The 51,221-nt window shown below is 41.3% G+C and overlaps 3 protein-coding genes across 5 annotated transcripts; 2 read left to right on the top strand and 1 right to left on the bottom strand.

Annotated features, from left to right (window-relative positions):
* The first annotated feature begins 297 nt into the window (after positions 1–297).
* Positions 298–7,030, top strand: dapk3 (death-associated protein kinase 3). Its single transcript, XM_056421669.1, has 9 exons — positions 298–722; positions 1,463–1,560; positions 2,614–2,974; positions 3,863–3,992; positions 4,138–4,186; positions 4,270–4,296; positions 4,409–4,561; positions 4,678–4,723; positions 5,147–7,030. Exons 2-9 carry the CDS (start codon positions 1,499–1,501, stop codon positions 5,675–5,677), a joined length of 1,359 nt encoding a protein of 452 aa, XP_056277644.1. The 5' UTR covers positions 298–722; positions 1,463–1,498; the 3' UTR covers positions 5,678–7,030.
* Positions 7,031–7,630: 600 nt separating this feature from the next.
* phc3 (polyhomeotic homolog 3 (Drosophila)) lies at positions 7,631–20,762 on the bottom strand. Of its 3 annotated transcripts, none has more exons than XM_056420729.1 (15): positions 20,702–20,762; positions 19,193–19,401; positions 18,227–18,382; positions 18,058–18,138; positions 17,824–17,976; positions 17,621–17,707; positions 17,172–17,382; positions 16,328–16,959; positions 16,109–16,232; positions 15,586–15,860; positions 14,803–14,962; positions 14,618–14,726; positions 12,117–12,249; positions 9,926–10,181; positions 7,631–9,511 (listed from the first exon to the last, which is right to left on the bottom strand). In XM_056420729.1, exons 2-15 carry the CDS (start codon positions 19,364–19,366, stop codon positions 9,357–9,359), a joined length of 2,706 nt encoding a protein of 901 aa, XP_056276704.1. In that variant the 5' UTR covers positions 19,367–19,401; positions 20,702–20,762; the 3' UTR covers positions 7,631–9,356. The 3 variants fall into 3 exon arrangements, with proteins under 3 accessions (XP_056276704.1, XP_056276707.1, XP_056276706.1); XM_056420732.1 differs by having other exon boundaries at positions 14,618–14,720; XM_056420731.1 differs by having other exon boundaries at positions 15,586–15,857.
* A 1,845-nt stretch (positions 20,763–22,607) lies between these two features.
* Positions 22,608–50,937, top strand: prkci (protein kinase C, iota). Its single transcript, XM_056420733.1, has 18 exons — positions 22,608–22,914; positions 30,749–30,870; positions 33,779–33,868; positions 35,486–35,536; positions 36,628–36,713; positions 37,100–37,237; positions 37,380–37,434; positions 39,110–39,165; positions 40,408–40,575; positions 42,776–42,873; positions 43,875–43,961; positions 44,079–44,214; positions 44,364–44,451; positions 46,209–46,334; positions 46,811–46,890; positions 47,215–47,304; positions 48,961–49,076; positions 49,183–50,937. Exons 1-18 carry the CDS (start codon positions 22,832–22,834, stop codon positions 49,268–49,270), a joined length of 1,758 nt encoding a protein of 585 aa, XP_056276708.1. The 5' UTR covers positions 22,608–22,831; the 3' UTR covers positions 49,271–50,937.
* The last annotated feature ends 284 nt before the right edge of the window (positions 50,938–51,221 follow it).

The raw sequence follows: 51,221 nt of genomic DNA, 5'->3' as shown, positions 1-51,221 counted from the left end.
TTTGAGTTTGCACGAATTGGCCTACGTCATACTAACCATGAACACGTGTCTAAGTATGGTAACCATCTTTTTGCTTTCTTGTGGCCTGATTCAGTGCCTCTTTAATCGGTGCTGTTGCATGCTCAATCTTGTAGCTCACTGACGTGCTGCAGCGTCTTGGTTCACTCAGCATGATGTCATTAAATATGTCCTTCCGTCTGCCACCTAGTGGTCTGCTTGTGAAGCAACGACACCGGAAAACAAGCGATTTCTGCCTTCAGAATAAAAGAGTAAACGTTTGCGCCACTTCGCAGTTCTGCTCCGATTCTTGTTTGTGTTTCTTTGTGGTTGAAACACTGACCTCCAAACTTCACTGTCTTTAATACTGATATGCTCACTAAAATAAGTATTGGGAGAGAGGGTTTCATATTTTAACATTATTTATTTATTTTACAGTTTGAAACAACAATTCGCTCTAAAATACTCCATCCAGAATAAGTTTTGGAAAACGAGTGTAATTAAAGGTAAAGTCTTTTATGTCATGACAAAATAAATAAATACAGAAACACACTAAAGTACAACACACTATATAAAAGGTAACGCGGTTGTTGTTATTTTGAACCGAGAGACCGGAAGTCCTGTTTTTCACCTTCTAGCTTCACTCCGGTCAGACTGCGATTATTCACACAGCTATACTTTTGAAGAGGAATGCAGCGTCGTAGCGACTCGTAGCCAAACGAACTGTAAGTAAACTTATATATGTATATATATGTATGTGTATATAATGCTTTCACATTGTATTTAGTTAACTTTTTATTTTACAGTTGACTGTATGTTTCTCCTCAAACTAAAGCCGGTGTTTATACGTCAGCTAGTTAACAACCAGCTAAGCTAGCTGTCGTCCTTCGCTGGATTCTCCTAATTACTTACTTAAATAATTTAGCTTCCTTTTTGGTTAATATATGTTTATCAGTGGCGTGAGTTTACTTTTGTATTTGTGGCTATAAGCTCGACAGTGTTGCTGTTCTCACAACGGGAAACTGTCTCTGCTGTCTGCTTTGTAAATCCGGTTCCTTTCTTAAGCAGATTCGGCCAATTTTAATCCTTAAAAGCTACAATCAGAAATAGTTGTATTTTAATCGTGCGTTCTTTCTATAGACCAACCACATTAAACAAGAATTTAAAAAAGGCTGAAAACTCGTAAGTGTTTGTGTATACCAGTCCCTTTAATTGAGCTGGCTGGTCCTGGGCAGGAGATGATGTCAGTAGGACTGGTATGCAGAGGTCTGACATCAGCCAGAAAGTCTCTGAAAACTAAAGCTGAGCAGACTCGGGCCAAATAAGGAGTAAAGAAGCCCAGGTAGTCAGTCTGGTAACTAACCTCTTCTAACATGCCATAGTTTGGGTCACTGTGCTGTCACGTCCACACTAACCGCTGCCAGTGTTCATGGAGTTTATATCTTCTTCTTTTTTTCCACTGCAGTGAATCCCAAGGGGTTATCGTTCCAGTCAGAACACCATGGCTGGCTTCAGACAAGAGGATGTTGAGTTGTATTATGAAATGGAGGAGGAGCTGGGCAAGTATGTTCTGCACATGGTTTGTCGTCCCATCTGAAAACACCCATCAGGTGCCGCGAGTGCTAAGTGATCAAATCACCCATTGTTGTTTGAGATGCATTTTGATGCCAGATATGAGCTGCAAACCATCCAAAACATTCAATCTGATGAAGCCTAAAATATTTAAGTATGTGTCAGCAACATATGCAATGCCCTATAATATCCTTTCTACACTGTGCTTGGTGGTTTGTGACATCAGCCGTGCTGTTTTGATAGTTTGAACTCTCTGCATAAGCTTTTTTCTGCAGTGATGCAGCAAAACTATGACGTCACTGCCTCTCAATGTGCCTTTTCCCCTCCACTGTGGTGTAGAGGCTCTAGTGTGTGTGTGTGATGTGTGTGTACATGTACACACACATCACATTCTGCCTGGTCATGCTTTATGAAATGCTTTCTCCTCACCTGCACTTTTATTATTAGTATTGTATTTTTAAATAAGATTCTATAAAACAAAACTATAGATTACATATTTCTGAATTTATAGTTAAGACTGTATGTTGCACATATACTGTCTCAGTATCACATAATGTTTTTACCGACTTGGGCAACGAACAATAATATTAATTCCAGTTATTTTATTAATCCTGTATTTAGTGCAGTGTTTTTCAACCTAGGGGCCAAGATCCCGCAATGAGCCCCCAGGGCTATTTCAGGGGTCACAAGGTCATTGCAAAAATATCTTCTTTGTAATTTATTCCTTAAAGTGTCCTCTAAAATAAGTGGAAAGTCAAGCAATCAATAGTATAAACAAATTGAACTACATTTCCTCATTGAAGCATTAATATATAACACGGGTTTAGTAGATGGTTGAATTTAAGGGAACAAGTCAAACTAGTTAGGAAGCAGCAACTCGGTCCATCAGAAGTACACATAGCCCAAAGGCATGTCTTGATATATCTTCTGTACTCAGCCCCCTAGAATTCAATGCCTGGAACAACAACAACAACAACAGACAAGCAGGTCTATGTTATCCTTATTCTATTGATTTCACGTCCCTGTCCTCTCTCCTTTATGCAGTGGACAATTTGCCATCGTTCGTAAGTGTAAAGAAAAGAGCACGAGTATCGAGTACGCGGCCAAGTTCATCAAGAAGCGCCGACTGTCGTCCAGCCGGCGGGGGGTGAGCCGCGAGGAGATCGAGCGCGAAGTCAACATCCTGCGGGGGATCCAACACAGCAACATCATCACCCTGCACAACATCTTTGAGAACAAGACCGACGTGATCCTGATCCTGGAGCTGGTGTCCGGGGGAGAGCTGTTTGACTTCCTGGCTGAGAAGGAGTCTCTGACAGAGGAGGAGGCCACGCAGTTCCTCAAGCAGATCCTGGATGGCGTTCAGTACCTGCACTCCAAACGCATCGCTCACTTTGACCTCAAGGTCAGTGGTCTGTGTGGGCAAGGCGGTCGGCGTGTGAGGCCCTGGGTCGGCAGGCACAGTTGACGCGTTAGTGAGGATTCCTGTTCAGGTGCGAGAAGAATTTGACGTCACCTTTTTAAATATCTTGCACTTTCCGTGTGAAAGACATGACTGCAGTGCAGTTATCAATCTACATGCTGCTGGCTGGCTGCATTGTCATAGTAATAGGCTCTCATCAATATGAAGATATGTTGGGGCTTTAAGGTGCAACATTTGTTTAATAATTTGTCAAATAGTTTCAGAACATTGTGTCTATTATTGAAAGTTTTAAAATCCAAGAAAAACATTTAAAAATCAAACTGGCTTTATATGTACCACCCATAATGCAACATGACAGTATAGGCTTCATCATGAGGGAAAGAAAAGAGTATCAAAATATTTTGATGAACAAATCGCAACCTCATATCTTATATGAAAGTTTTAATACAATGTTATCGAATGGCCGAGCCCTTCAGGCCTGATGGCTGCGTGACACTTTTATTTTAGTTTCTTAAAATTGTTTAGTTTGTTCCTAGTTGATAAATCACACGACAGGAAAACTCTTTTTGGCACATGCCGAGTTAGTGTTACGCTGCTGCTGCTTTACTGGCATTCAGCACCTATCTGTTACCTGTGGCAGACACCACTTCCCATCAGAATATACCAGTTCTTACTGGCAGAGATCACTGGTGTGACGCAGCTGTGTGCTACGTCTAAAAACTGTCTGACCTCTGATGTGATGGCCCGATGTGTGCCGAGGGAGCTGAAGACTAATATCCTGACGGCGGCTCGTCAACAGTTGTGTTGATGTAGAATTGTGGCGTGGCTCGTTCTCTCGCTAATGCTCAGCCATTTTGTTTCGTCCTTCAGCCTGAGAATATCATGCTGCTGGACAAGAACGTCCCGAACCCCAGGATCAAGCTGATTGATTTTGGGATCGCGCATCAAATCAAAGCAGGAAACGAGTTCAAGAACATTTTTGGAACGCCGGAGTTTGTCGGTGAGATCCTGTTTTCCCTTCCTGGATGTAAAACAAGTGTGTGTACTTTAGTGTGCCCACTCTGGGAAGTTAGTTGAACATTGTCGGCGTTTCAGATCCTCACATCTGGTTTTGGTTGAATAGTTCATGCCTCTGTGCTCTACAGCTCCAGAAATAGTGAACTATGAGCCACTGGGCCTGGAGGCAGACATGTGGTAAGATGTTTCTTCTCTCCCCCTCTGAAGCTGTCCTCTGACCCGCGTGACGGCTCTCCCTCACGCTCTTCTCTTCTCCGCAGGAGCATCGGAGTCATCACATACATACTGTGAGTAACGGTGCCCATCACGACCCGTTGTTGACATCTGCGGCAACATAAACGGCTTCCCTCCTCCTCCACGTTGTTCGTATGACGCGAATCCTTTTATCTGCTCCTGTAGCCTGAGCGGCGCTTCGCCTTTCCTGGGCGAGACCAAGCAGGAGACCCTGACCAACATCTCGGGCGTCAACTACGACTTCGACGAAGAGTATTTCAGTAACACCAGTGAGCTGGCAAAGGACTTCATACGCCGCCTGCTGGTCAAGGATCCCAAGTAGGAACTTCAAGATATATATTTTACGCCGCGAGTAAAGAAGAGACGTCTCTGTTTCGTAGACGTCTACGGAAGTGTCTGCAATGTTCTCACTGGTGGATTGTTTCCATTTGCAGGAAGAGAATGACAATTGATGACAGCCTTGAGCACCCCTGGATTAAGGTGAGCTTTTAATTGGCATCTATATCCATCGGTTGAGTTTAAAATTCATTCTAAGATTTTAGTTGGGTACAGGGTTCAAACCCCTCCACATTGAAATGTGTTTGGTTCTCATCAAATGGAGCAAGAACGATAAATATCGGCAGATATTTGCTAAGAAATTGCATTATCGGTGTGCCGAGATATGTCTGAGGTCAGTCTCTTCATTACATAATTTATCCACCAGATAGCATTAAGCGTGAAAAAAGTTGTGGTCAGTACATACTGTACCCTGGCCACACTTCTTAAATATAACACATTTAAGAACTCTGCTGATATACCATCATATCGGGTTTTTGAGATCCATACCAACACTTATATTGAAGAGCTTATGCAATATTAGTCGGGTTGTCATCAAATCAGACCGTTGCATGTTTCCCTCTGCAGGTTATTAAGAGGCGAAATGTCCGCCAGGAGGAGAGAGACCACAAGACTGAGCGCCGCCGCCTGAAAACCACTCGTCTGAAGGAGTACACCATCAAGTCGCACTCCAGCATGCCGCCCAACAACACGTACGTCAACTTTGAGCGCTTCTCCCAGGTCCTGGAGGAGATCGCGGCCGCAGAGGAGGGCCTGAGGGACCTGGAGCTCAACCAGCGCTCGTGCCGGGAGGACGTGGCGGCGCTGTTGTCCATCTACGAGGAGAAGGAGTGTTGGTACAAGGAGGAGAACCAGAGCATCTGCAGCGACCTGAGCCACATCCGCCAAGAGCTCCAGCGCGCTCAAGCCCAGCGCAAGAAGAGCCAGGAGGAGGCGCGGCTCACCATGCAGGCCGCCAACATCCTCAAGCGCAAGTACGGGCGCCTGGAAAACCGCTACGAGGTCCTGGCCGAGCAGGTGGCCTCGGAGGTCCGCTGGGTGGAGGAGCTGGTCAAGTCCATATCGGCGGAGAAGGACGGCCTCGGCAGCATGCCCTGAGCCGGGCTGAGGCCAACAATGACTCCTTGATTCTCAAGTGTCCTCCTGCCGGTTCGAGGGGTCAGCTGGCGACGTGAGCTGTGCTGCTGCTGCCCATCGGGGGAAATGGTCCACCTTTTTTTTATGTCACGCTTCAGAGAACCAGCAAGAAGCTCAGAGGTAAAATGTTGAACCCATTCCAGTTTCGTTCCTCCGTTTTTATAAATTCATTTACCTTTTTTTTATTTTTTATTTTTAAAACCTTTTTTTACCTTATGGTTAAGGGACGCATAATTTCAAGTTTGCCACTATATTGGCTTTTTTATTTCACAATTTTCCTTATCCTGGATTTCTTTTTTATTTGTAGTTTTTTCTGTAATTACATCCGAGTGTCTTAGTGCTGTGAGACGTCTGCTCACCTGCTCAGACCGTTGTGTGAGAGAACGCCAATATCCAGCTTATAGTTTCAGGTTTGTTCATTTATCCGTTTACATTTCCGATTAGAGTGCAGCTCACATTATTGTGTCAAACTACAAAGGATTCAACAATTGTAAAGATTTTGGTTAATGTATTATTTTACAAATCTGTCATTACCTAATTATGTCTTCAAAAAAATCTTGGGAACGTTTCCTGGAAAGAACGAGTTTATTTAATTTATTATTGTCTTCGAGAGGAATTCCCATAAATTACTTTACTCCATGTAAATATGTATTCACTAGTCAGTCATTATTGAAAATGGTATACTCCACATACACTTCATTGAATCCATGTCTTACCTGTCCAACTCACCCCTCTATAATCGACACTCGATGACTTGGTTCTTTCCTGGAAACCGCCTCGGAAATTATTCGGAAATGATATAAATTCACAGACCTCTACAAATAAAGCGCCCCCATATTTTGAATGTATAAACTCGTCTTCGCGGTGCCTGTTAACTGATCGACCGTATCTCCTCTGCGAGCACTCATCCGTCATGGAGTATATATGACGTCTCTATCACATTGATATTGCTCTTTTCTTACACTTTTGCACAGTAGCCTTGTAAACCAAATAGTGTGCATGGGAACCTTCCTCTATATCCGGTTATTCTCTATATCCTGTCATTTTACTCTTGTTTCTGTTTTCGTTCTGACCATCTCTGCAAGCATTCCACTGATGAGTAAATATATAAATCATAATAAATAACTTATATCCATGCAGTACATTCCCCATGTCTTGAGTAGGCGGCGTACGATACAGCTGGTCCTATTCTTCAGTAGAGAAATTGCACTTAGAAGATTATGGAAGTGTTTTAAACTCTTAATTTTTAGTCTGTCTCTAAAGTGTCATCTGAAATGCTTGTTTCAAATAAACAAAGTTATTCCTGTAATTCAAGTCGTATTCATGTGTTTTGTGAATGGAAACTAACTGCTAACGGTTCAGTTTATCCTCTCCTTCATAAATATGCATCCTTCTGTTTGTCCTTAGGCCAGATTTTCTAATTTATTGCATTTTCTACTGTACTTAAGTACTTTTGAGTAACTGGTACATTTATTTATATATGTGTACACACTCAGGCGTTGCTAATTGTACTTTAGTAAAGGGTCTTACTTAATACTTTATCCACTACTTATTTTAATATCTTTTTAATTGGGCGCTCTATTTATTTACAGCTTTATTTATTTTAAAAAGGGACAACATTACGTGGCATGCAACGGCCAGTGTTATCTGTCAAACTACTTCATGTTGTGTAATTCATGTCGTGTACTTCATGTTGTGTACAGGAAAGACGACATGAAGTTCTCTCCCAGACTTTTGATCTGTTCTTGTAGTTTTCTTTACAGCAGTTTAGAACAGGCCCTCTAGTGGCGGGTCACCAGAATACAGGAGTTATAGGAAGGCGTTTTAGATCCAACTAGCTAGACAAAAAACACAAACATCTAAATTATTTAGTACGAAACAAGATTGATTGAATAAAACGTCAATGAGACATGAGAGCAGAGTCATTTTAATAAATGATGCATCAGTCTGCGTATGTAAATCAGTGAGAAGCAGAGATGGAGGCTATAGTTAGAGGCAACACTCACACTTTTTTAAAGGATAGTTTTGAATATATATATATATTAGAGATGCTCCGATCAGGTTTTTTGGTGCCGATCACTGAAATCAGTATCTGCCGATCCGATAATACCGATCACTGTGTCGATTGAAGCATTCTATTTATTGTGTAGCAATATTTATGAAATGAATTATTCTTAACATTGGTTTTGTATTTACAATTAAAATTAAAATGTAGTACATTAAAATTGTTTGGTTGCCAGTGTAGGGGATTTCAGAGATGTATGGAACACATCTACATCAGTCATTTCCTGGAACTCTTGGGGAAATCTATATACAGGACTTCAAATAATCAGAAATGTGCTTTAACATACAAAAGTCTGACCTTTATTTGTATAAACTCTTCCTTGGTACAGTAAAAATGTTTTAATTTTAGCATTATGTAAGCTAAATCTCCAAAACGATCTATAAAGATACAAAATCAGTTCATTGTTTACTTTTATTTGTTAGTGTGTGATTTGTGGACATCTTATTTTGAAAATCGGATGTTTCACGTGGTTCTTTCCGCTAACTTTGCACAACCGGATGTTGTCACGTGAATCCTTCCGCTAACTTTATCAAAACCCTCGCGCGCTCCCGATCAAATGCATGTACGGTGAACATCAGTCTATAGGGGCACAGAAATTATTTGTCGGCTGAGTTGAAGATTTGTACATATAATATAATATATATATATATATATTAAGATTTGTGTGTATCTGTTGCAGTAACTTGGATCTGTTCAGCAGATCAAATCCCAGTATATTATGCTACCTTGCAAAAGATGAAGCTATGCCTACTGAATCAGGGACAACTTAAGTCCATAGAAAACTCAGCTATTTTACAGTTTTCATATTAAACTCCATGCTGTAGATGCAGTTCATGCCAAAGTCACATTTAATGTTCAATACAAAGAAATACATCTTTATATTTGACTCTGCCAAAGCTCTCTTGGGAGTTTTGGCACCTTTTTGTAAAACGTGTTACAAAACCACAAAACAGTGCACCATACTTTAATGGTTTAATTTGTATATTAATTCTGGCAATAAAAAACACATCATAAATAAACTTGTCATCAGTTTGGTTCTGTAAGTTATTAGTTTGCTGATAAGTGAAATCATGTGTAAGATAGTAAATCTGTTTTGTAAACTTTGACATTGTGCAGCGTCCTTTTAACTTCCTGTGGAATCGTTTTAAATTAAATTAAATATTAAATAAAAATTCTTTGTTTACAAATGCTACAAATAACTTCTCATTTATCATTCTGGAACAAATGGATAAAACTGCTACAATCACTGGAATTGAGAGACAAAAGGAGACCAAAGCGCTCGTCCTGGGTGTTAATCAGCTGTTGGTGTGTGTTCTTCACTCGGGAGTAAAATGCGTTGGCAGTGGTTTCAATAAAAACTGCAGTCTGTGTATTCGTGATTTCAGTTCAACACGAAGACACCGTCTGTGTGTTTTACCTGTCTGTGTTTTAACTGTCAGTGTGTGAGTCCAAGTCAGACCACAACAAAATGGGTAGTCCTTCATGTTTTCGTTCCTTGGTAAAAAAAAAAAAAGACCCTGTCCTCCAGTTTTTCTTCATCAACACACATTTTGGGGAGAAGGGAAGTTGACATGTTTATGCATCTTTCAGGGAGTTGATGTGGGCACACAGTTTGAGTGCAGGTCCCAGTTTGAGGTTCATGGTGCTGACCAGGTGGTCTTCAGTTAGAAGCAGCAGAGCCTGTCCGTCGATTTCCTGGGAGCGAAACTCCTCGGCTACGTCCTGACCCCCTGGAGGGAAGACAGAGACAGAGGCGTGAGGCATTTTGCTACTTGTATACAAGGAATTAATTAAATATACAACAATTAAATATTTATATATATATATTTGTTTTGTCCAACAAATAGTCTAAACCTCAAAATTATTCTAACTAATAAAAAATAAAAACGTAACGATTTACTTATTGCCATTTTATTTTCTGCCAATCAGCAATGTAATTGATGAATGAATTATTGTTTCAGCTGTACTTTTATCTTCCGCTTGTTTGATCTACAATAAAACACATGTTATGTTTTGTAGTCAGAATTTGAATCTGTCAAATAATTCATATGAACTAAAAAGTACAAACGTTTCCTCGGAATCGATTACAAATATAAAGTAGTGTGAAATTAAAAAAATTTACAACTCTATCTGCAATGTGTTACCTGGCAGCGAGTTGATGAAGGAAAACACTTGTTCTACGTTCCACTGAGACGGACGGCCGGCGTCTTCTTCTCCGTCAGAAACGCTGATGGTTTCTGTCGTCTTCTGCTCCTGCTCCCTCTCCCTCTCTCGCTCGGCATGTTTCCGGAGCCTGGTTGTCATGGGAACGGGAGGCTCATCGTCCTCTTCTTCATCCTGCTCTTCCTCCTCTCTCAGGGAGCTTTGACGGGTCCCCTCCGAGCCAAACGCCCCACAGGCCTGTGGAGCACCGAGACACATGAGACAAATACCTCGTGATTTGGTCTAGACGACTTCAGTAAAGGTCAACCTGACGTAGCTTCAGTCATCCCAGATTGGATTTATGTTCCTACGTGGAAAACGCTGCAGTTTTTAAACAATTATTGTCATGGTCTTTTCGAAATAAAGGTGTGATTTAAAGGAATGAATGCATCACAGGGTTTTTCTAATGTTTCATGATCGGGCATTGATCCGTAAGACGCTTATAGCACAAACATAATTAAAAGTTTTAACAACACCAACATTATGGTTTACATGCCGCTATAAATAGAAGCAATTATTATCAAAATGACATTTACACCCTCAGCCTACACAGACCTTCAAAGACATAATCAGTTAAACCTAAATATCTTTTAATATTGACGACTTAAAAAAAAAACTAACTACTACTTTACTAGCTCTCTTCCTCCCTGTTTTATTTTTACTTTTAAATTAGTTTAAATTATTATTTTATTTTTCTAAATTCTATTTCATATGTCCTTTATTGTTGTTTCATTATTATTATTATTATTAGTATATATATTCTTTTAGTTTTAGTTTTATTCTGTTGTCCCTTTATTTAAAATGCGCAATACAAATAATGAACCATTGTTTTCCCTTGACCAGTAGTAGTGATAAAGTTACTTATCATTCATTAACATGCAGCAACCATGACGTTGTTATTAATTATCCTGAATCAACAAAGGTTGAAGGAAACAATTAAAGATTACCGAGATGCACTGAGCAGAAATAAAACATTTCTGCCACAATGAATCCCGTGTCTTCTGTCCGACTCTTCTCTCCTATGTGTGTTAAATATCTTCAGGACACTTAAAATCCCTCAAATAAAACACGTGTGGCAAGCAGAAAGGGGCAGAGCTTATGAAAAGGGGTGGGAAGCTCACCTGGGCCTTTTCTTCCTGGCTAGTCCAACACCTGAGAAGCTGAGGCCCTGATGCGGGACTCATTTGATAAGCTCTCCTTTCTGTTTGTGCACATTCTAAAAGCATGAGTGTAGAAATATGATAACATCTTCCAAGTTCATTGTACTAAACCATAAATGTGTTGATCAGTCCTCGTGTTCGGTGAGGGACGTGATCGTGGAGGAACTGCTTAAGACTCCAGAAAACTCACTTGCATGGTTTCCACCATCTGGGGGCGGGGCCTGTGTTCCACCAATAGAGACATCGGTCTACTCTCCCGATGCATGTTTTTATGAAATGTTTTCGACGCATGTTCTTATGAAATATTTATGTGCATGTTCCTTTTCTATATTAATGCATTTCTTTTGTTTTTAAACAGTTGAAGGAGCAACTGCAGGACTATTATATTTGAATGTTTTTAAGTCGCTCAAGTAAATGGGCTTTTTTATGTTTTTATTTGAGCTTGTGGGATGTTGTGCTGGGCTGAAGGGGGACCGCGGGGTGGGAGCAGACATGTATTTTGCATGGGCCTTTTATTATTGTGCCATTGATCGTGTGTTTGCCGTGAACAGGTACATTGTATTTAGTTTATTGTGATTATTTACTGTTTGTGTTATTTAACTCTACACTGACCTCCCTGCCTGCAGTGTAGACCCACATGCTTTACTTTCTAGTTTGTGCACTTTTATGAATGAAACTATAATGTACTCATCAATAAAACCAGAATTTTTGGTACAGTAGTCTCTGACTCCAGTTTACTCTGAGTAGTGTGTGGGGTACATCACCGGATCACACAAGGAAAAAAAATCTTCAGAACCCCCGTTATTAACAATAAGAATTGTCTCTTTGAAATTTTGTTCACGGACCGGGAAGCTCCTTCAAAGCTTGGCTCCAGTCCCCGGTCCCACAGGGAGCAGCGCCTCTCACAAGACCCGTGATCCCTGCCGCACTCGTGCATCTCGCGACATGCATCACGTCCCTTGGCATCACTGACCCGTTTCATGAAGTGTTCTCTGGAGGCTCCGTTGACTCTGCTGCTGGGGGGTCGTCCTCTCCTGCCCACCGGCCTGTGACCCCAGCGGCCTGCTCTCAGCACAGTGCCACGCTTGCTGCAGCTCACACTGAACCTGAACCAAAATATCTAATTAGATTCATACAGTTCACCACGATGACGACGGCAGACATGATGGCCTTCTCAAAGCCCAAAAGCCCAAAAGCCCATCCAGATTGTGTTGGCCTGTGTTTACTGATTGCAGCCGGTCGGACCGGCTTTTGTCGTGGCGCTCTCAGCTGATCGTCTGCATCTGGACCCTTCGGTGCCTGAATGGCGACTCAAAAGGAAACCTGGGAGCGATTAAACACTCGAGATGTTTTCCTCGAGCCCAAATGTAACTCGATGGGTTCCAGATGTCAGACGATGTTTCTCACCGCCACTGAGACGGACGGCACTTCACTTTGCTTGTCTTGTGTGGTAGAGGCTGCTTCTTTTTAAAAGCTTTACTTCGACAACGATGGATGCTCATTTGCAGCAAAGCCGATCTTTTTTTAATCATCAGGTTGCAACGAATGTTTTGCTGAGAGGAGATCTAGTGCGGTAAAGAGCTGGATTCATTATCTACACATACAGGGTGATGAACTTCAGACTAAGTATCAACTTGCATTAAAATATGGCTGAAATAGCCAACGCAGCTTCAGAGCACCTCTTTAAACTAATGTACATCCAACATTATCAATTCATTAAATATGTCGTTATTTTGAAAAATAAAGGTGTTTTACTTCTGTCATTTTCCTCCTTGAAAAGACACAATAATTTCCGGCTTTTTCCCCCAATGTATGACAATTATATAATTATTTCTTTCAAGACTCAGTCATTTCCTACAGTAGTATTTGTCTATGCTCCCTTAGTTCTGAGACATCGAGACTGCAAGTTTTAAAGAAAAGGAAACGTGTAACTTAACATTGAATTGGCATCAATAGAAATATATTTTTACTGTATCTATAATGCAGTTGTACATTGAGACTTTGCTTTTGTTTTCAATGACAACCAGGATACAAAGCACAGGCCCTCTGAGTGTTTCCTGCAGTTGTGCTCTTAAACAGTCTTGAAATAAAAATCCGGAGTCCTCTTCCTCTAAGACCGACGAGACCTTCAAAAAGTGGTCTTGAGAGCAACACTGACCTGGTGTACGACAATGGTTTTTATTACTTTCTTTTGAAGGTGTGTACTACCTACTCTTAATGGTTTTTAATACTTACTTTTAAATGGTCTGTTCTTCTTAAATTTAAAATGCTGTACTGTAACTTTGCATTGTGTGTATTTATTCTACTATTAACAATGAACTATTTGTTATTACCTTCGCATTGAAAATGCGGAAGGTTATGTTTTGATCGCCGTGTATTTATTACCTTCGCATTGAAAATGCCGGAAGGTTATGTTTTGATCGCTGTGTATTTATTTATTTATTTATTTATTTGTATGCGTGTTATTCGCAAAACTCAAAAAGAATTGAACCGAATCACATAAAATTTGGTGGGATGATTGTTTATTATCCGGGGACCAGTTGATTAGATTTTGGGATCGATCGGGTCAAAGGTCAAGGTCAAAGGTCATGAACAGGTCAAATCTTCTTGAATCACATGGAATTTGGTGGGATGATTGGTTATTATCCGGGGACCATTTGATTAGATTTTGGGATCAATCGGGTCAAAGGTCAAGGTCATGGTCATGGAAAGGTCAACATCTTTTTTTTAACCATAGCACGATACATTTTTGTCCAATTGGCATGCAACTAATGCCAAAATGTTCATAATTCAATGCCCAATCTTGTGATATGCGAAGGTATGCGCTCTACCGAGTGCCCGTTCTAGTTTATTTATTTATTTGTATGCGTGTTATTCGTAGAACTCAAAAAGTATTGAACCGAATCGCATGAAATTTGGTGGGATGATTGTTTATTATCCGGGGACCAGTTGATTAGATTTTGGGATCGATCGGGTCAAAGGTCAAGGTCAAAGGTCGTGAACAGGTCAAAATGTTCTTGAATGGCATGAAATTTGGTGGGATGATTGGTTATTATCCGGGGACCATTTGATTAGATTTTGGGATCAATCGGGTCAAGGTCAAGGTCATGGAAAGGTCAAACTTCTTTTTTTTTACCATAGCACGATACATTTGTGTCCAATTGGCATGCAACTAATGCCAAAATGTTCATAATTCAATGCCCAATCTTGTGATATGCGAAGGTATGCGCTCTACCGAGTGCCCGTTCTAGTTGTTTTATGTTGTTAGGTCTGTCAAGGGACTACAGATGCAAATTAGCTGAAGCTACACTCTGGCGCAGTGCATCGAAGGGTGACATTTATGTTTTAACTGTTCATGGTCCCTTTTAAATAAAGAGAATAATAATAATAAAAACACTGTGTTGTGGTACACTGATTTGGTGTACCACAACACTGTGTTGTTGGTGCATCTCGATGTGCGAGTGCTTTCTTTACCTTCTGACACACGTCATGGAGCAGAAGCGTTTGGAGCGCAGGAACGTGTGAGCGTAACCTCGACTGCCACAGAACTCACACTGCAGCACACCTGGCCCGCTCTCTGCAACTTCAGAGAGCCATATGTTAGACACACACACACACACACACAAACATTATATGCACACAAACACACACACCCTCACCATCTGCTGCAGGGCCATCGTCTTCCATCTCAGAGTCAGTTGAATCCGACTGGTCAGCGTCCAGCGGACTGTCCTCTGCTGCTGCGTCCCCGTTGGTTTGCGTCTCCTGGGATTCAGGAAGTGACGCCTGCTGGTCTGCTCGCAGCGAGGTGGACACCACCTGCATAAGGACGGGCGTTTAGAAAAAGGTCCGTCTCCCATACTGACGTGGAAAGACACAAGTCTGGTGTAGAAACAGTGTATTTTTACTCCATCTCAACCTTTTACATTTGGGTTGATAATTCCTGTCTCTAAATGTACTTATTTTTAAACTTTGGTTTTGAAATACTTTGTTCACAACTGGATTTATCCTCTTCCAACCTTTTAATTGCATGCTTCTTTTGTGCAACTGTTTAGTTTTAACGTTGTACTTTAATTGTTTTGCCCTGTAGGTGAAGGATCTTAAAAATTGCTTTGTATCTCAAATGTAAAAATTATTATGGTACAATATCTCAGCCACATCTGTACAAGATAAGACTACTTAATACGAGTACACTAACAATCCCATGCTTTTGTATTATATCACCAGAATGTCCGTTTTTGTGAGCTCTAAATCTTTTATGCTCTATTATACTTGCACAACATATTTAAATGTTAATTACCCACTGATAATACGACATGTATGCCATCCAGCAGTGCAGCACAAGACACGATGTCACTTTCAAGGGCACCAGGATGAAATGTCCCGATAGCCTAAACTCTGACGAACATGCGCTGGTGATGCATCACCTCCGGTGTTCTTACCGGGAACGGCTCCAGGCCCTCTCGGATCACGAAGCCCTCTATAAGGTGCGTGAGGACGTGAGTTGTTAGTATCCGGTCTGGGCTGCCGGGGACGCTGGCTGGGGAGGACGGGGGCTGGCTGGGACCTCTCGCTGCTGCTGGCAGCACGGCAGGAGGTAGAGGAGGAGCTGGAGGAGGAAGGATGCGGCTGGTGGTGGTGAGCCGGTTGGCTTCTTCCACCACCGGGACCCTGATCACTGAGCGGCCGGATACGATGGAGGATGAACCCGGAACTGCTGACAGGCAAAACAAGGAACATTTGATACATCTAAAGTATTGTATAGTTTGTTGCATCTTCTACATCTACAGCACTGGTTGTGTTTTCAAACCAGCTTTGGGAAACAGATCCAGGTTCAGATTTTCATGTTGATTCAAGGCTCTGCTTCTCTGAGCCAACACCCCTCTGGCTATGGAGAAGAGTTTCTACTGTACTGTATGAATAAGTAGACTCTATTTTAATGTTATAGTTATCCTCACACATTACCTGCACCATTCTGCTTGGGAGGCCCAGGGAGAGCTGTCTGGGTCCTGTCTCGCTGTGGAGCGGGAGAACATGCATCTTTCCGCTCCTCGGGGCTCGAGCCATTCACTTTGCACGTTTGCCCCGACTGAAATTCGAACCACAACAAACGCCTCATCAACACAACAGACACTGTGAACAGACGACGCGCACAGAAGTTAACCCCAGTGCACGGCGGCTCACCGATGGAGTTTCATCGTGTCTGACTCGGTGCACTTTCAGGTTAACGGCCACCGTCTGAGGAGGTGTGAGGTTCTGGTAGGGCATCTGGACCAGAGCCTCTGCTACAGGTAGCTGCTGCTCTGTCAGCAGCATCCGTCCCGACTGGACGGCCAGAGCCTGGAGCGAGTGCAGGGACAGCCTCTGGAGGGAGGCCGGGGGGTTCCGGGGCAGCCTGGGGAGAACCAGAGGCGGAGGAGGAGGTGGAGGTTGGTTCTGAACTTGCGGAAATGACGTCCGCTGCTGCGGAGCTGCCACCAGAGGAGGAGGCTGAGGCTGGACGGTGGCGGCTGGGATCGAGGTCTGGGCTAAGGATGCAAACACGCTGGTAAAGGACGAAGAAGAAGAAGGGGCATGGGGGTTGTTGTTGGTTTTGGGTTGGCTGCTGCGGGTGGTCAGTCTTTTCACTGAAAGAGGAAGAGGGTTGGAGTTGGTTTCTTGAGGTGTGACTCTGAGAGCGATGGGATGCAGCTGCCTGTGGGTTGGAGCTCCTCCTGCAGCCGGCTGGAGGATGAGCTGGTGGTGTGCCACCCGCTGGCCCGACGCACAGGACAGCTGCTGCTTGACCACAGCGTGGGTCTGCACTGGGGAGTAGGCTTCAAGGAGAGCAATGCATGGACACACGTGAAGAAAAGAATCTAGCAGATACACAAAACAAGTATCTCTTTCTCAAGGTGGACTTGAAAGTTATGGCAAATGTCTCGACGTGAGAGTTAACGTGTGTTACTCTGACTCATCGCTTTAAACCTGGAACACACTTTCAAGTCATCTTTCCTTGAGACCTCAGTATTTGAACACGTTATCTCACCTGGGGTTATAATCTGGGGTCCTGATGCCAGCCGGGTGACATCAGCCGGTCCGATTTCTGTTGAGGAGTCAGTCAGCTGGTGGGCTTTCAGCGTCTTGGATAAAGAGGCGGTGGGAGTCTGGCCTTGTGACTGGGCGGATGGCTTTAGGATCACACCGTGGGCTGTGGCCAGAGCTCCAGGCAAGTGGGCACGCAGTGCGAGATTCTGCACCTGAATGTGCACAGACAGAAAGACACTTTTATACTGTTTATAAAAGCAATAGTTGGTGAGGGTGACAGCCCAACTTTATTCACGGTTCCTCCAACTTCCATGAAAATCCCGACCCGTGCTGACGTAAGACACAACTTTGAATTTAACAATGTGGCTCATGCTCAACCTGAAGTCTATAATATTGCAGGCTTGTGGTGTACATGCATTATTCAAATGTTGTGCCTGGCAAAGTTTGTACCTGAGAGGAAGTAGGTAAAGAGGAGCAGGAGGTGACAGCAGGGAGGTCTGATTGAACTGCAGCCACCGTGGCCGGGGTTAGAATAAGCTAACAGAAGAAAAGCAAAGAGCAGGAGAGATACAGTCGGTGGCTAGAAATAAAAACATCTTCATATTGTGAGAAAAAAACCCGAGACAGCAGGACATATTTGAAAAGCTTTGTACCATCTGAGTGCGAAGGTACATCTGAGCCTGGTTACAGTTGGCCGGGCGGTTTCCCAGGAGCATGGCCTGCTGGGATATGGTGGTCGCAGCACCAGTGGATGTCTGGGTTCGGCCGATCAGCTGGGCTGTCACTGGAGATGCTGGTAAAGTAATCTGGATAAAAGAAAGACGCTGAGGTTAATATCTGTGTTCAGGGAAGGTCCGATTGATTAGAGTTGAAACATAGGTACTAACTGAGTTTTGGGAAACACCAGCGGGCTGATGAACCAAACCACCAGCGGGTGAAGAAGGCGACTGCCGCTGACAGACTGAGGCCTGGAAGACATTGCAGCGGCATCACAAACCCTCCAGCTCATGTTTCAATGACTCCTCGTGCTCGCACTAATACATAACAAACATCCACCTGCTGTATGGTGGCCAGGCTCTGCAGGTGAGGGCTGTGCTGGTGCTGCTGCAGGGCAGCTGTCTGCAGCATGAGGTGCTGCTGCTGGGCTGCGTACATCTGGTGTAGATACTGGGCCGCCATGCTCTGAGGTCTGTGGATGGCGTGTTGGATCACCTGTTGGATCACAAGATGGATATATCAGGCACTTCACACATTCATTTCAGTTAGTTAGTCTTTTGAGATGTATTCCATTTGTTTGTATTGCACTGTGAAGTTTGAGATATTTAGAAAAATAATATTGTTTGATGTTAGGATTGGAATATTTCTATGATAATATAGAGTTGCTTTGTAAAAGGTTGATTTAGTTTTGATGGCCAAAAGCTTGAGATATTAGATTTCGGTAATTTGATGTATACTTAGTGCTATGTGCTTTTTTAATATGTAGAATTCACTTTTTAAAAATAATTTATAACTCCTGGTTTTATGAACAACATGCATATGCTAAGCAGTTCAACAGACTGAATATTTTTTAAACTACCTATATTTTTATTTTACCAAACGTAATTATTCTGCACAGGCTCTAAATGTTAGACAGGGTCTACTGGCCTGCCAAGTCAAAAACAATCATGCAGGGGTCCCATGTACTGTTTATTATCTGGACACATTAAACAATTGTATCTAGTTATCTGGTACTGTCTACTATCTGGACACCTCTTAAATGAAACAATGCATGCAGAGGTCATGGGTACTGTCTACTACCTGGACACCTCTTAAATGAAACACTGCATGCAGTGGTTCCAGGTATTGTCTACTATGTGGAAATCTCTTAAAAGAGACAATGTATGCAGAGGTCCCGGGTACTGTCTACTTTACTCTACTACCTTAACATCTCGAAACAATGCATGCAGAGGTCATGGGTACTGTCTACTACCTGGACACCTCTTAAATGAAACAATGCATGCAGAGGTCCTGGATACTCTCTACCTGGACTGCCTGTCTGTCGGGGGAGATGATGCTCATGGAAGTAGAGGGCGCCTGGGTGCAAGTGGAGCTGCCGGAGCAGACAGTTGCCATGGTTACGGCAGCTGATGTGATGGGGGTGGTGGCTACAGTCCTATTAGCGTTTGCTGGCTTTTCTCCTGGGCCCTGCCTCTCCATCTCCCAGGTCACACACAGACTCAGTAATGGGAAGACTGTGGAGGTAAAATAGACATAAATTTACTGCAGGAAGATAAATAAAACAGCCACATCTCCAGTTGAATTAGTGAAGGATCTGCAGTGATTAACTACTTTTTTTATTCAGAACTTTTCTCAACAGACACTCTGCGGCAAAAGTTTATAAAAAAGCTAAAGAAATAGTTATTTGTCTAATATAACAAATCAACCAGTACTGCAAAAATGTAATTATGTTTATTTATTATATGGTAGAGCAAGTGTTTTTTTTATTTCCAGATTATCTTCAGGCGACATTATTACAAATGAATCCTATTTCATCATACTTCAAAATATACTTTAGATTTGTTCAGTTTTTGAGTTTTAACTTGCTCAAGGCTAATCCATCCATAAATCAAATTAACAAAAAATCCCTTATACATTAAAATAATCCATCAAGTATTGCATTTATTCTGGCTCATTTAAAAATACATGCATCTATTTGCTAATGATGTACAAGTAGTAGCCAATATTATATATGTGGACCAGCCTATATTCTTGGAGAAGTACATTATTTAAATATATATATATATATATATATTTGTTTATATTTAAAAACATAAATTGTATATATATACAATTTATGTTTTTTTTACAGCATCTTAAATATTTAATTATCTTTTGGCCTTTACAACAAAAGAAAGTACAACTAAATCATTAAACTGCAGCCACATACACACATTCAAAACCAAGAATACCATCATAACATGAGGTACAACCAAAATGGATTAATTCCACATAAACCTAGGAAAATATTCTTTGGCTATGATGAATATAAAAGGTAAATAATTCTCATTATTGATTTGTTTTTCAAAGTGTTAAGGTTATTCCAACACATCTGTAAAGAGACAAATATCAGACAAAAGGTGCTATAATGCTGAAAGGTTTAAACTGCTCATAAAGCAGCAGCTGAATACAAGTAAGATAATGATGATAATATAATATATGAATAACAATAATCTGAATGAGCTAGCCTCAACATAATAAAATAGTGTTCCACATTTTCACAAAGCTAAACATATGGCAGCTTGCATATTGATTGCTTTTTGCTGCAGAGCCGGTTCTGTCCAATTAAACGCCCGGGAGGATATCAAACCCTGAACCGCCACATATGATCATAAATGCACATTGAACATAATTCAGGAACCTAAGCATAACACATTCCACAAATCAGGATGTCATTCCCTGTCTGTCTGCCGGTCTGTCTGTCTGCCGGTCTGCCTCTCATCGCTCAGACGGCGCGTTATGCATGCACGATCATTCCCCTCTTGTCGGCGTTACCTGCCTGCTATTGATAGACCATCGGGCCATCAGGAACTGACCAGACCCCGGCACATTGTCCCAGTCATGAAGCCCACTGATGCGCTAGTACTGTCTAAAATGGAGATAAAAAAAAAAAAATCTGTCGGCACACAGCAGGCAATAAAAAGCGGCTTGATACAGCACCGCTCGCAGTGCGGGAGGACCTTCCACAGCCAAGACACAGCCGGGGATCCGCGGCGTGCACTGCGTGAGAGCCACCGAGCCGGTTAACGGGTTAAAATGTCTGTTACCCAAATGGATTTTATTAAGTTACATTTTGTCATGGCGACGCCTAATAAAAAGCTTAAGATAATAGCTCTGGAAAAAAATAAGAAGATTTGGATGATGGATTTGCTCCCAGAGGCTGTGATTATTTCACAAACCGCACAGCATAAAGTAACCATATAATACTCTTCTACCGTGGATTTGTTATCAAAACACTTAGTTCACTTAGTTAACAGATATACATATGAATGTAAAAGAAGACTATAGGACAACCTATATTTAGATCTGCCGACAGAAAATGTATTTATGTTGGTAAACTAAATTAGGAAAGAAAAATATTAAGTAGGGCAAAATCAGTATACAACACACAAAGGGAAGTTGGAGCATCTGCATCTAGACATCTGTAGAATAAAGATGACTTAGGAAACTAGGGCATAATTGCGAGAATATGGTAATCAGTTTGTAAATGGTATGATGTGAATCAAATGTAAAAAACGTAGACTGCACTGTAGTTCGGAAATAAAAGCATCAAGGTCAAATTAATTAGTCCAGATAGATTTTTCAGAATTTGTTCTGATTCTATATTAATGCAAGCTAATTTATATGCTAAGTGGAACTGGCTAATTGGGTAGAGAAGGGGGAAAAAAGTCTTATTTCACATTCCAGTAAGTCTTTTTCTGTCTTCTCTCAGTCAGCAGGAGAGAGAGAGAGAAAGAGAAAGAGAAAGAGAAAGAGAAAGAGAGAGAGAGAGAGAGAAATCAAATCAAATCCAATTGTATGCATTTGCAGCAAAGCTCATTTTCCCCGGGGCTCATCATCACGACCTGGCAGGAGTTTCATGCAGGATGAAGAAGAACAGCTCGTTTTTGGTTGCGAAGAATCCTCTTTTGAACCAATATTGATGTTCTGTCGTAAATATTTTAATACGAGATAAAACTGCCTGTATTATTCGAAAATGTTTGAACCACAGTAAATAATATGCAATATGGTTTGAACATACCAACAACTATACAAATGTATGTTTAGTGGTGAAGGGAGCCACTATGCAACAGTGATATATTAGTACCCTATATGTTAAGTCACTGTGGCCTATATTTGAATTGTAGCCGAATGTTGCATTGAATGACATAAACAAATATAACAAATAAATACAAAGCTAGTGTATGGAGTTATTGTTTAATGTTGTATATTGTGGTGTGTGTAGGCTAATGTGGTCTTCTTCTTTCTTCATACTAGCACAAAGTATTTCACTAATTTCTAAAAATAAACGGACATTCACAAATGCTTTTAACTTTTGTTCCTGGTCAGTTTTGTTATTAGTTCCAAACCGAAACACTTGAATGCGCGACAAGGAAGGCCTCTCCGATGTCCGAGCACAAAAGTTTGAACATGAAGGCAGCACTCACCCATGTAAAGTGCTTCAGTTGGTATAGTCCGAATGCAGGCAGAGTATATATCGAACTTTCTGGAGATATTTAACATATAATACAGGTTTATTGTACGTTGTACACTTACAATCTGTACATAAAAATAGATTTTAAAGTACAATATTTGTTTAACGCTAGTATACATGTCTGTGTGTCTAAATGTACCACCCCCAGCATTCCTACAATGGACTCGTCCGTCGTTAGGCCTTTGCAGTAGGGAGTTGTTTGGCGGATCCCGCAAGTTTTTTTTAACTTTACATGTTATTGTTGTTGCTCTAAGGAAGGCCAAACTCTTCATTTTCGCCTACACTTGACCCCTCGTTCACTTGACGTTTCGACGGACTTTAAAAACAAAGTGTTTCGGGGCGCGGTACTCCACTAGAGAGCCGAAGAAGGAAGGAAGGAAGGAAGGAAGGGAGGGAGGCATCGGTGACTCGGACTGACCACGGCGGAGCTTATGATGCCGACGTTGCGGGACAGCACCATATCCCACCCCGGCGAGATTTCCCACCAAGTCCGGGTGAAAGCGTATTATAAAGGGTAAGGAATCCCACTCCCTACCGGTATGTCTCGGAGCTTGTTAGTCGGCCCTATAGAAGTAGGTTTAGACACGGAAGGTCGCAAACTAGTCGGCTAACGTGAGCTAACCCAGCTAACGGCTAACGTCTAACGTCGGGTCCCAGTTTAAGATAAACTTCAGTAGACAGGTGAGGCTGTCCAGACGCGCTGTCCGGGGGAAGACACACTCTGCTGTTCAAGACACGTGTCAGTCGGACCGGGAAGCTGTTTAAATTCAGTCCAACGCTTGTTGTGGATCGACTGCTATTTATCTGACATCTGACACAGTTTGTAAGATGTAGAGCGAGCTTGTCTGTCTGTCTGTCCGTCTGTTAGTCTTGTTAACTGTCAGTCTATCATCTAGTCAGTCTGGATGTTAGTCTGTTAGTCAGCTGACAGTCTCCTCTAGTTCTACTCTGTCATCTAGTCTCTCTGTCTGTCAGTGTCATCCAGTCAGTCGGTCTGTCTGTTAGTCTGCTGACAGTCTCCTCTAGTTCTTCTCTCTGTTAGTCTTTCATCTAGTCAGTCTGTCAGTCTGTCTCCTCTAGTTCTACTCTTTTGTCACCGGTAGATTAACCCTGTTTAATAAGTTTCATAACGAAGCCCACCATGCTGTTATACACCGTAAAACATTCATCCCGTTCAGCATATTCTGTTTTGGCAATATAACAAGATTAAAGTTATGGCATTTAAGGATTGCCAAATGCCAATATGACAATAGGACACTATAAACTGATATTGATGTCATCACGAATACCTTTGTGGAATGAGGTTTTGTTGTTGTTTATTCTGTTGGACTGACTGACAATGTGAGATCAAGCTGTTACATATCAGATGGTATTCTCGAGAGTTTCAGAAGTACTGATATTGTATTTACAAGACAACATATCTTCAATTTGTTCTTCCCCTCACCTTAACCCAACCTCAATAACTAGGGCTGCAACTAATGATACTTTTCACCATCAATCAATTATTATTTTTGAATGGATAAAACAATGTTAACTATGAAATAAATACAAAATGTGAACGTTTTTAACGAGTCATTCATGATAAACACATACATATCAGTGTGCTATTGATACCCGATAAAGTCAAATACAGGAGATACCAGTGCTCTGAATGTCTGTCATACCAAGCCTGGCAGAGGCAGTAAAGCTGTTTTTAGTTTCGTACTTGAAAGCGATAATGGAAAATCATTGGTCACCTGTTGTTGAAAGGACACTCCCAGCCTCTCTGTCTCTGTTTGACAGAGCCAACGATTGGAGCCCAGCCAAGACTTGAAAAACGGGATGTGCAAGTCATCTCAGCCAGACCTGTTGTATTTCTCACTTACTCTGGGACACACCTCTAGAACCCATATGTGCTGGTCATTCGGTGTCATCACACAGAATGAAGCATCTGAAGTATTCATGAGGTGGCTGCTGAGGAATCTCAGCAATGCTGCCAAAGAGGGAATGCAGTTGAGTAGATGTTCTCGGATGTTTTGCCATCGCGACAAGTTATGCCGGGACCTCATCAATGTTATTGTTTCCCGACAGAAGTTTGGAGAGAGAGGGGAAAGAGTTGCACAGAATCAATATATTATTAACACTGATAGATTAGGTATCAATTAGGTTTCCTTATGATTTGTTATAAGATTGGAATGGCTCAACTTATATATATATAAGCCTTCTAAAACAATATCATTTAAATGTGCACAAGTCTAAGACTGCATGTTGGTCTCTGTACGTTGACACATGATGTTAACATTTGATCTGAAACAATTACCGTAGTTGATTGTCGGAAGAACAATCGGCAACTATTTGGATAATTGGTTCATTGTTGAAGCCTTTTTTTAAGCCGAAATATTTAAATGAGTGCTAAACATTCCCAGGTCCCAGCTTCTCCAAATGCGGGATTTGTTGTTTCTGTTCACACCGTTGTGTTTTGAGCTTTTGGTTCAGACAAAACGAGACATTCCAAGATGTCTCCTTGGGCTCAGCAAAGTTGTAACTGGCATTTTCTCCTCATGTTTTGGCACGATCAATGTTCGATTTAATGCATTGAAAAAACACTGCAGATCAGTCATGAAAGTAGCTGTTAGTTGCCGCCCTTGTTAACGTGAACGTTTAGGTCGGAGAGGACGCAGGTGTCCCAAACACTACAGAAGCTCACTGATTAGATCCGTTTCTTCGCTTCAAAGTGGTAATCAATTAAATTGTTCCTTCTTCAAACCTGAAATAAATCCCCCCTCGGCCGCACTCTGTTATTATCTCCGCTCCTCTACTTTCAGTCTAGTTTTTGAGTCCATTTATGCCCATTTGCATGTCTGTTGTCCGTCCGGGCCAGCTGGTGTCAGCCGGTAGCAGTCTCAGCCCGTCACTGGCCCGTCTTCACTTAGCTCCCTTCAAGACAATGGAGAAGGCTTTAAATGCACTCGCCGCATGGCCAGAAACAGACAGTGATGCGGATGCTGTGCAACGGCATGAGATGGATGGCAATTCAAAGCGTGGCGGTGAATTAAAAGCTTACGTTTTTGTAAATGATCAATACATCTGCTCACAATTCGCTCTCGCTTAGCTCGTCTCCATGACGTGACTCGGGAAGGAGCCGGCCAGACGTTTCACTGTCCTCGGCTTAAAAAGTATTTTGGTTTCAGTTCAGTCACTTTCACTTCAACCATTCTGTTATTCTACGGGATTTTTGTTGTTGTTATTGGATAAGAAGTATTTTCCGATAGGTTTGAATGTGTTTTATGTAGTTTGTAATCCCGATAGGTAAGAAATAAAAAAGATTATCCGAACGGCAATATTGAAAACCGAATAAGTAGCCAACAAATAATCGAATGCAATAATTTAAGTTCTCTCTCGTAGCTCAAATGTGCGATTTCCTCTTATTATTGCTTTCAGTGTAACGTATAGTTTCTACCATATTGGGTTTATTTCTCACTCTGATCTGACATTGCTAGGGCTGCAACAACGAATCGATAAATTCAATCATTAGAATATTAAGTCCTGTAATCTGTTTGGTTTTATTACATTTTTCCGACACATTACAGCTGCTCAATGCCAACTTTCATTCTCCAGTCTAACAGCTCTCGTTTTGAAACATGTAACATGCATGACAGCTTTCCCATTATGTCTTATATTGCTTCCTATCGTCTTTTGTATGTATGTCAGGTGTTTTTAATAGTGCACACATGAGTGAGTGTCCATGCTGACAAACAGCATACACACCTTTATTCTGAACCTGGAGGTTGGGTCTTGATCTCGTTACATAATGTCTGCATAGACACAAAAGACATTTAGATTTGTAATGTGAGTTAGTTATCCAAGTAATACTTGAGTGTATTTTCTCTAGTTATCATATGTTGTATGAAGGATTTTGTTTTGCAGATCTGACCAGCAGGAATTTCACAGAGTGCACCGTCTATGTTTTTGGATCTGTTGATCTTTTTCGCCAAATATTTTTCCGTCTATATTTTTAGTATTTGCTCAGGGTAGCAATCCTCTGACACTTGCCTCTTCCTTTGTTGATCGTCCGCTTACTGTAATCGTTTTGTGAATATTGCCACAAAACATTTTGTTTCCTCTCGCCCATTTCTAAAGATAAAGCGAACAACATGAACGTGGCTTTTCTTTTGCCACTTTTTTGCCACGCCGATTTGCCTTCCCATTTGGCGAGTATGTGAGCGTCAGCGTGACGTAGATTTTCTACACCAGAGAGCGAACAGATAGGATCTGTGCAGACGTCCGCATACTTACGAGTTGTGCTGAGTCACGCCCAAAATGAACCATCGCCGTCTCTCAACGTCCCTTCTTTCCCTCGAACAAACGCGTGTTGAGAGACTAGAGAGAAACACATTTTCAAAAGTCGACTGGATCTCTGTGTTTTGAAATCAAGTTTCCCGTCTCCCTCTCGGCACTCTTCATATCAGCTTTATTTTACTTTTTTTCGCTTGCCAGCTGTGAGGGAGTTGTTGTTGCTGCTGATGAAAACCCAACATTTCCTGATGCGGTGCTTCATAACGAAAGCTTTTAAATCACAAAATAACAGCTGACTTTTGTGTGAGGAAGATAGAGGAAATGAAATGTTTTAATCGCAGGATTAGCAGAGCTTTGTTGGCGGCTATTCTTCAATAAAACAAGTCTACTAATGCTGCTGGGGAGAGCTTTCGAGCAGCAAAATAAAAGCACGGGAAATTATATGTGTTCCGTCCACCTTTTTTATAGCCCCTCTTTAGTCCACTGGTCGCAGCCATAGTTACACACACCTTCAAGCAGGTAGCCTGTTGTAACGGAGGTGTAAATCACTGACGTACATGTTCAGCATCTGTGTTCGGAAAAGAGGTTTACAGAAATGCTACCCTGTTTATACCGTAGTCTTCTTGAATACATAAAACATTTGTGTATGTCTGCCAGTGTGTAACCATGTCAGGCCAGAGACATTATTTTGAGCTGCCAGCACCGACTAACGCGAGACTTCTTATGTGCCGGATCGACTTCAGGATTCCTTCGTGAGGCATGTTGTTTGGCAGGAAGCTGGGATTACGCCGGCTCTTTTCGAAAGGAGTTGCTCGTCTTTTTCAAAGAGGCTGCCATCTGCATCAGCGCTCCAAGGCTCACCTTTGTTTTAAAACACATTCCTCGTCTTGCCGTTGACTTTGAAAGCCGCTCGCGCGCTAAAAACGACAAAATATTTCATCCCCTCCTCATCCACCCGTCCACCGACACGCACATCCACTCACGAGTATCAAAGTGTTTCAGCAGCTACATGCGTGTGTTGCATTGTCTTTTCTTTTTTTTACGCCGTCCACGCGTTCTTCACACTGTGCGTAACGCCGCTCGTGGTTGCATCCACGTGTCTGTCGTTTCCAGAGACCTCGTCTCAGCGGGATTGTTGTTGGTCGGTGCCATTGTGTCGCGGCGAGTGACACAATGGCACCCTCGCACTCGGCACAGCGGGAGAGCTGTGTTGCCTGGAGACCGCAGCATCTCGCGGTTTGATTCGGTCCTCCTGGCCTGTTGCGGTGTCGGTAACCTACACTTCAGCACGCGCAGTTTTCGTATTTGCATCGGCGTGTTTGCTTGTGCTTCAAACGTCAGTGTGTATAAGTGCGAGCACGGGATTCCGGTTTTCCGAGTGCATGCATGTGAAGGCTTTGCGGGGGGGGGGCATCTCCATGCGTGGCAGCGGTGACAAAGAGATGGATCGTACGAGGTGTTCATCCAGAGCGCCACCCGGACCCTTTTTACTGCTTGAGCGCTCACAAATGACGAATGGGTTTCTGCTGGGCAGATGGGGCCGCAGAGCTTTACTCACGGCAGTTCAGATGTCAGGGGCACAAGCCAGTGCCCTCCTCCTCCTCCTCCTCCTTTTTATCATCCTCCTCCTCCTTTTAATTTAGCTGTACTGTGAGACGTCACACGGCAGAGGAATGCCAAGTGTGTGTGGAATGCTGCTTCCTCCCAGTTACTCACCAGTGACGAGCTCCCAGTCTCGCTCTACAAAATCCTCTCTGCCTTAGTCACTACTGGTTTACTTTGTGTATCAAAGGGTCCTCTCTTTTTGAATATATTTTTTTGGTTCCTTTTCTAGATTAATTTCTTAAAAGGTGTGTTATTAATGGCTAATAAATGCATTATTTTCTAAGTCTAAGGAAGCATCAATAGTCAACAAACCGCTGCTTGCTTGTCAGCCTAGTTTTGTAAAACATTGTCACTTTCACTTCAAATAAGTTTAGTTGTTATTTATACGGCAGATTCATTTTTCAAGTTTTTCTTGTTTTTAGTTTATTATCGTAGAAGAAAACCAGCAAAATGTTACACTTGAAAAGCTGGAACCAGATAATTCTTGACACTCGTTAATAGATCATCATAATTTGTTGCTAATTCTCTATCCATCATCTAATTGGCCGAGAGAAAATGTGCTTTACAGCAGACCTGCAGCTAAAGATAATATATTATCTGTTAGCCTGTGCATTATTTGTTTATCAGGCAATTATCCCAAGTATATTTGTAAAGGTTTTTGACAAAAAACAGCAAATTAGGCCTGCAACTAAAAATCATTTTTATTGTCAATTAATCTTGACAAAGAACAACATCAAAATCTCGTTCTATCCGCTGGAACCAGTCAATGTTTGGCATATTTTGGTTGAAAGAAATGACAAAGGATGAATTGAAGTGTCTAGCATCAAACACCTAAAATACAGCAGCTGTACATGAAGGTTGATGCGTGCGTTCGTTCATGTGTTCGTACTCTGTCTATCTTCTGATGTTATCGGGCTTTAGGAGGAAGAAGAGATGCCAGACTGGTCCTAGAGGAGTGTAGTTGCCCCCCCCCCCCCCCTCCCACAGGAACTGTTTAACACCAGAAGGATGGAGGACTGGGAGTGAGGATGGAGGAGGCATCCATCTGAGTTTATTCTTGCTCGAAACAGTTTATTCATTCTGGATTTTCACTCGGAACAGTTGAATACATGCGATATGGAAGCTGCTGTCTCTAACTGCTCAACATTCATTTGAAACTGATATATCAGTCCAGTGATATTTGTGTGTGTGCTCATGCTCCTGCACGCACACCACCGTCTTTGCTGACCGTGGGCTTGTACAGTCGACGTCCTTGAAAGTGTGTGCGTTGTTGACACCACATGTTGTCATTTTATCATTCAGCTGTAAAGCTCTCAAGTTGATGAAAAACGGCGGTAGAGATGCTCTCGGTCACCCACCACTGCACTGCCTCCCCCACGCCTCACCACGGTGTTTAAGTGCATGTGTGAACTGAGGAAGCTGAGAGTGATGCACTTGTTGATTACGCCAAGTGTTTTGACTGCTTTCCAAGAAGTGATGGAGTGCAGTGGTGGACAGTGAGCCGTCACCAAAGCGTTCACAATACACAATACTACAATCGCCATCAGCTGTGATTCATTCTGCTCGAGTGTGTGGCTCCCTCACTCTCTCCTTTTTTCTTTCCTAGTCTTTCTCGCCCCTGATTTTTCTCTTTTTTTCACCCACCCACAGTCATGCTGTACAGATGAATGCACACATTAATGTGACAGACTGCAAGCCTGTGACTCACACACAGCAGGGTTTTGGGGGGAAAGGATGCTTTCACACCTCAAAAGTCTGGTGTTCTCCAGTGAGTCTTTTCCGAGGGCAGAAGTGTCGAGTGTGAAGGAACAATGGATTACTCAATTCATTATCAAACAAACACTAAATATTCTCTTTAATGGTTTTTTTGGGGGACTGGGATATTTGTACTATTTGGCCATAGTAAGTGTGTATATTAATATGTCAGGGTGTTTGGGGAGTCCATCTTTAATGTTGATTGCAACTGGTTATGCGTCATGTTGACTACTTCATATAAAAAAAAATCTAAAAACATACTATTTTTGAAGATTTAATGCACATTCAAATCTGCGTCTGTTTTTTCTCCTTTTTTTTGTTTTTGAGACCGCCCTCATTCAGTATTCAATAGAACTATCAAAATGAATAAAATATCTTTTTTTAAATACATATTTTTAATATTTAAAATTATATTGGTATTCTTTGCCTTCACATCAATACGGCAAATGTGTGCTTTACATGTAGGTGGTAGATTTATTTTATAAAATGTGTTTGCCCAGTAGGGCTGAATGATCTGACTCTAATAGTAAGAATAATCTTATTCTTATAATATCACAGTTTTGATTTGCTTCTGATGCAGAGTACTGATTTGACGCCAGCGCTGGCTAAAGGAATGTAACTGATGCTGAACACAATTCCACACGTTGGATTGGTGCATCCAGAGGAATTGCGAATGTCAAATAAAATGCCTGACTTATTTTTCATCTCTGCAGGGACATCATGATCACTCACTTTGAGCCGTCCATCTCATACGAGGGTCTGTACGGGGAGTTGAAGGACATGTGCTCCATGGACAACGACCAACTCTTCACCATGAAGTGGATCGACGAGGAAGGTACGCCCCTCCACCTTTCGACACGTTACTGCTTCAAGAGGAGGCATAAGAAACCAAATTCTCATCACAGGAGAAATACATTTTTAAAATATTTTTTTCAATTCAGTTTATTTTGTAAAGCCCAATATCACAAATTACAAATTTGCCTCAAAAGGCTTTACAATCTGTACACATACCTCACATCGGTTCAGGAAAAACTCCCAGGAAATATAAAAAACCCTTTCACGGGGAAAATAAGTGAAGAAACCTTCAGGAGAGCAACAGAGGAGGATCCCTCTCCCCGGATGGACAGAAGCAACGGATGTCATGTGTACAGAAGGAAGCATTACAGAGTTACAACACATTCAATGAGTATGACAACTCTAGACATTGTCACATGTCACATGACAAATGAAGGGATTCAGAGGCCGCTGGCTACATTTGCCAGCATTCAGCAATGCCGTGTGTTTCTTGTCACTTAAATAGTGCAGCCCTATCACACCTAATTCCTTGTTGCCAGACAGTTAGTCAGGCAGCAGTAATAGTGTCATAGGAAAGATGGAGCCGTCGGACTGCTCTGCTCAGGATAAGGTCAGCCTGCCCAAACTCATTAGACTCATTTGGGTGGCTACCTAGTGGTCGCCACGCAAATACAATCACTGGAGTCATTGGTCTATCTGAGAAAGAAAGGCTGCTTGATGGTCGTAATGAAGCCGTCTTGCTGTCGCTCCTGCCCTGTCCATGGGAGCCGCATGCACACAGCTCCGCATATATCATATCATTAATATCATTAAGAATTAAAGAATGCACCATGGATTAATTAATACTTTTGTAACTCTGTTTTAAAGATCTGTACGTTTTTTTATTTGACTTACTTTAGTTGGCTCCGGATTCTCAAATGTGAGAATTTGCTACTGTTTTTTGTCGTATGTGACGACTCTTTGGCTTTAGACCAGATAAAACCAGCAATCCCAACTTTCAGACTGCTGTCAAAATGTGGCTTCAGGAAGTGGTGATGAGTATATTTCACAATTTTCTGACTATTTATAGACCATATGGTTAATTGAGAAAATAATCGACAGATTAATCGCTTTAATCAACAATAGTTTATTTATCATAAAACGATTTTGGCATATACTTTTATGTATATCACAAAACAGTTTTCTGTTTTGTTATAGTATTTTTTATGTGGAAATCAGTTTTTTAAAACTCTTATATATTGAAATTTGTAGTAACCTCAAAAATCCTGTATCAGTGGGTCTATAATCCAAAGCAAATGTTTTCTCCATTACCCCAAAATAAAAAATAGAAGCGCATAACTCCGTAGTGAAAATGTTGCCTGAGCTTTCTGCCGTGGGGACATTCAGATTGGAGAGTGATTCATCCTTCTTCCTTCATCTGTATTTTTACTGTAAACAGTTTGTCTCTCTTCCGGTGTCTTCTCTGTACCACGCATGGACTCATCCACTCACAGACTTAATGACTCTTCCGCAAACCATAACATTTCCATAAAGATACAACCCAGACTCGAAGGTCTAAGTCCACCCAACTTCAAGTTCTTCGTCAACCTCCAGCTTTCTGTATGTTTTTCAATTCACACTGTGTGTCATAGTTTCTGTCCTCAAGCCATTTTAAAGTCAGTGGTTTGAGGTTGTGGTAGAGCACAAAGAATAAAATCAATGGCCTCAGTATCGGTCACCTGACTGTTAATGATAAGGAAATAATTAGATCTGTTTCTCTGTGTTATTTTAATTATTTACTTAGATTGATCACTGTGCAAACAGGCCTGTACAATTGGAAGGAAACTATTTGAAATGGCTACAGTTTGTTCTCACACACTTTATGCAATGTTTACTCAATGTTCGTGTGTGTGTGTGTGTGTGTGTGTGTGTGTGTGTAACACATAACAGTCTCTACTTTGTCTTGTGATTCTGTGCAATTAAAAGTAACCTGGTCAATCTCGATTTTCTACAATTAACAGATTTATCTGTCATGAAATTAAATAGCTGGTTCCCCTTATCGGATGTCTAACCGGGGTTGTAACATGTTTGCATGTGAAAGATAAAGACTTGATAATATAAAGAAAAAGGATGGGACCTGTCAACAGGTCATTAAATAGAGGTGAGGAAATAAAATGTGTTAAAAGCTTGCACAGATGCACCTAATGAGGAGCACGGAAAGGGCTTGGATCGCTCGCTATTGTCACGAAAACATGATTCAAGCAAAGCGGGAAGTATATCAGTTTGGCAGCAGAGCAAAGTGATAAAGGAAAGGTTTGTTACCTTTAGCCCTGCCAATTAATTTCTAGTAAAATGAAAAAGTGAGTCAAAGGTTACAGCCCCAGACCCAAAGATCTTTAGTTTACTATCATGTAACCATGACAAAGAAACCATCAAATCCCCACATTTGCCGAGCTGAAGCTTATTGGCTTTATAAAAGACCATGAATCCACAGAACAGTTATTAAAATAAAAAATTAAACACAAAGTCGGATTCAAACTAAAATAAATAAGTCAGTTTCCAGCTGTGGGTTATTTGTGAAATTTAGACTCATTGTCTTACTCTTATAGTAAGAAGTAAACTCTCCACAGGGCCTGTCCTCTCACTTTCTCCAGGTCCTGTCCTCTCACTTTCTCCAGCTCCTGTCCTCTCACTCCAGCTCCTGTCCTCTCACTCACTCCAGGTCCTGTCCTCTCACTGTGCTGCCCCGCCCAAATATACAATAACAATATTGCCTTCAAGCTGCAGAGGCGTAATCATTAGTGTTCTGTCAAAGAGCAGGAATCTAATTCTAGTAACCAAGGTTTTATGGAAACACGGTTAGCTCAGAAGGTTGTAAAACATTTGCTACCTGTCATTTCTGATTTCTCCCAGTAATCTTATTTTATTTTTATGTGGTGAATGACATGTTGTCTCTCCTCTGCTGTCAGGTGACCCCTGCACCGTGTCATCTCAGCTGGAGCTGGAAGAAGCTCTGCGTCTCTACGAACTCAACAAAGACTCGGAGCTCATTATCCACGGTGAGCCTCACTGCTCTTCACACCGTTACAGATAACCGTTTTAGGATTCAACTCGCAGGATGTTCTCCTGTTCTGTACACAGTAAGATGTTAATTGACACCAGTAAGAGGTCCATACGAGAAGTCTTCTCTGCTCTGGAAGTAGTCCTCTCGCCTCTCCGGTGAGCTTTTTATGACCAGTTAAGTTTGGCCGCAATACTGTTTACCTTTCATTTATAATCATAGGAGCTCATTAACGACGTGTAGATTATTTCACACCTAATGTAAAAGTATCAACAATGTGGGTTTGGTTATGAAAAAGCATGATAATGTAATTGTTGACATTATACAGTTATGAATATAAATAGGGTTATTAACATTAACACAAAATAATCACAGACAACGGTGCTTTAGAACTATAACAGTTTTTGTATCTTTAACAATACTGATAAAAAATCAATCGGATCATAAATTAACAAATATCTGTGATACCTTTTCAAGCAAAGTACCTAAAAGCATCAAGCAAAGCCAAAAGATAGCTGGCAATCTATCCATCTCACTCAAATAGTCATCTATATTTGGGTTACTTGGAGTCAGGAACTGTTTATTTATCTCACGGTTTGAGTGAGATTTATTTTTCTTCACTTTGTCTGGCATTATGTCGGGCCACAAAAATGTAAATAACATATTTGAATGTGGTCCACCACCAATATTTAAATCTCTGGGTTTGATAACTAGTTTGTGCGGCTTACGTTAAAGTTTTTTTACAATTTTTTTTAAAACTTTTTTTTTTATGGAGTCTGTCTATTTACATGCCTGATAAAAGCTGAACACGGATGTTGTGTATATGGTCTGTAGACAACAAAGAAGCATCAAAGCAGCATCGGGTTAATGCTGCACTGACCTGTACAACTTACTTCTGCTCTGGGCGTCTGTCTGTGGGCCCTTGAGCTACTTCACATCCTCGTCTGAGTTTGGCCTTCTTGACAAAGAGTTGCATAACTTGGTGAGTCTGGAGGGCTAACTCAGACGTGGCGTGACGTGCAGCCTTTGATTGACAGGCTCTTGCGTGTGTAAACACGTAACCCGTGGTGAAAGGGAACGGGGGCTGGGTGGTTAATGTGAAGATGTAATCTTATCAGAGGTGAGGGGGGGTCAAGAGTGCAGTGGATGCCAGCGAGACGGCAGAGGATGAACGGAGGAGAGGATGCAACGGATCCACGGGGGGTCGTCAGGTCTGCTCGTTAACGCGCGTGTCGGCTGGAGCCCACGCCTCCGACTCACACGGCCCCCAGTCTGGCGCGATCCGTCTCTCTGTCACACACTCAAACAAACACGCACACGCTTGTGGAACCTTTGTTGTCTTCTTCTTGAAAATTGTGTCTTTGAATGTGTTTCCTACTGCGTGTTGCACACGCGCTCTGTGCCATCAAAAGAACGACATGAGTGAATATCAGTGCGAATTGCTCGAAGCGACAGGTTTGCTACAGGTAGTCTTAACTGCTGCCATGATGAGAGGAAGTGAAATGTACCCCGCAGCGTTCAAACACCCTCGCATGAATGCTGTCTGACTCGTCTCCTTTAGTTGAAATAGACTTCAGGAATGTGATGTTTTGTTATGTTTTTTGTTGCTTCCCAGTATTCCCATGTGTACCGGAGAAACCTGGTATGCCGTGTCCGGGGGAAGACAGTGAGTTAAACCTTTTCCTGGTTTTAGTTCGACCAATCGAAGCAAAGAAACTATTTATTTAATTTACATTTTAAAATTGGGGCAGTTGCGTGCATTCTTATATACCCAGAAGAATTTCAAAAGAGCCATGGTTCACACTTATGGACTCAAGTAAGGACCAATAAGGCTTGAGTTTGTGAAACAATAATGATTTCAAAAGCCTGTGGTTGTGTATCACCCGAAAAGAAATTGGCATGAGAAATTCAAATGTACAAATTTTTTTCTTATTTTAATGTTTACACAAATTTTATCAGAAAGAACAAGTTTTTTTAAAACATCTGACTATGGATTTAAAGCAGAAAATTGTGTGCACAGTTCCCACACTGTAAATGTCACTGAAGTTACACATGCAGAGTTTAGCCAGAAGTATGAATTTTGGGAAACAAGGACCCAAATTAATACCTAAAACTGAAATGTGTGTGTGCATGTTTCACTATCGTATCAGAAATAGTGGAACATTTGAGCAACGCACTCTTTAACTGGGTTTATTTAATAAGGGACAGTGCACATTGATAAAAAACATTTCAGTAAATGTGCCAGTTAGCCAAGAGGCTATTTTTCATCTGTAGTCCCAATGATGCTGATGTTAAGAATGCTCCGTGTCATAAGATTCAAATCTATAACATTTTTAGAAAGATTTTAGAAAATGTAGTTTCATTGGGTGAGTGGGATGATTCCAGCCCCTAAAAATAAACACACACACGCCTTAGTTTATCTTAGCAGCAATAATGTGGGAGGAAATTATACTTTAGATGAAATTTGTCGGTTCCTTATAGAGATCAAACTGGTTTTCTACACACTGATACACAAATGCACACACAGGTAGAGCGTGTCGTCTTTTCAACAAAGGTTTGATCCCTGGCTCCCTCTGTCCATATGTCACTTAACCCCAAGTTGCTCTCGCTGGACAGGCCAGCCCCTTGCATGGCTCTGGTTTCTACCACCATAGGTGTATGAATTAATGAAAAGGTTTATTACAAGCAATTTGTCGACCGCTTTAGTAGAAATCCATAAATGAAGTCCATTTCTCATCCTTTTTTCTCTTTTCACAGAGTCTATATATCGGCGTGGAGCGAGGCGCTGGAGGAAGCTTTACTATGCCAGTGGTCACGCCTTTCAGGCCAAGCGCTTTAACAGGGTGAGAAGGGACTATGAATTTTGTCGAACAGTATTTCACACCGAGAGGCCCTTAACTCATGTAATAATGTGTATTTCACGTGTTTGACATTGTCACTGTCGAATTATTATCCATCCATTTCATCCATGGGTTAAAATCTACTGTGTTACCCGTGACCCCGAAACACATTGTACATTTAAGAGCTTTGTTTTTGTCTGTGTATTTAAAGGAGAATGAGACATCCATTACCCTGAAGTAATTTCACTTGCTATTGATTGATGAAGTAAAAGGGATGGTGGTAAAGCGGAAGGTTTTAATTATCGACCATCAGGGCTTCATGTTTCATCTCCTGGAATATGTGTGCTTGCTTGTGGTGATGGTTGTTCTCCGTCTGTCCTCCTGAGCAGCGAGCCCATTGTGCCATCTGCACGGACCGCATCTGGGGTCTGGGAAGACAAGGCTACAAATGCATCAACTGCAAACTGCTGGTGCACAAGAAGTGTCATAAACTGGTCACAGTGGAGTGTGGCAGACAGATGATCCAGGTGAGAGCGGTGACGAGCCTCACACTCATCAGCTCGGTGGCGTGAAAGTCAGTCGTTTCCATCCATGACTCATACATAAATACTTAAGATTGTATTCTGTTTTTTAATGCTGATTATACTTATGACCAATGTTGTTGTCTAGGAACCAATCAGGCCCGTCGCGCAATTGAGTGACCTAGACCAACCTGAACAGCCAGGTAACACACACACACACACACACACTGATGTGCACCCACACTTTGGAGAGTGTTTACAAATGGACACAATAACTTGGTTTAGAAGCACATCATTGTAGAAAAAGAACATGGGAGACAAAGTGCCTTCTGCCACAAACTGTGACTCAAATTACAGGCGTTGGTTAATTTTTGCATTTTTTAAACTTTACTTTACAAACCAAAATGTTTTAAATCTTTTTAATCTCACTCTCGCTTCTGAGTCTCTTTGCCATTCTTTTGTCTTAAATTGGCTCGTTTCCTGCTGTTATGACCGATGCTCTTAAAAGATAATGCTGCTGTTATTGTTGTATGTTGTTATTGTCAACAAAAAACAAGCTGCTTCATTGGTTTGGAAGACGCAAATCTTCAAACACAGATCACCAACATACACTACCGTTCAAAAGTTTGGGGTCATCCAGACAATTTCGTGTCTTCCATGAAAACTCACTTTTATTTATCAAATGAATTGAAAATTGAATAGAAAATATAGTCAAGACATTGACAAGGTTAGAAATAATGATTAATATTTGAAGTATTAATTTTGTTCTTCAAACTTCAAGCTCAAAGGAAGGCCAGTTGTATAGCTTATATCACCAGCATAACTGTTTTCAGCTGTGCTAACATAATTGCACAAGGGTTTTCTAATCAGATATTAGTCTTCTAAGGCGATTAGCAAACACAATGTACCATTAGAACACTGATGGAAATGGGCCTCTATACACCTCTGGAGATATTTCATTAGAAACCAGACGTTTCCACCTAGAATAGTCATTTACCACATTAACAATGTATAGTGTGTATTTTTGATTAATGTTATTTTTATTGAAAAAACAGTGCTTTTCTTTGAAAACTAAAGACATTTCTAAGTGACCCCAAACTTTTGAACGGTAGTGTATGTTTAATTTGAAAGGAAGGCTAACAAAAGGAGCATACTGGTGGCCGAGTGGTTAAGATGCTGGCCAACTTCCAGCTGTCGACCTTTGTCTCCACGTGTTGCCTGTCTCTTCACACTGTCAGCCATCAAATACAGGCAACAAGAGGAACACAGTTTGTAGCAGATGTTACTCAAACAATGAATAAATAGTGCTTTTATTTAAATGAACTATAGAAATATAGAGCCCATCGTGTGTTCATCGTCAGAAAGGAACATGCCACTCTACGTGACCCAGACGACAAGTTGGGTCAGCTGCATTTGGGGTTTACGTACAGCACCAGACTTAAGTCCAGTCAGGTGGTTGAGAGGCTGACTGGAATGAGAGGGCTTAAGGTCGCTGCTGCTGCCGCTGCTCGTCAGGCAGTTGAAACAGCTTCCCCCGTAAATACTCACAGGCCACCGGGGAAGGAGTGGGATGCAATCCTGGAAACATTTGGATGCAGATATCTTTCTTTAAGTCAGTTTAAAAATGCATATATGTAGATTACTATGATTTTAAATGATGACAAGTTCAACATAAAATCACATTATACTTATTATTTGAAATACTGTGTCACGGGTGAATACAAAATGGTATTTTCTTTACGAACCAAGCGCAGAGAAACGCCTGCAGGGCTGTGAACAAAGCGTGAGACTGTCTCTCACCTACTTTCTCTCCTCTTTCCTACATTTTTTTTGCCTCCCCCTCTCCTTCTGTCTGTCTTTCACTTTCTCCTCTCGCAGTCCCTCCGAATAAAGACTCCAGCGAAAGCTTGCCTTTCGATTGGGAAGAGAAAGAGGTGAGAGAGAGAGAGAGAATCTTTTCAAACACTCTTGATGGGTGATTCATCGTCTGTCAATCTGGTGTGTGCGTTTGTCAATTTAGAGTGAGAGATCAGAGCTTTTTGTGTGAGAAGATGGAGATAAAAAAAGAATAAAACACCTGTAATTGGAAGCAGTTTTTTTTGCCATGGTGTACATTTGGGTTATCCTTCTTCCACCCGCTGTGCATGTGTGATGTAGAGTCTATGCAGACGTAGGCACCCTCATAGTGGTGTGGGTATTGATTTCCTTTGGTGGAGCTAATAAAGTAACCTTTTATCACAGCTCTTAACACCCGAGGCTGATGAATGGCCAGGTATGTAGTTTGGGGCGGGGGGGAACAGGATTGATAAAAATGGATCGAGTTGGACATAGATAGAAGAAGATAAGAGAGGGCAGGCCAAATGATCTTATCTTTGGTTCCATGTTGACTCTGGGGATGGGGGTTGTCAGGTGGAGGGAGGTTAGATGGATACGCAGTGGAAACGGTTCACTTATAGAACAGATTACAGCGGAGAAGAGTAGCGAGAGGAAGATAAGTGAGGAAATGGTGAAGATTGTAATCAGGTTTACAGAGGCGTAGGACTAATACAACGAGTGCTTCATCTGATGGAGGCAGCAAGATGGTATTTAATAAAGACAACAAAGTCATTACCGAGATTCACTTTGAAAAAGTGGTGCAGTTAAAACGTAATTTACAAACCACTCAAAGGAAATCACCCTCGTGTGCAGACCAAATTTCCAGCTCTATCAATATTTCATTAACCCTCCTGTTACCTTAGGGTCAATTTGACCCCATTCAATGTTTAACCCTCCTGTTACCTTTATATTTACTGACATATTTTACCCTTGGGGTCAATTTGACCCCAGCAATTAAAACCTCCAGAAAATTATTATAATTAATATTGTTTTCCAAGTTTAAGTGTGAGGTACTTTATGTTTGTTTGTTGACTACCTAAATAGCCCTTTAAATATAAACAAAAGTTGCTATTTCTTATATGTTTGACACAGTGAAAAACAGCCTGGGGTCAAATTGACCCGACAGAACACCGACATTAAACATTGAATGGGGTCAAATTGACCCTAAGGTAACAGGAGGGTTAAAGAAACTGTTGATGAAGGCGGATGTTCTGAAAAGTTGCACGATACATTGGTGCGGAGTTGACTTCGCGCCATGTTGTGAACCGTTTCACACGTTCACCCTGTTAATTTCCCCGTAGCCGCGGTACACGGGGAAATCGCCTTGCAGCCTGGGCCTGGCAGACTTTGATCTTCTGAGGGTGATCGGCCGAGGCAGCTACGCCAAGGTGCTGTTGGTGCAGTTGAAGAAGACGGAGCGCATCTACGCCATGAAGGTGGTGAAGAAAGAGCTGGTCAATGACGATGAGGTAAACGACACCAGCGTATGACCAACCGTCAGAGTCGTGACGACAGTCGTCGGTCAGCTTTTGCTTTTTTTTCTCTGACAGAGTTGGCGGGATTCGATTTAAAGGATATATTTAGTTTTTATTTATTGGTTATAATTACGGATGGGTTTGATAGCCGATCATTTTGGATCCAATTCCGTGCCCAACGAATCCCATATCGAATTTCTCATTCACAATCTATCTTGGATATTCTCTTTTGCCTCTTTTTCACACTACAGGTATCTGCGAAGAGAAAAAAGCTGGTGAGGTATACAAACACGTGCTAACTCAGTGACACGGTTGTTAACAAGACTGACTTACTGAACATGGCTGAAAGCCTCAAACCATAACTTAAACCATGAATATTCTATGACCTAACTGTTCCGAAGAGTCTATACATTTTACCGAAGTCCATTTTGAAATGCACGGTTTGCAGAACGAGACTCACAAGTCCCATGCTTAATGTTTTTTTGTCGCAAAGAGAACAAACTAGTCAGTACATGGTTAATGAATATCACAGAGCTGTGTAATATGTTGTGAAAAAAAAGTCTTTATTACCCAAACGAACTACCCAAAAAGATTCAATTTGGCATTTGAAAAGATTCTGATTGAATACAATGAAATTAACCTGACCCACCAGATGGATCGTGACACAGAACCGTCTTAGGAGCTGTCCTTGGAAACTTTGGAAAGGGGCAGGCGTTTTCTAAAAATACTCGACAGTGATTGGATGAATAATCTGTCAATCAAATGTGTCAGCGTCATTCTTTGCTCTTTGAAAGACATTTTAAGTTCTGCTATAACTGATACTATTGAAGCATCTACGCTACCCGTGATTGGTTAGTGATCTGGTTTACCGGAAAGACGCTCATTACTTGAAGCCTGACGAGATGGATTTTCATGTGATGTGTTATCCTTGGATTCCCGTGGGATCTTGTGAAATCACAAGAATCCAGCTGCTGTGCGATGCACCTATCGAACCCCAACAGAATTGTTTTTGTACCACTTGCTGTCAATGAGACTTTAGCTTTTTTTTTTTATCTACACATGCAGTTTAAAGGTATGTTTGAGAGTGAATTTAGCATGAACCTGCTCAAGATCAAAGACAGAAATCCTAGTGTGGTTTAAACACATTTGTCAAAATACATTTGTTTCCACTGATGCCAGTTTGTGTCTGCGAAAAGAACACAGTAAGGCCAGAGCTGCCTCGAATCGACTATTCTCTCAATTGTTCGATTGTTTTTACTTCAAAACTTAAAAAACTAGTCAAATGAATCGTCTTCAGGGATCTTGTTTTGTGGCACCAACAGTCCAAATTCAAAATCTATTTAATTTACAAAGACATACAACAGAAAATCAGAAAATCCTCAGAGGCTGGAATCATATAATCAAGTTCTGAAAATATTTAATGATGTCAATTAACTTATCAATTAATCAACTAATCACTTCAGTTTTAGATTTTTATACCATCTTACTTATTTGTTAATCACTTGTAACAACGACTTTTATATAAAATTCATCGGCCATCTTTAAAAGGTGTATCCCTACATCTCATCAGTGTAACTGTCCTTTTTAAATCCGTCTAGTGAGACAATAACCCAGCAACTCCATCTATTGAGACGTGAGAATAGTTGATAGTGTAGTCATAAGTCTTCTGTCACTGCCATGTATAATTAATGTCATTAGCACAATCGATTGGAGCCGTTAGTCAGGGCACAGTGAAGATGTGTGTCATGTCATTGAAGACCCGCCTTGTGTATCATGTCTGAAGCACTTTTCGTTTAGTTGACGGACCTCTTCCAAGCCATCGGTCTCTCTAAGAAGGTGTAGATAAACCATCATGTCATGAGTAATTGATCTTGCATGTAGCAGCACAGCCAGAAGCAATGGGAGTAGTTGGCTTTGATTAGACGCACTTAGCGTGATTGACAAACTGACAAGTGCCTTTCGATCAATGTTGAAGTGTCCTGCTGTCCCGTCGAGGCGCGCGCCACATCCGTGTCCAGACATATTATCATCCAGCCATCGATAGAGACCTGCTTCTACTGGCCGCTGCCCACCCTGGTCTCTCTCTGTACGGGATGGTCGATCAAGCCCTGTGCTTATTCAGCTTTCAGAAGTTCATGGGTGTCAGAACGATCTCTCATTTACACTTGTGTGTCTTTGTGTGTTTCTCTCACAGGACATCGACTGGGTCCAAACAGAAAAGCACGTTTTTGAGCAGGCCTCCAATCACCCCTTCCTGGTCGGCCTCCATTCCTGTTTCCAGACGGAAAGCAGGTGAGATCATCTTTCCTGCGTGAGGCTTGGGGAGAGTCTGCAATTATTACTGCTTCCAGAAGAAGCCTTGTCATAACTAGTCATACCCAAATGACAATCTGTTTGTCAGTGTATCACAAAAAGATGTGAGTGTTTTAATATGTCGCAGAAGAGCATTTCCTTGCCTCCTGCTCCTGTGCTTCAGGTCCATTTAACACGACCAGGGCACTGTGGTCATGGGAAGATCTCCATCATGGTTAGGGTGCCTGAACACTTGGTTTAAAATCAGTAGTATTTCTTGGTAACATTAGGGTTAAAATAAATAAATAAGCAACAATAAACAAAGGGGGTGACTGTGGGTCAGTGGTTAGCACGTCCGCCTTTCAATCAGGGGATTGACGGTTCAATCCCCGCCCTCGTCAATGTGTCCTTGAGCAAGACGCGTAACCCTGAATTGCTCCCAGTAGCTTTGCCTACAGTGTCTGAATGTTACATGATTGTACGTTGCTTTGGATGAAAGTGTCAGCTAAATGAAATGCAATGCAATGTAGTGTGACGAAGTAAAACAATGTATTCATTTAATTAATTATTTGCTAACCGTTAAACACTCAAAGACTGCTTTATCCAGACTGCTTGGTGTGGTTTGATCAGATGTGAATGACAGCGGACTGGCCTTATAATCAAAGAACCACACAACTGTCATTATATTGAAATATAATGACACCTGATTGGTGCAAGGAAGTTATACATTATACTTTGGAGACTAATTTGGAGTACCAAAAGCATCAAGCGGCAGAAAATTAGATACTTTTATAACACATTTCAATTATAAAATAATCAACATATTTGTCTTATGCTCACGATGGCTGATTGTACTGCAACACTTTTTGTTGATTTGTTTTGAATAAAATGTGTTTTTTGTTTTCCTTTAAAAAATAATAATCCTAGGTAAAATAACTCTCTGGTTAATAACTTAAGCGTGGAGAAACCTAAACCTCCATAAAAATTGCTTCTTTTTACAGACTTTTCTTTGTTATTGAATATGTGAACGGTGGAGATCTAATGTTCCACATGCAGAGACAAAGGAAGCTCCCAGAAGAACACGCCAGGTAGAGTCACTCATTTTGTCTCACGTCTAATTAAAGGAAGTAAGATTGAAGTCACGTTGTGTCTCTATTTCTATTTTTAATCATGTGATGTTGAATACACGTGAATCTCTCTTTCAGATTCTACGCCGCAGAGATCAGTCTGGCGCTCAACTACCTCCACGAGCGGGGAATCATCTACAGAGATCTGAAGCTCGACAACGTGCTGCTGGACTCTGAAGGACACATCAAACTGACAGACTACGGCATGTGCAAGGTGTGCATTGCAGTTGTCTGTGTATGAAAAGCCGAGGCTCTACTGACGCCACGGACCACTTCAGATAAAAGCCCCTGCAAAGATGCACAGGTGTAACTTTACAGCCCTCTGAGAGGATCCCGCAGCTGATGATCTTTTTGTTTTCGCAGGAGGGCTTGAGACCAGGCGATACAACGAGCACGTTCTGTGGTACACCCAATTACATCGCCCCCGAAATACTTAGAGGAGAGGATTATGGTGAGAGCTGCAACACACGAGCACTTACTAGAAATGCCATCCTTATATTTGCTATGAGGCGATCTAGAAAGCATCCTGCGGTAATGTCGGAGATGCTGCTCTCGGGTCATGATTGTGGAAGCTACATGGTGCTGACTACTGGAGACGTCTTCGTCAAATGAGGACACGTAGATTAAGATTAGGAAAATGAGATACAATTTAGCACATTCTCTGTAGCAGAACAATGAGAAGCAAGAGCTAGAATTGAGTAATATAGATCAAGAATGTAAAAAAGCTCAAGAAAATAGCAAATACATTAAAAGGGCAACAGAGTCATCGCAGAAGCAATTGTGACATCCTCTGAATCGATTCCGCACATTCATTATTATATATGAACTCATTATTTAGAGTATTGGTCAACAACGATGTGGGCAAGGATGACTCACAAGTATGAATCATAAATTCATGTGTAAGAGCAATTAAGAACACAGTTCTAGCAGAGTCTACTACAGTGCTGAATGCATCTAGAAATACAAAACAATGAAAATAGAAAGACATCTCCATGGTTACCAATACAGGTATCATAGCAATGGGATCAGACCAGTGTTTTGCATGCGAGTCAGTACACTAGAAAAGTACAAAGCCATTGTTAATGTTATTGTCAACTTTATTGTAGAACAAATATAAATATATATTGTATATATTATAGTCAAGCAGAACAATACAATACATTTTTCCACCATTAAAATCTCTGTACATGCATGTACAGAATCCCTCTTGGGCGCAATGTAATAGTTAGACCCACCACCACACTTTACACAATACATTTTTCTTCTTAATAGGAAATGAAACAAGCAATTAAGCCTTATTTATTCCACATGTGCAACTGATTCTTGTATGGGTGATGCCTGCACAGCCAGCAGCCGATTATTATTATTACTTTGAGTTGTCACCAACAAAATAAAAACTTCCTTTAAGTTTGTAATATGCAAGATATCTGTTTTTTCATCAAGCCCTGATGCTAAAAAATATCTTGTGATACCTTTTATCTTTTTAACATTGCCTGTGTTGTGATGCTCATATTATTTTCAGGTTTTAGTTACATGTTGTGAACATTAATTAATTAGGCTGCTTCTAAAAATTATAATGACACTGTTTGTACTTTCTCAATAATACAACAATAAGCTGCAGCTCCTGTGTGTGGGAAAGTAGCTCATACAACCGCACGTCACAAAAATAAGAACGGTCTCTGGTTATTAAATTCACCTAATAAGTCTCTGATGAGGGAAAGGATTCGCATTCAAAGTGGATTCAAAACTAGTTTTGAATTTAATAAAAAGCTGTCAAACCCATTCCTATGGTCTATTTTGAAGTCTATTGATCTTAAAATTAGATCTCAAGGTATGTATCTTGTGAAATAATGAAACACTTGTCATACATTACCTGTGTGTTATATTTTGGTGTGCTGTTGTTAAGCCCTAATTGGCTTTATCTGACTTTTTTTTAATCACGTATGAGATTTTTTGTTAAGTGGTAAAAGGATACAAAAATACTGCTATTATGCTTTTATGGTGGGAGTGGTTGCTATAGTAACCCTCAAATTCTGGTGGAGTTTGTGCGAATAATAAAGTATATGAGTCCTTAAGAACATTGGTAATTTATACCTTGTTTTTGTTGCTCTATTAATGATGATTTTTTAAAATATCTGTGCTCTATGTCCCCTTCTGGTCATTAATAAGATCCTAACATACAATGTGTGTGTGTGTGTGTGTCTTCAGGGTTCAGTGTGGACTGGTGGGCGCTGGGCGTGCTGATGTTTGAGATGATGGCGGGCCGGTCGCCCTTCGATATCGTCGGGAGCTCTGATAACCCAGACCAGAACACAGAAGACTACCTCTTCCAAGGTAACACACACACACACACACACACACACACACACTTACACACACACAAACACAGCTAAGATGTATAACTGGAGGGGAAAAAACTGCGCCGTGGAAACATGCAACACCTTTGTATTGACACCTTTCCAATGGCCACTTCTCCCAGTCCCAGGCATATGCCAGCTGTTACAGGGAGCTGTGTGAATGCATGCTCTTACTTCATTGTAAACACTATTTCAAAATGTGTCAGTGTTGTCTTATAACAGCCAGAACCGAGTTGGATTGATGGGGATGAAAATGTTTACAGAAGTCGTATTATTTCCAGACCGTTTTTATCAAAAGCCATTGAGGCTTCATTGAAAGGCTGTTTATATGTTGAACATACTCCCAACAGGATTGAACTCATAACTGCAGTGTCGGTGCCATCTTCTGTCATTTAAGACTCAAGAGCCTGTCTGTCTACCCCCCGCCTCCCTCTTTTCTCTCACTTCCTGCAGTAATATTGGAAAAACAGATCCGAATCCCCCGCTCGTTGTCAGTCAAAGCCGCCAGTGTCCTCAAGGGCTTCCTCAACAAGGTATGAAGGGGTCAGACATGTTTGTATCAATCTTAAAACAATGTTGACTCCCGATGGCTCTTGAGAATGACATTATTTTGGCCTTCGTGGGAGTCAAACTGCTATCTCTCACTGTCTTGCATTCTTCTCTTTTCCACCCCCGTCTTTCTGTATCTCCATGTGGCGCTATTATCTTTTCACCTATCCATAATATCCATTTCCATTCTTCCAAATGCTCTCCTTTCTCACCCGCTCCACTTTTCTTCCTCGTCTGATATTTTTGTCCGTGTCCTCCTCCGTCATTGCATAGCGTCTCTCACCCTCCTTTCGTCCTCGCTCCCACAGGAACCCAAGGAGCGTCTAGGCTGCCACCCTCAGACGGGCTTCGCCGACATCATGAGCCATCCGTTCTTCCGAAACGTCGATTGGGACCTTGTGAGTCACTCACTTTTATTCTTTCCATGTTTCCCTCTCTTCTATTCACCTTGTGTTGCCTTAATCATCTTAATAATTCCAAGTGACGGTAATCAGTTGACTCTATGGAGCATTTCATAATCACTTCTTGGAATCTCACTGAAAGTTAAACTCTGACTAAAAATACTCAGTTATTTATGACGCTTCCTGTTCTCAGCATGAGTAAAAGTCATTTGTGTGAATGACAGTCCTGTTTTATGAGAGACGGAACTGTAAAATTAAGCAAATGTTTGTTGTTGTCAACACTTTCAAGAGAGCGACAAGCTTATCGAGAAATCATTTAAGTTTTCCTTATTGTTCTCTTGATTATTTGTTCAATTAGACTTTCAGAAACTCCAAAACATAACAAATATTACATTTGGTTTAATTACACAATTACAAATCTACACTTGAGGAGCTGAAACCAACACATATTTATTACATTTCATCTGAGAAAGTTGATGGGCTATTTTGACCGTCCATTTCATGTCATCAATTTCTCAACAAATTGTTTGTAATGGTATACACGATACAGAACCTCTTTTGCTAAATGAGAAAACAACATTTGACTATCTGTAGTTGGTGGTTAGAAGAGCATGTTCTTTTATTAATTTTTTTAAACATATATATATATATATTTGTAGAGAAAGAAAGAAACTAAAATGTGCCTCATCATTTACACGTCTACAGAGTTTTGATTTATTTAAAACGCATATACATACACATGTAAATGATGAGGCACATTTTAGTTTCTTCTCAGACTGACAAATTACCTTTACAGACTTACGGAGAGAGAGAGAGATAGATAGACAGACAGACAGACAGACAGAAGGAGAGACAGACAGACAGAAGGAGAGACAGACAGACAGAAGGGGAGATAGAAAGACATACGGACACAGACATACGGACATTCGGAGAGAGACAGACAGACAGACAGAAGGGGAGATGGACAGACAGACAGACAGACAGACAGGACGGCTCTCCAGGGAATACAATGACCTCTTTTTCCCTGTTTGGTCTGGAGCAGCGACCCAGCAGTCGGTCAGAGTGTCTGGCGGGATCAGCTTACACCCCTCCCACGTCCCTCCCTCCTCTGTCACATGCACACGCACACTACCGTTAAAATTAGCCCTGCAGTGCCCCTATCGGCCTGCAGGCGGAGCATTCTTACAAACATGAGGCGCTGTGGAGTTACCTCTCCACTGAGATGACTGTAATCTGAGGCTCTGAGGTGCTGAGTGCAAGTGCGTCATCACGGTTTTAAATGGCTCGTTGGGCTGAAGTATTTGTTAATGGAAACGGATATTCATCTATGATGGGATGAAGACCAACTAAAGATTTTAGTGTCCTTTTTTTATTGCATTTTACAAAAATGATTGACCCCGATCTTCTGTTTATTTTCTCAAATAACCCATTAGTTATTTAGTCTATAAAGAGCCGACAGTGCATCTTGTTCTGCCCGACCAACAGTCCAAAATACAAGGATATTTATTGACTATAATAAATGACCAGAAATGTTTGCAAATGAATTACCTTTCGATCGGCTATCGTCAATATCACTCAGTTTAAATATTGATTTCATGTGTTTGACAGATATGGTTGTTAAGTTCTCACCTGCTTCCTGTGTTGTTATTTCAGCTGGAGCAGAAACAGGTGGTCCCTCCTTTCAAGCCCAACATCTCAGGGGAATTCGGATTGGACAACTTTGACGCCCAGTTTACCAACGAGCCCATCCAGCTCACGCCTGATGATGAGTAAGTCCCCATTTTATATCTCTCTTTTTCATTTTGTTTTAACAAATATGTCAGGCAATTCTCACTCAAAAAAATAAAATAAACTAATCTCTTTTCTTTATCGTAGCGATGTGGTCAAGAAGATCGACCAGTCTGAGTTCGAAGGATTCGAGTACATCAACCCACTCTTGATGTCGGCGGAGGAGTGTGTCTGAGGGGACGTGACATCTGCGCTCATACACACCACCCACCCTCTGCCACACACACACACAGACACACACTCTCACCCATGCACGTGTTACGTGGCGTCTCGGTGTCTTCAAGCTGCATGGTTACGAGATAACCTGGCAACATCAACCTTTTGTTCGAGGGCTGCACATGCACAGTAGAACGCTTATTTGCCAAAACCAGTCTCACACTCTGCCATTTATAACCACTTGCCCTTAAGCCTACTTTCTGTTTTTTTCTCCATTATTTTTATATCATGTAAATCTGCACTGATATTGATTTTCTCATCGGGCCTCGTTAACGGTAGCCAACGTGGCTACAAAGTTCTTCCACGGTTGCTGTATGTCGGGGGATGAGGCGCAGCCCCTGACGGATGAACTCCCAGCTGGTGGGGTGTTTTCAACGCATATTTTATTTGTACATATATGAATCTTCTATAAATATTAGACATGGACTTTTTAGCTTCAAGCCACAGTCGGACAAAACTGACAACTTAATCACCTTAAAGACATTTTGGATTCAGCTTTGTCTCAACGGCCCTACGGTAGACGGAAGAAGAATCATAACACTAGCCTTTAAACAAACAAAAAGATACAAAATCTATATATTTTTCTCATGTTTTATTTAACATCATTATATATGTTGTTCTAATGTGTCACATGTCCAGCCAGAGTAACAACCAAAAGGATTGTTGTTCAGATGGAAACACAACAGCATCTGGAAACCAGAAGGTGTCTACTTGGAGTCCCTTCTCCCCAGAATGAAGGAACGTATACAGCCGCATCCAACCAACACTAATAATGAGTTTATACTCTCAAACTGTGAATGAAAGAGGCCGCAATGCTGGGAAATGGTCTGCAAGAGAAGCACATCATACCTGAGCGCTGGAGCGCAGGTTACATTTTACTGTGCAGACTATCCATGAAATATGCATTCACACAGGACCAAAAAACATTTTAATGTCTTGCTGGTATGAATTAAAAGGTACAGTATACATACGGATATGTGCTGTCCCAGATCAGAGAATTTATATATTCTGATTTCTTTGCTCATTTTTAATGCAATGCTTTTCTGAAATGAATAGTCTGTCTTTTTTTTTTTTTTTGTACTTTCTCCATTCCATGTATGTCTTCCATTGTAAATCAAGATACGGATTGTTTAAGCGAGAGATTGGTCAGAAGCCACAACACAGTATTCACTGTAAACTGTGTTTATTTTTACCATATATACCATTACCTGAATTAGATATATTGTAAAACTGATTTAAAGCACATAAAGGCTACGTCAAGCCGTTCTCTACCCCGGACTGTAACGACACTAAGTGATGGTGAGTGAACCTCCAGACTGTGAAGCTTCTCACTACTTGGAAAATGTTTTTGGGCTTCACGTGGTGACCAGAGGAACTCATTCATCTGTTACACATGTTACTTTAGTTTTTTTTCTTACTTTTTTTGTGAATCGGATTGAATTTTGATTCCCTTTTTTTATTTTATCACTACATTGATTCCAAAATGTTACTGGGTGAACCCAATGAAAACACTTTGTTGTATTTGTTGTGTTTTGGGGACGTTTACCACCCAGAGGACTCTGCTGACATGTATTATTAATGTGCAAAGAAAAAAACACAGATGGTAAAATAAACATTTTATTTCTCTCCTTGTGGTAATATGTGCGTGTGTCAGTGTGGGTCTGTCAATCATTAAAGTGTTGTTCAGCTGGGAATATCAGCATGAATTTTTCCGGACAAACCAGCCAATAGTTGTTGAGATATTACAGTCCGGTCCAAAGTAGTGAATCAACATCCATGGGGCCACTTTGGCAGAGTGGTTAAAGGAACCTGCCTTTTAAGAGTTGTAACCTGTGAAGTGATGCAGACTATCAGTCCTACTAAAAAAAAAAATATATATATTATTTTACCAATGAATGGTGTAATTGAGA

Source organism: Pseudoliparis swirei, chromosome 8, assembly GCF_029220125.1.
Source record: "Pseudoliparis swirei isolate HS2019 ecotype Mariana Trench chromosome 8, NWPU_hadal_v1, whole genome shotgun sequence".
In the NCBI taxonomy this organism is placed as follows: domain Eukaryota; kingdom Metazoa; phylum Chordata; class Actinopteri; order Perciformes; family Liparidae; genus Pseudoliparis; species Pseudoliparis swirei.
This window is presented reverse-complemented; position numbering and strand designations above follow the sequence as displayed.

Coding starts and splice junctions, on each gene's coding strand:
- dapk3 (XM_056421669.1), top strand. CDS start 1,499: ATGGCTGGCTTCAGACAAGAGGATGTTGAGTTGTATTATGAAATGGAG. Junction 3,993..4,137: donor TGGAACGCCGGAGTTTGTCG/GTGAGATCCTGT, acceptor TGTGCTCTACAG/CTCCAGAAATAGTGAACTAT. Junction 4,187..4,269: donor GGCCTGGAGGCAGACATGTG/GTAAGATGTTTC, acceptor TCTTCTCCGCAG/GAGCATCGGAGTCATCACAT.
- phc3 (XM_056420729.1), bottom strand. CDS start 19,366: ATGGAGAGGCAGGGCCCAGGAGAAAAGCCAGCAAACGCTAATAGGACT. Junction 18,383..19,192: donor CCGACAGACAGGCAGTCCAG/GTAGAGAGTATC, acceptor GTGATCCAACAG/GTGATCCAACACGCCATCCA. Junction 10,182..12,116: donor GAGAACACTTCATGAAACGG/GTCAGTGATGCC, acceptor GGTGCTCCACAG/GCCTGTGGGGCGTTTGGCTC.
- prkci (XM_056420733.1), top strand. CDS start 22,832: ATGATGCCGACGTTGCGGGACAGCACCATATCCCACCCCGGCGAGATT. Junction 33,869..35,485: donor CTCGGAGCTCATTATCCACG/GTGAGCCTCACT, acceptor GTTGCTTCCCAG/TATTCCCATGTGTACCGGAG. Junction 39,166..40,407: donor TCGATTGGGAAGAGAAAGAG/GTGAGAGAGAGA, acceptor ATTTCCCCGTAG/CCGCGGTACACGGGGAAATC.